This window comes from Neolamprologus multifasciatus, chromosome 11, assembly GCF_963576455.1.
Source record: "Neolamprologus multifasciatus chromosome 11, fNeoMul1.2, whole genome shotgun sequence".
In the NCBI taxonomy this organism is placed as follows: domain Eukaryota; kingdom Metazoa; phylum Chordata; class Actinopteri; order Cichliformes; family Cichlidae; genus Neolamprologus; species Neolamprologus multifasciatus.
This window is the reverse complement of record NC_140449.1, coordinates 32,174,234-32,246,322: the sequence shown is the minus strand read 5'-3', so window position 1 is coordinate 32,246,322 and position 72,089 is coordinate 32,174,234. Positions and strand designations below refer to the sequence as shown.

Genomic DNA, 72,089 nt, shown 5'->3' with positions numbered 1-72,089 from the left:
CTTACTTGTCGAGGAGGGAAAGGTGGCAAGAAGCCTCAGAACTGCTCCGTTATCTTACAAGAGACACTGTCTGATTCAAAAAGGGTCACAATTTCCACCATTCACCTGCAACAGCAAAGATTTACAACTATTCATATCGCAAAGTTGCATCTTTCCTGGAACTTCGGACAGTTTTTAACGCAACTGTGTCTCAGCTGTGAAGACGTAGGTGTTGGGTAGGCAAGCAGAGTCTAAAAAAAACCCACCTGACTGCTTTAAAGCTGTTCCTGTTTGGAGCTATGAGCACATTTCTATGCATGCTGTATACTTGTGCGCTCCACCATTGCCCATCTGTCACTGTGCAATTATGATCAGGGGAAAGAAATGCTCCAATGTAGTATCTGCACCTCGGCTCCTCTGCAGATTGCCGACCAGGACGTGTCAACTTCTCCTGGATAAGCATCCCCATGATTGGAAGATCACAACTCACATCTACAAACACTGACGCAGATGCAAGCATGCTTTACCTAAATCCGCTGAATTAACTTCAATAAGGTTCAAATATTGCAAAGGTTCTACACGGTTTAAAGACATTTAGGAATATCAAAGACAAAGACTGAATAGGATTTTTCTCCTTTTTGTTTTTGAATTTAATAAGGCCGGAGTTTGGAAACCTCCGAGGACAGGCTTGTGAAGAGACCTCCTAAACTGCCTGATTTTGGGTGAGTGCTCACACCTTAAGTTTACCTACAGAGATGCTTTCAGCTCTCTACTTTTAACAGCCTCGCACTGAATACATTAAACATAATTCACGCCGATAAGTGGCGAGGCACTTTGACGTGCCAGCGGCCTAAAAATCTGCAACGCAACTTTCACTGTTGAGTCTGTTTTGGTCAATGCATAAGTGGAACTATTGTGACAAGTGGAGCCTGGTGAGTGGTGTTGTTCATCGATGAGTTATTGCTTTAAAATGAAAGTGGTAAGACAGGTTTAGAAAAGGAAAATGGGTTCAATTAGTACTTCAAATAACAAGTGGCCACTTCAGCTAAATTCCTAGAAAATGAACAACAGGCCGCAGACTCGATAAATAGAGAGTAGTTGATTTTCGCTGTAATTTTAAAGCAGTGGCTGCTCAGTCAGGTGTAATTCATTAGCAAAAAGACAGAAAAACCAACAGTCGTTAATATATCAGCTCACTTCTATCCCCAAATTTACGTTGCTTTTCCCTAAAAAGCAAAAGTGATTACTCAATTCTTTAAAAATACATTAAAAAATACTCATATCCGTTCCTTCAGACAAGGCGAGTGAATGGACTCATGCGTACATCCCTAAGTTTGCAGATGCCAACATTCTTGGAGGTCTATTAGATTCATCTGCCCGTTTCACAACGTTACGCCTGAGATGCTTGAACTGTAAACAGAGGTGGAAGGGTCTGAGCGCCACGGAGCCACCGCTGCGCTGTTGTGTCTGCCTCCAGACGTCAAACAAAAGCTGTTATGTCTGAAACAGTGGAGGCGAATAAAAGGGCAGCCATAGGTGTCAGCCCCAAACATAAATACAAGCAGTGGAATGTGGTACTTACACTCTCAGAAAATGAAGTACCCTATTGTACTTTTAGTGGTACGCTCCTAGGGTTCTCAAAGTGCCCACGAGGGCAACAAGGAAAGAATGCAGCGCTGTGCATTCAATTCAGAGTTCATATTGATATAACGGCTCATGGAGTACTTCTATTCAATTCCAGCTCTTCTGTTTCAGCCATCATGGCTGACTAAACCTTCATAACACAATACAACTGCCAGGCAACAAGAGTAACAGCGACCTCAGTAATGGTTAAAAAAACCTGCATAAAAGTGCCAGTTACTCTGAAGTGAGACCAGGCACGTGCACAGCTGGAGCTCAGACACATTACAAGTGTAAATATATAAGTCCAGAACATAAGTCTGCTTCAAGTGTCACTCAGTTTTTATCAGTTTTGCTTTTTTCCTCTTAAATTTTACACATTTTATAATACAGATATCATCAAAAACAGTATTTTTAAATGGACTCACTCTTATGACACTCTCCCACTCTACTTGAACATTCAAAGCTTTTGTTAAGCATTTGGTAATTGGAGCAAAACCAAGTGCAGGTTGGAAATATTCAACGCAAAAGATCATCATATAAATATAAATATAAATTACTAATATACAAATTTCTGATCTGATAGATATCTGCAGGAGTGCTGAATGAAAAATAACTCAAGCAAGTAAAAGCTGTGTTACTTTGTGCAGCTTCATTTTTACATTTTTTATTACACTTATGCATTCGCTCCTTTTTCAGTTTGAACACATGCCTCCTAAAGTGTCTGTGCACAGCTATGACTGACACATTACACCGATGTTTGATGTCATAGCCGTGGGAACTTATTTCAGGTACGAGGGTGATGTGGAGATGAGGCATCTGTGAAAAGGAACATCTGTTAGATGAGGGCAGCACCCTCAAAATACAAATACAAAAAAAAATCTGTATTACCAGTTTACCTGGGCAGCTGGCCGTTAACTGAGAAGAGGCAAAGACACTAGATCATCACAAAAAAAATCATTTTAGGCTTTAATTTGTCGTTATGGACATGCATCCCCAACGCATGCTCCAGAATCCTCGGCAGCCCTCATATGCTATAAAAATAATGCTGTTGTACCCTTATTTGTACCCAGGTGAATTGGACATTATAGATATCAGTCGAGCTTGTCTGGTGACAATTCTGTACCTTAGCGTAGTGCTAAAAATTGCTTTATATTCTAATAATATTAATATCTTAATATTCAATGAATTTCCATTCAAACAGTAGTTGTCAGTTTATCTCTCCTATATCTGTAGATACATTTACAATCATCAGTTAACCTATGGACTGTGGGTGTGGGGGTTTGTGTAGATTGTACCTTTAAGGCCAGAAATGGACTATTATTGTACTCCTACTTCTAAAATTGCGCCAGGTTAGACCCTGTGAAACAAGCTAAAGATGATATCTGCAAACCTTTTGTGAGATGAGCTCTTTATCTTGCAATGACATAATAGGATAAAGCACAGGCATGTGCCACTTGTGACATAAATCAGACAATATATGCACGGGAGTGTAATATTTCTACATGAATGTGACCAGAAGGACACCTTGAGTCCCCTGAGTGAGTCCGTGTTTAATTTTATCCCCTTAAAACAACGAGCGAGAGGGCAGAAATCAACTCTGTGATGAATGTCATTAATTTCCACACCTCTAACCTGTTTCTGCATCTTTACATTTGTTGAGAAGTGTGTCATTTTGCTCTTACCAAGCAGCTTGGCATAGGAGCGAGGGAGAGACAAGTTCCCAATTTACGTTGCGGTGATCCCGCAGAGATTGCTATCATTAGAATAACTTTATTAGGCTTTCTGCTGCATTTCCTGTTTGATTTACTGCGCAGTCCCGAGGGCTCGCGTGTAGGCACAGAGGACTCCGCTATGCGAGCCAGACCTGCCGATGTTGTGGCGCAGGAACCTGAGTGTAACGTCCCGATTAATCTGGAGCTAAACGTAGCAGAAACATAACAAAGACGCTGCCCAGTAAATCTGCTGCAGACCTTTTACATCAGCATGTGTATGCATTGGTACGTCAGTGTTTGTGTTAGCAGAAAGCTAACAACCGTTTGCGGCTCTGGTACTGCAAAGCTTAGTCCTTGAAGTGCGATTAAATATATTGTGTATGATTGTAAATAAATGCATTAAAAAAAGTAGCTCGGGTGTTTTATCAATTCATGGCATATGTGACACCAGTATTTTACTAAATGAGGTAAAAATGTGGTTATATAGAATCTATTCAAACACAACAATGAACAATCAGAAGCAAACAAACTGTGTCACTGTCCCTTGTTGTGGTGTTTGTTAACGAGCAAAGATTTCCTACTTTGCAAACACTCTAAATCAACAACCTACAACTTTCTCCAGTTGATTGTGTGACTTTTCCCTATAATCTTGTATAAACCAAGGAATTATTCAAGGACTGCAGCAGAAAATAAACAGAGGTGAACTTTGCTTTGTGCTGTAACTGTGTGTTAAAGAATTAAACTATTTTGTTGAGTTCCCTTTGGCCTGTTAAGGACTTAGACTGTATACAAACAACATTGTGAACGCTATATTTGCCCCAAAACAAAGCTTAAAAATGCACGCAGCTTCATAGCTAAGTAACAATGTCCAGGACTGAAAAATAAAAGCAATATGAAATTGCCAAAAACTCTAATGGGCGCTAGGGGCTGGCTCCCAAAGACTCCCATATTAAAGTGCCCAACTTCACAGTGTTAAAAGCATGTTTTCAACCTTATACAGTTTTGGACTCCAGTGCGATAAGATGTGAAGTAGATGTAAAACAAGGACAAAGTAAACAAGTATCCAAAAACACAAGGAAGAGGCGGAATCGAAGGACAGCCACGGAAACAAAGTAACTGGGCTGCAGGACGCATCTTGACACAGTACACAGGGAGGATTGGGTTATTTATACACACACAGATGGCTGATTAGGGATTAGACACAGGAGGGGAATGAGACACAGGGCCACACTGTCAACAACAGATGAAAACAATCAGGGAATCAAGGGAAGACAGAGAGGAAGCAAAACTACCACAGAACACAAAAGAAAACTAACCTTCAAAGTAAAACAGGACAAAACACGAAGAGACTAATATCCATGAATGTTAACACTAAACAAGAGAACACAGAGGGACTAAGGAATAAACTGCTGCTACTACTACCACTACTGCTACAGATAACAATAATAACAGACGTAAACAAAAAAACTCATCACTAAAATGAACAAAGTAATAACATCAAGACTCACACAATACTGGAACAAAGGAATCAAAGCAGGAATTTAAAATCCAAAGACTAAAAATAAAACACAAACGCTATAACAACCCTAAACTGGGGCTGTGTTGAGCTAGGTGGCTAGGCTTGCATTGCTTGCAAGCATTAGCTTATAGCTTGATGATAGCACTTTACCCCATTGTCTAAACACCTGGCCACAATCAGTGGCGGTCCTAGCCTGTTTGGTGCCCTGGGCGAACACTCCCTCTGCCCCCCCACACACACACACATATGAAGTGACAGAGAGTATGCATAGTATGCAAACGGCTCCCAAACAGCCATCATAATTCGTCATACAATGAGAACAGGACAAATCAACAACTGACACTGACTAATTAATATTAGAATCTGTAACATAATGTATTGTTTGGAGTTTAGTCTGTTACTGTTGCTATTTTTACCATTTCTTCTTGGAGCAACTGTAACCCACATTATTTTCTTAGGGATTAATAAAGTATTCTGATTCTGATTGTTTCAGGATGACCTGCCATTATCCAATGACACATCTGCTTACCTGTATCTTTTACTCGTTTCTCCTCCTCTTCTTTTCTCTTTTGTCTAAACTGAGGACCTGATGGCTTTCAACTTTTCTTGTCCATCTTCCATTGGTTTTAATTTTGCACTCCAGTATGAACACCCATCCCTCAACCCGAGGATCACCACAACATGATCTAACAGACCTACACCTTAGTTCACAGGTTCACTTTGTCTAGGGTGCATTTCTGAGATTTCACACAACCCAGGATTCAAATCATGAATACATAATGGGCTTGGATTTACAACATTATAAATGAAATGTGCTCTATTTGGAAGCAGCCGCCCCCCCCCCCCCCTTCGACGGGTTGTGTGTGAGACTTTAAATCATCAAACTGTAAATTTTAAATTGTTATTGATCCCTTTACCCCGAGTCCTAAAGTGTATATTTATTTTCTTACTCTTCTTATATATATTGTTTGTTTACTTGCACTGCTGTAACTGGATCCTCGTCGTCTCGTCTCTATATATACTGGACTGTATGTAGCGGAGATGACAATAAAGTTTACTTTGACTTCAGCAGCGAGCAGGCGCACCGAGGGCTCTCGCGCTCACTTTTCGCGTACAGAATTACGAAGAAACATTGTTGCAAATTATAAATCTGTATCATGATGTCTGGTGTTTTCGTGTTTGTTGGTTTGTTTTTATTTTGTTTTATTTTGCGAGTTGGTTATTAGATGCTGCTCCAGCCGGTCAGAGAATCCCCCGCCGCCCCGCCCTCTCCTCTCTGCGCCGTAAGCAGCAGGCGCACCTCGCAAACGAAGGGCGTCCTTACTCCCAGCAAATGGGCGATAGAAAACCGATCGGTGCCTATGTCATTCCCAATATGCGCTGGCATGACCATATCTAAAACCGCTACTGGCCACAATGCTAACGTTGAGACTTGCAAAGTGCGGAGTCCAAAATCAGTCACAGAGCCTACTTCCATCTTTTATGTACAGTTTATGTTAACCCCATAGTACCGACTCAAGCTAATCCTACCAGAGCGCTGAACATGCTAATTGATGCTAATTCCCAAACCAATAACTATTCTAACTTATGTCTTACAGTGACCACAGGCTGGAATGATAACAAGTAGATATACCTACAACCACACACTTGAAACTCTTGTGAACCTGCGTGAAAGTCAGTGTAAAGATACTGTTAGCTCATCCCTTTCCCTGTTTAGCTGTTGCTACTCATTTTGGGGATAGGGGCGGAACAACCTCCATATTTGACAACGAACTGCATCATCAACATCACCATTAAGTGTTCTACGAGTATCTGAATGGTGTACTCAAATATCAAAAAGTTGAGTGTGGAGCACTGTACATCTTCAACAGTCAATACTTTGGCTGTATAGCTGAACGATCGAGGCAAGCAAAGATTTCAGTTATCACTGATAATGATGATGCAATCAGTGGCAGCTAGCTAACTGCAGCAGATGTTTTCATCATGCAGGTGAGAGCAAACATTGCATGTGTTACATGTGTGGTAAACTGTTCACAAAATGCAGTAGCTAGCACAGCAATTGCAGTCAGATATTGCACGCTATTTATGGTGCACAGCACAGCGCTTCTATTTCAGACAACACTACCCTTTCAGAGTGCATGTACCAAACGAGTAACTAATAAAGAATGTGCAAAAGAGGCACTGGTTTGTATTGGCCACCACCGTCTTGTTTTTTATTAGAAGTGACCATATTTGGATTAAAAGCTGAGGTTACAAGCTAGTGCTGTTAATCTTGGTTAGTGAGGTCTACATATAAACTATATGAGTGTAATGTACTGTCATAGATATTTGCTAAGTAGTAGTGCTAAGCAGTGTTGGGAAGGTTACTTTACTATTGCTGTGTGATTTATTACTGTTACTGAAGGTCCGCGGCTCCGAACCGTAGTAAAGGGACCTCTGACTAATACGGTTCCGTGGGGCTCGTAGCCGAAAACTAGCTTTACTTTGTTGTCTGGGTCAACTCTGCTTGCCAGAGACAGAGAGAGGTGTTGAAAGACTGCTCCAACTGAACTTTAGAATTTAAGTAAGTTTCGGAGGAAAACGCGAACAAAGCGTACAGTCGAGTTTTAATAGCTTACTTACAACTGGGCTCGTCAGGCACTCTTCTTGGCTGCAGTGGTTATTATTATATTTACATGCTTCCAGCTCCCGTTTCTGCTCGATGATAACTCATACTTTTCGACTATCCTTTTTCTTCCTCCTCGCGCTCACAGACACATAACGAGTATGGCAGTCCATTCTCCCTGCAGCATGGACTACACTGCCCATGAGGCTACATTCTTCAGAGCTATGCTTGTAGCATTCTGCCTGTTAGCTTAGCACAACAACAACAACAACAAAAGGCGCTCTCTCACCCAGGAAACACACAGAGGGAGAGCGTCACCTTGTAACCATGGCAACCGCAACGCTGCCGCCTGGAACTAAAGAGCGTAGCTGTCAAACAAAACCCAAACAGTCCTGACCCGCCACAATATGAAACAGGGAAGTACCGCCGTGTAATCCATTTATTTCAACAAAGTAACTGTATTCTAAATACCACCTTTTTAAACGGTAACTGTAACGGAATACAGTTACTCATATTTTGTATTTTAAATACGTAACCGTGGTACATGTATTCCGTTACTCCCCAACACTGGTGCTAAGTAACAGACACTCACCAAAACTGAAGCACAGACCTTGGTCGGCAGCACAAAATAAGATATTTTAACTGTAAAATAATTACATTTTTAAAAATTGTCAAAAAGGCACAAACACAGTAGAGAGGTCCAGTTTAGTGACTCCAAATACCAGAGATGACTATTTGATCGATCAGGTGTTAAAGTGGCCATGTCTGAGATCCAGTTTTTAAATGAAAGAGTTAATAAAAAAATTTTAATCACCCCACTTGGAGTTGTTATGAAGGCTGTGCGAGGATTCACTCGCCATTGGAACAAGCTTACTAAAGGAAATGGAGTTTTTGGCACTTCTGCGTTATTATTCCTTTAGTTGCGCTGCTTAGGCTGCTGGGACGTCTTTCTTCTTCAATCACCTCTTTCATTCTCTATGTATTTATACACCATTCTGTATGTAATCATTAGTTATTAATAATCTCTGACTCTTCCACAGTGTATTTTTTGTTCTGTCTTCCTCCCGTCGACCCTAACCTGTCACAGCAGATGACTGCCCCTCGCTCTGCTGGAGGCTTCTTCCTGTTAAAAGGGAGTTTTTACTTCCCACTGTTGCTTGCTCAGAAGCGGTGGTTTCCTTGTTGGGGTTTTCTCTGTGTTATTCCTTATCATACAAAGCACCCTCAGGAGACTGCTGTTGTTATTTGGTGCTATATAGATGAGCCTGAATTGAAAACTTGAATTGAATTGGATTCTGCTGCAACTTGGAAAGTCCTTGACGATTGATCTGACGATAATAAATAATAAAATCTGACAATAAGCTACACACGGTCTGAAGCAATGCAAAACTGCACATCTTTGGGTGTTATTTGAATCAGTCATATATCATCGTGTACACAGTCCACCTTCCTTCCATGTTTGAAGTTTCAAATGCTTCCTTTGCATTGAAGTTTTAAGGTCATGCTCTAAAACTTATGTTAACCTCTGTTTTCCAAGTAAGATGTCCTATTTCTCCCCAGCACTAAGAAATAAAATTATACCACCTCATGATGCTGTAAAATTCTCAGAATTTCTCTCTAAGTGCTGAACGTCGACTATTAGTCTGATGAGTGCAAACACTGGATCAAATATCACGTGAGCGATTACGAAACAGAGCCTGTGAGGGACCGGGCCAAGCCGTGAGCCCTTCTCCTGGTTTACCCAACACTGAGACACTTTCAGAGCTCTTTTTTCAGAGTTGCTAAGTGTCTGTTATGATAACACAAAGTGGAAAAAAAAAACCCACTCACACACACACAAAATATGACGCATCCCCTCAAATCTGCATTCAGAAAGCTCAAACTCCTGCTTCCTTCAAATCGCCTGTGAAGTGTTAATGTTCATTGTTGATTGACATCTTTGCATGTACCCTGGGGGGTTGTGTTCAGTGGAGCATGTATACGTTCTTTGAATGTGTCCATCGTGCAGCTGTGCAGCCCAGAAATCTAAAATACACATTAGTGGGATAACATACTCCTACTTTAGGTTTTTCATCAGGGATGTTTGATTTTAAATCGTCACTTCAGTTCTGTTTCTGTCCACCATTTGTCTTTCCAATTTGTGCACTGGTGGAGTGTAGCTGTGTACAATGTTTTAAAATACTGTACTTAAACACTTTTCACCACAAATCTGGAAGCCGTCCAGCACGACAATCTGACATGTTGGCAGTTGGAATTAAAGGCCTCACTCAGGAGCTTCTCTTTGACGGAGCACAGAAGGTACTTTTTACCTCACAGCACTGACATATTTAGTTATCAGACAGAAAATTATTTAACTCTGAAAACATGCTAAAAATAAGATACTACATTAAGATGACACATTTGTAAAGAATATTAAGTGCAGGTTTTTAAAAATCTTTTAAAAATCTTTTTAAAAATCTTTATCCACTTTGACAATGTCCTTTTTTTGTTACATCACAGGCTTTTGTGAAATATAAATATTATATATATATATATATATATATATATATATATATATATATATATATATATGTATATATTTAAATATATTAAAAAATATTTGGACCAAATATTAAAAGTGTATGTGCATCTTCCATTCATTTGGATAACATAATTTTAACATAAAGTACTAAATCTAATTGAGATGGATAGTTGTCAGTCAAAAATATATGTAATAATATATATATATCACATATTTATGAATGTAAAACTGACACGCAATTAAAAAACAGACTTTTTTGTGCATGTTGCATTATTGCTGAACTTCCATGCCTGGCCTGTGCAAATGTAAGGCAAAGCTCTACACCAAATCCATTAAGCTCCTATGACCTGCAGGTAAAACATCACTTTATATGCGACACGATATCTCCGCTTAAAGTTGGATACCTCCCGTGACATCCAAATATACATACCTGTGAATTTAGTTAAAAATAAACTTTGTTTGGCATTTTGACCTCAGCCTCTCCAGCCCACCGTCTGCCAGCCACGTCTTTATGTGGAAGCTGTTTATTTGCTCTGACGCTGAGGATTTCTACAAATATCACAAGAAGACACTGTATCTGCTGGGCTTCTTTCTCCACCGGCGGCATACCACAGTATGATGTGGCATCATCTACAAGCTTTCTGGTAAATTTGTGTAGCCTGCTAATTTTTTTTCTAAATAAGCAACAGCATGAGGCGCCCGGGGGTAACGGAGTCAGTGATTCATCAGTCACCATTCTTGTCGTAATTATGATTTCTATTTTGACATCAGGGAAAGTCTTTGAAGTGCGTGTGGTGGCGTGGAGAGCCAGCGAACAGCCTAATGGAGATGGAGTATCAAACCTGTTCGGTGCTTGCCAGTCTTCTCTGAGCAATCACCCATGATACCCACCCATGGTGAAACAGAACTGGCTCTTTCTTGTCATGGCAAACCTCCTCATCTCACGATCCCCTGAAATAACACCATGTTTGCCCAAGACTTTTTTTTACAGCTGCTGGAGAACACCGGATAACCCCTCTGTAGGATATTTCACTTTATAGCTGAACTTTTCCAGAAAACATCAGAAATCAAGTCTTGAACCACTGTTAGAGCAAAGTATTAGCCATCTGTGTAGAAAAACCTTTTGTAAGCGTGCGGCAAATATAGCTGATCCTTGTGAAAACAGTGATAATGAGGAGGAGTATTACGCTAGAGTTCCTGTTTGTTGGTGCCTTCACCTCTGTTTGTCAGTGAGTAAGCCATTTGTAATGTCAAAATGGAGAAATAATGAAGCATAATGGCGCCTCTTTGCTCTGTGACATGCGCTAATGTCATTTTTTATCACCTCTTAACACTTATCGTGTACCCTCTGATCACCTCTGACAAAAGGATGTCCTCTTGAGAGCATCTGACACTTCTATATGTCTGTTTCGTTTGATTGTTCTTTTCCCGCAACATTGTACGCAACATTGCACGCAACATTGCACTGTGGATTTCTTTCTATATTTATGGGATAAAAACAGCACAACACAAAGGGAACGCTGGTCCAGACAGGCTGGCACATATCTCAGGGTGTGAACGGGTGGGGGTAATTTCCTAAAGGTTTAGACACCTGGCCCTGCCTGGGGTTTACGGCAAGGTCAGGACACCTGCGCTGTTTTATAGCCGAACTTCCTGCAGAGGGCTTTGCTATTACAGGTGTTCACACCTAACATTTATTTATTTTAGATTTCAAAGGTGGTTCACATACACTCAGCATGTAGAAGTGGAGATGCAGCAGAAGAGCCCCGGTACAGTCGGTTTTGGGAGGAAGAGGCACGACAGAATGGCGATTCAGCTTTGTACGGTGAGCTTTTGCACAAACTTCAAATATATTTACAATATTAAACAATCAATGATTCATAAGATGTGATATTTACAGATATTACAAGTGACATGGGTTCAGTGATCGCAGCGGAATGAGTCAGTAATTGGAGTTGATCTTTGAAAGCAAAAAGCAAAAAGAAAACCAAGAAAAACCAAAAAAAAACAACCATTTCACATTGTTTCCTCTCCTGTTTCCAGAGGAGACAAACACGCCTCTGGTGTCAAGAGCCTGGTCAAGTTAATGCCAAGAAATCTGTGGTACAATACAAACAGTTTAATTGTGTAATTAACAATCAATAACCACTTCTAGTTAGAACATTTCTGCCGAAAGGAACCGAGAAACACTTATAAAACAGTCAGTCGTAACAAAATAACTGGTGTTCTCATTGAAATGAACTCATAAAAAAGAAACACTTTTTTTTACAGAATATTTATACAGGAGTAGCTTTTTGAATTGGATTCTTAACCAAAGGAAGACACATCGCAGACATCGATTTTCACACAGATTGCATATGTTTTTCTTTCTAAGGTGTTCTATAGGTTAGTCATTTTACCTAAGCTTATTTGCATGATAGTAAAAATTGCATACAACATTAATTGTGAAGCTTGTAGCATGAGTTGCTTGACATACAGCACTTTTTATAGGCAACCTTTAAAGCACATTTCTCCATTTAAAACGTTTAAGACACTTCTTGTTTTTACTGCCCACTGAAATTACATTTATAAATAGAAACAAGATTGGTGGAATAAAAAAAAGAGAGAGAGAGAGCGCGCACGAGGAAACGTAAACTGTTTTTTTTTTCAGTTTTTTTTTTTAGAAAAAGTAATTACATCAGAAACACTGCATGAACTGCAAATAAATAATGTCAGACAACATAAACATTGTGAAATTCACATTTCCAACTGTGTGGCAATTCAGAAAGTTACAGTGACAAAGGTTTTGCAAAATAATCTAACATCGGCAGTGCCGTATAGTACAAGGCATTTGTTGGCATAGTTTTTTAAGACTGTATTTTTTTTTTACAGTTACAATATAATGTCTATATATATATATATTTATATTTCTTCCCTAACAAATAATATGTAAAGAGACTGAGCTATTCTCGTAGATGCACCTGGGCTGGGTGATCGCGTTCCAGAGTTTGGAGTGATCCATAATCACATTATGCGCTTTTTAAAAAGAATAACTAATCTGCCAGCAGGCTCCAGACTTGATACCTCATAATTAAGGCCTTGTCATCCACATGGTCCTTGATTTCATTTGCTATTTTCTTAAAAAAAAAGAAATCCAGTTAAACATCACATACGTAAACACCTATCGAAGTCCTAGCAAACTCCAGGGGAACTTTTTTTTTCCTTTTTCAATATAATCAGTAGCTCAAAAAGATAAAGTAAGTCAGTGTAAAACAACAGACATAGAGTGCAGTCAGCAAATATCCACGGCAACATACTTAATAATTTTTTTGTGCAGATTATTTAAACGATGCATCAGTCTTTACAGTGAATAATACAAGTTTTACAAAATCGAAAAAGTAGTACTTTTTGTATTACTGAGTCTGAAATGGGCTTTCCAGTGTGTGAACACTCATTTCGCACTGTGAGTTCATATATGTGTGTGTGTATATATATATATATATATAGATATATATATATATGAACACTCCTCATACAGTCCAGATGCTGTACTGATTGAAAACACTACTTTTCTTTGTTTGCAGTGTGGTGTTTCTGTGGCGGCCAGAGCGTTACATTTAGCACAGTCACCAGTCTGTGTGCACAGGAAAACTCTCAGTACATGTTTGAGAGGGAGAGTCCTACTCCTTGGCCTCGTGCTCCGACTCGGACTGGGCTTCGGCGCCTCGGCCCAGCTGCTCTTCGATCTTGATGGAGAAGATGGTGCTGTTGGTCTGCGTGCTCTCGTCCAGCTCCTTCAGCAGCTCTCCGCTCTCCCTGAAGTCCGTCAGCTCTTCCTCAAAGGCCGGGCTGCTGCTGCTGCTACTGCTGCTGGTGGTGTTGTTGACGATGGCTGCGATGGTGGCGGCGTTGTTGTTGTTGTTAATGGGCTCCTTGGGTGCCTTTGCTGGGTGACTGACATAAAAGCGCTGGTTCTGGAAGAACTTGATGATGGTGAGCTTGGGCAGGTCCAGCTGGGCTGAAAGGGTGTGGATGGCCTCCTCGTCGGGGTACAGGCCCACGTCCTGGATGAAGCTCTGCAGGATACCTAGAGCTTCCAGGGAGATCTTGCCTCCGCCCGTGCGGGATTTGATGCTCCCTCCGCGGCTGCCTTCGTCCTCCGTTTCGGCCGGAGAGGCGGTGGAGGGTTGGCGAGGTGGCAACCGGGGACCGGTGTTGGGCTGCTGTTGCTGCAAGGGCTGTTGGGAGGGGTGGAGGGACATGGAGGGCTGGTGCTGCTGCTGCGTCTGAGGCGGCTGAGCCTGCAGCGAGGAAAAAAAAGGAGAGAGGGAAGAGAAAGGAGATGGGGATGTTATCAGTGAACACTTATCGGCGCCTTAATAAGGCCTTTCATTAAAATCAATTGAGTTGTGAGGAAAAATGGGCCTGCTGTGTATAGAACAGGCACTTGGTTGAAGGAATTTTCCATGTAATATCTCATTGAATGCAATCAGTTCTGCAGATATGATGTTTTTCCTTTTTTGGTAGTGGGAGATTGAGTCTCATTGTGGAGGTAGAGGAGGCAACAGCCCCACACCGGCAGAGACACTCGTACACATGAGTGACACGATCGGCTCCACGCACACTGGGAATTCACAGGCAAACTGGCCTCTCTATTATATCCCGCGCTGCTTATCGTGCCTCTATTGCCCGGCAGTGATAAACAAGCTCCCTGTGCACAATTCACATCGCGATGGTCCGGCTGATTTGCCGCCGTGTGAGAATGCTATCGATGGCTTTCGCTCTGCCGCCAGAGTCCCGTTAGTGTAAACACATGACACATTACTCGTAAAATGTCTCATTGTGTGGTTGGAGAGCGAGCGAGTGGGCAACTCGTGGTCTCTATTGACCCTGCAGAATGGGCGCTCTTTTATTTTCATTTCTGAGTCAGACACTGTAGATAGGTGTTTCATAATGAAGTTTGCAAAACAGCACTTTGCAGGGACTCTGCTTGCCAGCTGCATAAATGCGCCCAAAGATGTGATTTTTACTGTACCCATATACTGAGCCGGCTAGTTCTTGTTGAGCAAATGTGAGCTAATTTGGCTAATGTATCACGTTAGTAAAAGAGCAGCGCAAAATAGTTAAACACAACTCTCTTATGGACACTGTAAAACTGCACCATTAAATCAGAAATAATCCTATTTTATCAATCTGTAACCGTTTCGCATTTGCATGCAAAGTATGCACAAAATTCCCTCATTCCATATCTGCTGCTCAAACTGATTTGTCAAAGAAATCCTATTACCTTATTTATATCCACTAAATGACAGTCTTTGTGAAACGCTGCCATTGTATCCAAGTAACCAAATAACTAATCAACCACTCTGCTGTGGCTCAGACTTTTAATAGAAGTATTATTGTACTTCATTAAGATGTTTCGACCGTTAACCGAGCCTGTGTGTTATTTTCTATTCATCTGCCAGATGTCTCTTATAAAGCAGCTCTGTTAAGCAAGTTCAGCCTAATGATATCTTTGAAAACGGTTTTTGCTTAAAAAGTAGCAACTTTTAAGTGTTGCCGTGTTGTTAATTTATGTGTTCGCAGAAACTCCTGAGTGCTGTTTACTCGAATTCCTGGAGAATTACTGAAAGAAGAAGTCAAATGGGGAAAATTAAGGTTTCCCCTTTTTTTTTTTTAACTAAATTATTCTCGACACAGACCTTTGGAAAACAGGATATGCACAGATACAATAATCAGACTTCATTAGGATTTTTAAAAATGATTCTCTCCTCTGTTACATAATATCTTTAAACTACTTTTCATAAGAAATTGTACCAAAAAGAGATCCAAATCACAAGCACAAATAATCAAATTGCTTTGATTTAGCAATTAGTGATCCATCTATCCATTTTTTTAACAGCTGGGGGAGGGGAGCACCTTATGTTTTACTTTGGCATCCACAGTTTAGAATAAGCAGTTAACCCAACACGTGATCAGCCACAGCCAACCAGAGGATTCAACCCCAGAAACATATTGCTGTGATTCAATATTCATGTTCTGGAACACATCTGCTGTAGTTTTAGCTCGGTGCCTTGCCCAAAGGCACTGGCTCAGGTCATAATCTTGTGAAAAATATCACACTCACCTGTAGCTGGTCACTGGAAATGTGCATCAAGTGCGACGGCCGCTCGTTGTGGTGCTGCTGGCCGGCGCTGCTCTCCTGCTCGTAGATGGCATCGCGTTCGGCCTGAGAGAGGCTCAGGAAGCGTCGGATCATGGAGAGGTTCTCCCAGAGTGTTCGGTTCTCTGGAGACGGATCCTCTTTCCAGCGCAGCAGCTCACAGAGCCAGCCCTGGACAAAACATTTGAAAGGAAGGAAGGAGAAAAAGGATACAAATCAGTAAGAATAGAATGTACTGCAATTTGGACCCAATCTGTGATCTCCAAAATGTTTAAGCACAGTTGCAGCAGACTACGAAACCTTAAAACAGAGCTGCTTCTATCGGAAGCATCAAAGTACTGTGAGGAAGAAAAAGCCGCTGTGACACCATTTCAAAATAATAAACACATTTTTTCACTAAAATGAACAAAATAAAACGAAAACCACTCATAAAATGCACCATTGGGTTGTTTTTTTTGGGTTACACAGCTGAAGATGAAGGCGTAAGGTAGACAAGGTCAAGCAGCACAGCAGGAGGGAACATTTTAATATGACAAGAAAGACGTACTGGCATATTGAGTAGCACCCTTGGGAGGAAGTGAGTGACTCCCATGTTTAAAATGCTCCAGCAGAGGGCCATGAAAGACAGAGCTGAGGAACAGTATAAGACAAGTGCAGTAAGAAAAGGCTTTATTTGATTAACACAATGCACAAAGAGGTCTGACCTTGGTGATTAAAAGATTCAGCGAGAGCCCGACAGGAAGCGCTAACCCCCTCCACATGTATTTCACTCGTAGTTGTTCATGTATTTGAAAACGTGACTTAAACATGCATGATAACAGTTGGTCTCCTTTCATTCGGTCATACTGCTTTGATATTTTATTCTTTGTTATATTAAATTTTTGTTGTTTAAATAGGGAACTAATCAGTTGCTAAAATAATCAAGATGTTCGAGTTCAAATGTTCATTGGATGTTTGAAGATCAAGATACAATACACATACGAATCTAATGATAAATTGAAATGACCAAGAAATCAGTGGGCGGGATTATTGCTCATAAAAACAGCTGCAGGAAGCGATGCACCAACATGTCAGCTTATTATTGGTACCATCAGATTTTGCTGATGTCGACTGACATCCACATAATCAGCAAAAAACATGAAGACTTAGCAAAGTCAGGCTACGTTTTGTTTTCAAAATATAAAAAATGTAAAATGTTTGCTTCTCCAGTATAAAGGGAGAACACAATAAAAATAGAAAATGATCAGAACTGTTGCTCGGTCAAACTATTATTTAAAGTGTTGGTAACTCGATTCTAACTACTGATCTCCCTTCCCTTTCATTTCGTTACAAACAGAAACGCCTCACGGTCACAGTTGCTAAATGTGTGTTTATGTTTGCTCACGGAGCCGAGTGAAAGACTGAGGACTGCACAGACAGAAGGGCTCCACAGGGGCAGAGTGACGTGGTCAGACGTGATGACCTAAACCTCAGCAGGCCAGCGTGTGAGTGTGTGAGTAAGAGTGAAAGGAAATAACGCACCGAAGAGCTGCGTGGGAGAGAGAGAAGGGTAACGAAGTGGGGGGGCCTGCAGTGATGTGGGAATTGTAGTGAAGCTAGAAGAGAGCTGTAAAGGAACAAGAGAGGATGAAGAAGGAGGGATGGCCGGGGGAGCAGAAAGCAGCGAGGAGGAAACGCGGCGTCAAAGACAGGCAGCGAGGTGTGCGAGTGTGTGTGTTACGGAGGGCCGCTCTCTCAGCCGGGTAGTCTGTCCTGGCAGCGCGACAGAGCGGCGCTGTAATCTCCCGGCCAGTGCGCGGCAGCACCTTTCATTTCCACAGGATTACACCGTGCTGCTGGTCTGCACGCAGACACACACGCACACACACGGAGGGCAGAGCCACGCCGCCACACTGCATGCAAGAGATAACTCAGCAGTTTGGTTGTCCCCTGTTCCAACTCCTCCCATAAGCCACATCAAACCCAGGAGGGGTTTTGGAGGAAGGCGAGAGGGGGAGAAAGAGAGGGAGAGAGAGACATAAAGGGAGGGAAGGAGAGAGAGAAAGGTGGGGGAGAGGGGGCCATAAAGCCTGCGTGCCCACCTTGTTCCTTTGCCACGTTTATTGTTGCGTTTTTAATTTGCATGCAGAGGGATTTGGACGGCGCTCCAGTTGGGCTGTCTGTGGTTTCAGCTGATTCGGTAGTGAGGAAGAATACACACACACACACACAGAGACACCCCCCCCCCCCCAAAAAAACAAAAAACAAAACACAAACAGACGCACACAAACCACCACACACCATCTTGTCAAAGCCAGAGAAACAGTACCCCAGCCCAACGATGGAGTAATCCAACTCAAACACTCCCCAAACCAGCAGGATTAAACCCAAAGTAGCAGAGCCAATCAAACAAAGGCGCGACGTGAACTCCATTCCAATGCCAGGAAGTCCATTTGATGAAATAAAGTACAGAGTTTATTAGTTCACGAGTGTGAATGTTCGTTTGTGTGGCTTTTTTTTCTCTCTTTTTTTGCTTTCGACTGGGCTGCCACAGACGATGCTGAAGGAAGGATCACGTGCCACGAAGAAAATGATGTTTTTAAACGCCGCCCCTGTCCAACACTGCGGACAGTCAGCACTTTCCAGCTTCAAGAGCTCTGTTTGTGTTTGTCTAATTGCATTGCTTCCACAGTCCAGGCAGAGGCAGGGGGACGGCAGAGAGGACAGCGATGGAGAGGGACAACGAGAGCGAGACAGAGAAAGAAGTGAGCAGTTCCCTCTTGAACTTTGGAAGAAAGAAAGTTGGGATAAAGTAAAGTAACAAATGTATTGTAAAATACGGCGTACCGTGAAATTTATTTGATATGAAACCTACTTAAATATGACTATTTTTCACGAAAATTACCCCATCAACGAGACTTTATGTTCAACATTCCCGCACTCCACTGATATTACCATACTGTTTCAAATCTGTTTTCCCCTTTATTGTTTAATGTAATTTGTTGAGCCTCTCCACTGCAGCTGACAAGCACCAACTGCTCTTGATTGGATCATGGAACTTGCTGCCCCTGCCGCTAAAGTGTTCCAATACGGCCCAGAAAACAAAAATCTAGGGCTCTTCAATGCAGTGTACTCAGTGTTTTGTTGAAGATCATTAAGGGCTCTCTATAAATAAACAGAACAGGTAGTTCAGAACAGGCCTGTTCGACGACCAATAGAGAATATGGCGCTCTCTCAAAGTGTTTCACAACAACATTGTTGTAAAGGCATTTTCTCATATCGCATGACTACAAAACGCTGCAGCAACAGGAACCAAAAGTCTACTTCTACTCGCTACACTGTCTTTGGCTGATAACTTTGATAATGATCAGTTACAGCAAACCTACATTCATATCAGAAACAGAAGTAACAGATTTATTTTTATTAGGTGGACTCTACAGTTCTAATCTTCGCACCTCTCATCCCCCCCTCGCAGTTCGCAACCGCAGAAAACAATGTCAGCCGAGCTAGAACTCAACAGCCAGCAGAAAAACGACGACCAAACTGTGTTGGAAGCGAACGGTGACCTAAAACCGGTGTAAACTTTCATTTTCCTCAGTCTCCTCTGCGTCTGCCGCACCTGTAATTTGCCCATGGTGGGAAATCACTTGCACTTTCGGAAAACGCCACAAAGTAGGCCTTTTACGGTTTTCCACTAAATTTTGAAAACTGTTGCGTTGTTTTCATTTGAATCGTTAGTTTGACCTCAAAGTCACACCATTGACTCCCAAAAACTGCAATTCTTCATGACATCCCGACTTCTTAAATTAACCTTCACTTTAAGGGTTAATAAATCATATTTACTATGCATTCAAGGACAAACAGCTTTACAGCTGACCAAATAAAGAAAGCTATGGCTCAGGAGATCAGAGGTCAGTTCTCAGGCTGCTTGTCCTTCGCATACTCTAAATACTGGACTCCAAATTGCCCCCACGTGTAGCTATTAGCATGCGAGTGTTTAAAGTGAAAAAAATGTTTCATAAACGGGTGCATGTATAAGTATAAAAAGCGCTTTGAGCGGTCAGCGAGACTAGAAAAGCACTATACAAACACCCGTCCATCCAAACACATTTTTTCCAACCTAGATAACCTCAGAAATCACAGATTAAGTAGTGAACTGGAAAGGCAGTTTATTTGGATACAAAGCACATCTCTCAGTTGAACTCACAGATGCTGCAAACAGGTTCATTGAAGCAATAAGTACTGAAAGGCATAGGATTATCTTGCTATGCTGGCACACACCTGCAACAATATTGCGCTGTAATCCGCTGCCTCTGGGTCATTGTTGCTTAATTATTAATTACTTTCAAACAACTGGACTGACAATCAAGGATTCTTTTTCTTTGTTTTGAAACAGACATTACCGGTGGCTCATGGGGCTACGGGGTCATGGGGTGCCAAATTAAAAGAACACCTCGGGGCCCTAGAGGTCAGATCTGAGCACAGCCCCATGAGCTTCAGCAGACCATTGTATAATATTGATATAAATAGTAACCGGGTGTTCTGAGAGAAACGGTTTCCTTGCAACACAATAGTTGAATTCATGCGCAAGATTCACCCAGCTATGCAATGCAGTACACCGTGTATGTGTGCTGCAGTCACAAGCTGCCAATGAGAGCATAGGCCTGCTCTGTCAGAGAACAGCATGGTATTCACCGCTCGACCCACCCACCCATTCGCCACCGAACTACTGCTGCAAACACCCCCAACATGGAAGCTCGGAGGAACGTTTAAAATAAAATCTGGCTCTGCTGCGAGACAGGCCGAGCGGACAGACAGGCAGACAGACAGGGGACCAACACCTTCCCCCTAATCTCATTTGCTTGTTATCAGCCCCATCAAGCTGACCTCGGCCACCGCAAAAATAAATAACTAAAATAAGCCAACAGATGTCCATCAATTTGCCATTTGAGGTTTTTCCCGCCCTCCTTTCTCAGATTACTGCGTGACCAAAAATAATGCCTCACATTCAACCCAACAAAAAGTACTTTGAGCACCATTTGGATTTTAACCATCTGGACAAAAAAGGCCAAGATGACACCAAAAAAAAATGAAAAGGGAAACTCGGCGATGAAGAAATGATGGTGGCTATTGTTGTGGCTGGCTGGTTGGAGGAGAAGACGGTTTCTGAGACAGCCAGACAAACCTCCTGTGTCTGAATAAGGCAGCGAGCTAAAAGAAAGGGGAAGACAATGCATCACTGTCTTTCCTCCTCCTTGAACCTGGCAGAGGCCCAGCACTGGCAGGCAACACTATGCAGATAAACGCAGCCGATAACACGGTATGTTCAAACCTGTTTCTCCTCCCCGAGCACGCCGATCCGGCGTCTGCGCGCGCAGGGTTCAACCCTGCGAGGTAACGCGTGCCGTGTTGTAAATACATTACGGCACGGTGGACGCCCATCTGCTGACGACGGCGGAGTCTTGAGATGTTCCCGATGCTTCGGCATATGCGAATCTCCCGCAACAATAAGCAATAATTGACTGCACATTTCTGGGCCAGCCAGATTCCTTTGCGGCGTGTGGGTCTTTATATGCAAACAGAAAAAGCTTTGACTGAACCAGTTGTTTCTGGCATACAGTGAGGATGAAAAGGCAGTGGAAACGGGGTCAGTCGCCTTAATTGAACTGCAGTGGCAATTGGAAGGGCGGCCAAAAAATATACTAAGAGCACATTGTTCCCGTCTCTTGTAACAGATGAACTTCTTCAAGTTCAACTCAATTGTGTTTGTGTCGTTTGCCTTCTCGGAGCAAACGTACAAACTCCCACAAACTCTATCTAGCCCTTTAACAAAAGGACAGGCCTTAATCCAAATATATGTTCCTCCGTGGGGGTGATCCAGTGATCAATGCTTAAAGGGAAGGAATTAATTTGCAGTTCAGCTAAGGATTTACCGCATTGATTATCGTTGCACCGCTGCAGCTAGATGAATATGTTGGGTTATGCGGGGAATTTATTATGTCGCCAAAGTAATCGTGTTTATTTCCTTTCATTCTCCGTGTGATAGGCAGATGATCAGGACAAGGGCAAGATTTGCACGAAAAATGTCTGCTAGCGAGATTTGAACATACGAATTTGTCTCGCTACTGGAATGGAAAAGATTACTGAACTGTGCATTCATCATATATCCAAAGTAATGCAAAGTAATCGTGTTTGCATTATTTCTTTTACTTAAGAGAAGGTTTGCGCTGGAAACGGCTTTGCTAGATGACAAAATACTAATGTATCCAATGTTTGAAAAGGATTACTGAGCTCTGTTTCAGGCCGCTTTATGTTGCATTTATAATGCCGCTTCTGGCTAGACTTTATGTCTTGATGCATAGTTTTTGAGAAAGACCACGGCAACACTAAAGAGCCAATACTAACTCTGATCAATTCTGGAGAAACTAGGGACCCGCCAAATCATTAGTTTGCCTCTCTAAGCTTTTTCTCTGACAACTCATGACTAAATGGCTAAAGCACTTCTGGATGGATGCAAACTGCATTTCGTTGCCCTGACAATAAAGTTGAATTCTATTCTATTCTATTCTATGAGTGGATATTAACTACAGAAGACAACACGGCACTGAAAGTGCGAGGCATCTCCAATGGATCGAGAGAAAAACGTTCAGTGCTTTTATTACTTTCTAATAATATACCACCTTCTTTGTATCGTATCTAAGGCTGTTCACCAGATGGTGATCAAAGAGTTGAATTTATTGTTAAGCCACATTTTTATTTACCTCTGCGTAATTTCTCATAACCTCACCATCTGATTCTAATTCACACGCAGGTCCTAGGCCCTCACGAAGGAGGCAGACTACAAAACAAACGGATCAAACGACCATCTTTGTAAAATGACAGACAGGCCCCAAGGATGGCTGGATTTGCGACTGCAGAAATTAATGATGAAATTTCTAGTACGGCCGCTTCTTCCTTAAGGAAAGCTTTTAAGGATTAAAAACTGAGTCATCTAAATCTTTAGAAACTTGCCTTTAAAACTCTTTTTTTTTTAGTTATTAAATCTCGTTGATACGACTCTGATGTCTTGTCAGAGAGGATGCTTTCCAGATTGTGGTTGCCAGATTGTGTTACTATCTTCTTTTGTGAGGATGTCAGTGGCTGAGCTTTAGGAGAGAGATTCGCCAGTCTGAATCATACATGCCAAACATTTAATCTCTATTCGAGCTGTGACACGGAGAAGTCTTAGCCAAACGGCGAGCGTTTTCTGAAGAGGGGTCGCGACCTCTCCAGATACAATAAGCAAGTTGACAACAATAACAGACTGACAGCTAACGCGACGCACATTGTGAGGGCGAGGCATGACTGTGCAGGAAATGGCCCCTCTCTCTGTGTCAGCACTCCTTCCCAGAAACAATACCGAGTAGCTCTGTGTGGCAGTTTACGTCATGGCTGCCGAACCAATAAAGCATTGAGGGTATTTTCGAGCAACCAAATAGAGGCAGATGGAGCATAAAGAATAACCAAAGGCAAATGACCAGTCCATCAAAAATGGAGCACATTAAACATCTGTGTGGTTACAGTTTCTTTTTTTTAACCGCACATTTTATTCTTTTCCAAGCAAAGTTCTTCACACACAACCGCACATAACACAGTAACAATTGTACGACCAGGGACTTTCCCACAGTCGTCCTCCTGCAGAAAACCCTGATTGTCTGCAGGATGAACGCGCTGCCCGAGCCCAAGGAAAAAATTGTTATAATTTGCATATCCACAAATTAAACTGTTGTAATATTTCGCTCAGTCCTGACCAAACACTCGCAGGAAATATATTTTCTCTCCTAAGAAGGTAAACTTCACATTTTAGTGGACTCTTTGTCCAGGAAAGCACCACAGATTTTTCATGTGTACAAAATGGCTGAAAATGGAGTCGCTGATGATGCTACAGTACACGTGTCTCTCTGTATCAAATATTAGTATTGTTGAAATTGCACCATAATCTAGTTTAGCCTGGTGGTGGGCTGATATTTGTATATCCGCACTGTCTGCACAGCCACACTGAATGTTCAAACACTGTTCTCCATCCACAAATTTACCTCTTGTTTATAATCTTTTCTATTCAATACTGCTGAGGCAGATGGAGGATGAATGCACACAAGACAACAAACACGTCGAAGATGAACTGCAGATAATCAACAACTGCAGCAACGTTACAAACGCAGAAAGCACCTACATGGAGTCTGATTCCATCAATTATAAGAGCTTGATTGAGATTTAATTCAAAGCTGGGGTTTAATTGCTAATATCAAAGCATAATTAAGCTGATAAATCATGACTGATCTTATTGAATTAGGGATTGAAATAGCAGAGAACCTGCAAATTGTCTATGTCAGCTAAATAAGTGTTCTTAATTGTCGACAAGTTTGCAGATTTTAGTGAAACTGATCAAATATTTAAAGTCAGACAAAAGATATGAGTTTTTTTTTTGTTTCCTGTTCAATTTGAAGCGACTTGTCTTATAAAATAAAATCACGATTTTCAAATGTCGAGAAAATCGCTGAAAAACCTCAAATGTCTCTGTGAAACATGGCTGGAAGCCCTTCGTCAGGCTCAGTTCATGCAGTATATTGTAAATTTACCTACTAATAGAATTCAATGTGGATAAAGTGATTAGTAGTGAGAGGCAGTCATCCTCAGAGGAAGCAAAGAGACGAGATTTTGAAAGACAGAGAGGAGAACAAATAATGCTAGCAAAACCAAGTGAACGTAAGCAGGATGAGGACTTAGATGGGTCCTAATATCTCCCCGTGCAATTCCCCCTCTCTCACACTCTGTATGCACGCACACTAGCACAGATACACACTCTCTCTCTCTCTCACGCTGCATCTGCCGGAGCTAGTGGCTGTAGTTAAATTGAAATATTTCCCGGCGTGTGTCAGAAGCATGCAGAATGGTAATTATGACAGATCTGATTAGGCGGGCCGAGTCGGGCGGCTCCGGGCTGCAGGTGCGACCTTGTGCATTCCTGCGTGTGTAAATAAAATTAATTACAAGCGTAGGGGGCGCGCAGCGCGTGACATCAGCGCGCACAGGGGGGACTCCCACGGGGGGCACCCTAATGGAATATTTTCCCCGAGTCTAATAATACAGTTGGTATTGACTTGAGGTAATTAGGGGGATCATTAAAGCGCTTTTCCCGGCGTATTTGCCTGCCTGATCAGATTAGCGAGAATGGGCCTCAGAACAAGCCCTGTGTGGTCTGTCAGGAGAAGTGGAGACAGTGGGAGTGGGTTAGCTTGCTAACATTTGCAGGAAAGAAAAAGCTAGCAAAACCCTGTCAGTGCCTGTCAGTGGAATAGGAGTAACTTTTTCTAACAAGCCAGGAAACAGTGAGAACTAGTGATGTGAGCTGTGTGACAGAATAAGCATCGGTTAGGCTTGTTTATCGAGAGAGCTCTAGTGCTACTTCAGTATGTAGCGAACTGGCTAACAGCTGCTGTGCTCCGCGAAACATTTGTCATACAGTAATGTACTAGAGGTGATGAGGATGAGACAATTTGGAGTCTTGACAGTCGGGGCAGATTCCTAGTTTGGACTGCAGGGAAGGAGGTGGGCGACGAGGGAGGAGGGAGTTGTGCGGTCGGAGACAGATGGGGTGAGAGGTGGCACGTAAGGCGTAAGTGAGAGAGATGGCAGGAGAGACACAAAGTGCTCTGAGCATGCTCAGTGAGACCCCGTGCTCCCACTAAGAGGAGGAGGGCTCAGAAAACAGCCTGGTGGGAATTCCACTGTCCATTAAACAATAAGAGAAAGGCTCATTTCAGAGGGAGGGGAAGACTTACCGTTTGCAAGATAATTCGTTCACTAAATTAATTATTCAGACAGCTGGGTCTCCAGTTCAAGAAATTGTGTCTTTAATAATGGAGGGGATCTGGCCTAGCCTGTTTCCCATGGCAACCTAATAACCAAGCAGGCACGGGAGATAAATAAATAAATCAATTAATAAACAGTCACGGCCCTTTTAGATCCCCAGGGGCTGTGATATGCTCACTCTGATCTGCCTAATTTGAGAGAGAGAGGCGAGGAGAAGCACACAAACAAAAATTAAGACTTGACGCCAGCACTGCTGTAACAGGAAAAGTCAAACTTGTGGGAAGCGATGCGAAACTGTAACGAGTACCAGCGTAACATCGTCACTGTCGATTCGGACGATCTATGGATGCCACCGATTTTCATGCAAAACGCTCCTCACAACAGACAAACCTCTGAACGGTCACAATCTAGACAGAGACACCGAAAAGGTCAGCCATCTGCCCCTCTTGTAAAGCAGCCACTGGACGGAGCGGAGCTGCATGTGTGTGTCTGGTTTGGTGTAGTTGGCTGAGATTAAAGCTAAGAAAAGCTTTCATGTCCGTATAAAACATGTAAAACCACTAAGCGGATTCTACCCGTAACAGGAAATTAGCAACTTTGGAAACATGAAGCAGTCACAGTTATGCGGTCACCCTCCCTTCCTCCTATCAGTATCGCCACCCGCCGCCGCCACCTACCTTCACCCAATAGTCCATATCCTTAGACCAACGAGGCACTCACTCCCCGCCATCACCGGCCCCCCTCCTCCACTCCAGGGACTGCCGTGCCAGGCGGGTGCAGGGTGACAGATGGCATACACCAACCTCCCCCCCCCCCCCCCCCCTCTCTCCCCTACTGCACCAGCCCCCCTGCTCGGCCCCCCCGGTGGCGCAGCGGCGGACCAGATCAGTGCCATTCTGTCTCATTAGAGCCTGGCTAATTAGCGTAGCCTCTTCCAGGGGAGAATGAGCGAGTGAGAGAGGGAGACAGAAAGAGAAAGAGAGATGGGGAGGGAGGGCGCCGTTTGTGGTGGTGACTGCGTTCTGTACTCCACTGGCCATTGAGGAGTCGGAGGGCTTTGAGCCCCGCAGTGCGCGGGGCTCCCAGGGTGCTTGTTTTATGACAGCAGGGACTCTGATTCCATCCACCGCACAGTTCCTCTCAGGAAGTGTTGGGAATGTTTAGACATAAAAGTCGTGTCAAAGGAATGCCCCCGATCCGCTCCACCCCACCCTCAGCCGACCTCCCATCGCTCAGCTGAATATTAGCTGCCCTCTCCGTCAGGCTAGCCAACACAGCAAGCCTCCCCTGTTAACACGAATGAAAACAAAGCACTGCAGCTTGCTAGATAGTGCTCTAGCCCTACTGAGCCAGTTAATAATGTTGACATCAACTCCAGGCTATCCAGATCATAGCTTGCACCTCTGCAGGCTAAAATGAAATGGGCCGTTTGGCAAATAGCGCAACTTCTGGCAGTGTCAACGCTGGATTTGAACCAGCAGCGCGCAGTTGTTTTCTCCAAGTCTGACATCTCCTGAAGCTAAATGGAGATGGAGCATTCTTGGAGCGTTCGATCAGTCTGAATCATTGAGGAACGGATCATGAATAATGATTTCGATTTTATCAAAGAGTAAACACAATATGTATCCTAATAAATCAGAATGGCTTTGTGGATTGCTTAAAAAAAATGAATGCTCTGACTTCAAGTAAATAGCAAACATTAATCTGATGAAGTATTGTGGCTCGGGTTAGAGTCGCTGCTCTATAGTTACTACTCTGAATATGTGGCAGTAAAAGAGTGATTGAAACGCAACGTTGAATATGTGCATGTGGAGGGTGAGGACTGGCAGAGGCCTTCAGTGGTTACGAGCCCTAAGAGAGGACAGAATGGCTGCGTTCCAAAAACTCCCCAAACACCAGCCGACATAAATATGCACACTGGAGTACACATGCACTGGTCCACGCGTTCAATTTGCCTCCTCAGAAAAACACACAGTACATGCTCCACTCTTAACCGCACGCTCGGTGGAGCGTGAACCAATGAGCAGGCTCGGGTGAACTTTTCTACTCAAAGTATTGCTGCACGTGGCCTCCGTCAGGTCACCATCTCCCATCTTTCTCTCCTTAAAGATTGTCAGATCTGTTCTCCTCTTCTCGGCCGTCTCAGATACGTTAAAGTGGCGTCCCAGTCACCTGGTCCCGTGCTTATGTAAACATACTGGGAAACCCTAAGCTGAGCTGAACAGGCAGAGTTTGAAATGCAAACCAAGCAGACAGGACAGTGCCAGTTTCAGTGATGAGGCCTCTTCCTTCCCCTCCCCCCATGATTATTTCCCTGGACCCCATATGGGCATCCTGCCAGTCTAGCCCATCCTCCATCCTCATCACCAACCACAGTACCAGCAGTCTCTGCTGGCATGGTGCTCTACCCACGGCTCGGATGGTTATTTTTTTTCCCCCTGCAAGGCTGCAAACCTCTCTTGACCTAAGCTTAAGTGATGATTTTGAACATTGTAAATGGATACATTCAGCTGTTCCTCTCACTGATTTCGACAATACTTACATTTTAAAAACCTAAAAAATGTTTTCAAAGCAACACCTCTTTTAAAAACGAGTAACCAATGTAGCCAATAATATGTAGTATGACTAAAGAGACCACAAATCACTGCTAATCACTAACGAGCACATTGTGGGTATGTGTTCTACAACAAACCACCACATTTTAAAATGTTTTTTTCTGGTTAAAATAAAACTAGTGCCATCTTTTATCAGTTAGCATAAAGGCAGCACTTTTACTGGATATGATATTTCATGTTTAATCAAAATCTACTAATATTTTCATCGTTAATCAATAACTATTATATTGACTAATCGCTTGGTTTTAAATCGGCAACAATCTTTTGAAAAAAATGGCCGTCATAATTTCCCAGGAACCAAGGTGACGCACTGAGGAAGAGAACAGGACGTCTGCTTGTTTCTTATCTATTTAGGAATCTGTGTGTGTGTGTTCCTGTCTAGCTATCTTTGTGAGGACCGAAATCTGCATCCTACTATACTTGTGAGAACCAACAGTCACTTGTGAGGACACACACAAGTTTGAGGCTCAAAATGTATGTTTAGTGTTAGGATTACAATTAGGTTAGGGTTAGGCATTCATTTTTAATGGTTAGGGTAAGGGGCTAGGGAAACCATTATGTCAATGAAGGTCCTCACTAAGATAGCTGAACGAGCGTGTGTGTGTGTGTGTGTGTGGGTAGTGGGAGGGTTTGTTCTCATTTCTTGACAATTGTTCACCTGCTTCGGGTGTATTGCTAGAGACCTGATTTAGTGCAGCGTCAAGTCTTTGTATTTTGACTAAGAGCTGCCTTCTATTACACTTTCACATCTACCGATCGCCTGTCTGTGAGGCATTTAGAGAATATTGGTAAACTGCAGCTTCATCACTCACAGCCACAAGGATACTTTCAATCTGTACGAAACACTGCAGTAAAATTGAGCACAAAGATGGTAATAAAGGTTCTCACTAAATACAACTTTGTTCCTTATCTGCATGTCAGAGGAAGTGATTAATACAGGGCGAGATTACATTTGATTAGTTACCAACTGGCTCAGCGAGCATTAGCTCTGCTGCTCAGACTTGCTCCATATGGTTTGTGTTAAGTAATTGTATCCTTATAGGCATCTTCTATTCAATACAGTAACGCTATATCTGTGTATCACCTTTCATAGCCGTTTGCCTGCTTGCGAGGTGTTTAGGGACGTCTGTAAATTTCAGTTGTGGCGATTAACTCTTCCCGCAAATCTTTACAACGAGACGTGACAAAAATGATTGACTCATTGCTTGACGAGCAAACTAGCTAATCTATCATTTAACATATCATTGCAGCCCTGCGGTTGCCTACACAAAGTGCCATATTTATTTACTTTTGTGTATGACAGTGATACTATACACAGCACTGAGGGAAAGGAAAGCCTTTTTTATCCAGACTGCGATGCTGGCATTGAGGATAGTAAGATAAAAATGCTTGAACTGTCTGCCCAGAGCATGAAACTAAAACAATGAACCCACTGTCCTGCTTTAAATTTAAAAAAAAAATATTGACAATTTCTTTTTTGAATATTTTTGAGGAAACTGCAGCTGAAAGCTGGGTCCCAGCATCTGATTTTCAGAGTACGTGGGTGCTGCTGGGGAGGAGCAGCCGCTGGCCTGGCGGTGCTGGTAGATGTGGCAATGCCGGCTGGGTAGTAAGGGGGGAGGACCAGCTGCCCGGGGAGCGCCCATTACGAGATAGAGCCAGAGATAAGTGCTCTCCCAGGCCCCTTTTCAGAGGCATAATTAGCACACTTCTTATCTGCTGCTCAATTCACATTCACACCCGCCTGCCATGAATGGAACGTGAAAGAGAGGCAGAAATCGGGGGAACGAGAGAGGTAGAGGGGCAAGACAGAGAGATGGGAGGGAGGTGGAGACAGCATGATGGAAACCTGTTCCCAGACAAACCGTCATTTGAGAAGAGAGAGACATGAGCGAGTTAATACTGCGACCGCCTCACTCTCCCCCTTTTCTCTATCCTTCCAAGGAGTCTTTGAACTCCTTAACAAAAACAGTGGTTTGTGCATCAAACTGCAATTTGGTAAAACAAAGCTATCTGGGGCTATAATCATCCTAATCAGCAAGAAAAAAATAAAGCCTTTGCAGATATTTCAAGATTATTCCGCCCTTGGTGATCTATTTCTCCCCCCCACCATCTTCTTCATCAAGCACAATTGTGGAAATCTTCCCAACTCTGCCTGCGACAGACACACGAAAACCTTTAATAATAAGTCCTCAGCGCTACATTTTTAATTGCTTTTAATAAAGAGTTAAACTGGCGCTATGTTTTCACCCTCTGTTTCCAACACACACAAGCTTGTGTTGTGTGAGCTCTGCGCTCTTTGTGAGAAGATGACAGGGGCTCCCATCATCATCTAACTGAGCGGAGCTAATATAAACAGGTTTGTTTGGTGTTGAAACAGTGTCGACTGCTAAACTCCAAACCCACAATAAAGAAGACATGTGTCATTATGACGATAAATCGCTCCACTGATACACTGAGCTAAGTTTCCTCATGCGCCGTCTCCAACCTTTGATGGAGATGTACAGTTTTCCTGCACACACGCATCGAAGCAAATTCACCAGAGTTCACCAATCAGAGACAAAAGGTCCTCAATTTCTCTCTTTAAACACAAAGGCTGTGTCTACATGTGTGTGGACAGCCCGTTCTCACTCCAGAGGCGTAACATGCCGACGTTTTGTCACGTCCCGCGGCGTTCCTGAGGAACGCGAAAGGAGACCTTCGGCGTTCTTATGGTACGCGGCGGGTTATGTCTGAAATCCAGTGCAATGACGCTCCCGCTAAACCTAACCTTATCCCTAGCCCTAACCATAACCTTTTTCCTGACCTTAACCAAGACTTTAATGATGTTAAATAGCGTGTTTCTAAGTGATTTGAAGAAAACAGAGCGAACATGAGTAGATTGAGTCCATACGGTTCTCATATTTCCTCATTTTTCCGAGGTCGTCATTCAGGAACGTGGTGGGTAGCCGAAAACGTAATATGTTGACAATTTGTCACCTAGCGTAAAATGTTACGCTTTGGGAGTGAGAACGTGTTGGTGTGGACATTGGACGATTACGTATGCCCGTCTGGACTTTCAGGCTTGGATTTATGGCATATCAGTACAGCTCTACTTTAGAAAGCACAGTTCAATTAACAAATGATGCTACCTAAACACAGAGGACAATTTGCGACACTTCTTTAGTGTGCATTTCACTACCTGGCTCTTGGAGGCCGCCACCTTCGCGAACAAGGCCTGGGACACTTTGGCCCTCTTCATCTCCTGCTGGATCTCATCGTAGATGGTGGAGTTGATGTTGAGGATGCAGCTGTCCGCCTTGCCGTTCCACTCGCTGGGCAGCGGTGACGGTTTAACCTTGTAATAAAAAGAACAAACATTTGATTTAAAGGCTTTCCCGGTTTTATTAAACTCTAATGTGTTGTTAGATATAAGATTCTATTTGTATTTGACAGGTTTAGATTGCATGTGTGGACCTGGACTCTCTACTGTCTGAAGATATTTTTTTTTTTATTAGTGTTGTGTGACAGTTGGTTTACTAAATACTGCAACAGAGTAATGTAATGTAATTTAACTTTATTGTTCCAGACTTTCTGATAAAACTTTGCGCTGAAAGACAGAGAAATTATTTGCCTCGCGCTTGAAAAATAACTTTCCAGCTTCATAAACATAGAAAACACTAAAATTGCACTGACATGGGGATATTGTTGTCAATGAGAGTGACTTGTATTTTCAATGAGAATGTATCTGCTCAGTTGGCAGTGCTGTGGTTGGGTGAAGTGGTTTGCTCACAGGTGAAATGCCCACAGGGATTCGGGGATTCCAATCCTCCGGCCTTACGCTGTTACAGTCTTCCCTTCGGGGCTAGAACACAACACAACCACATTTGTTCAGGCTCACATAAGAAAAAAATAATAATAATAAAGTGAATCTGTCTGAACACATGATCACGCATGCAGCCACCTCTTACACACACATCCGCGCGCTCGAGTGTAGATTACACCCACACACAGCGCCAGCCTTACTTTGCTCACAAACACTTAGATGTGTTGTGTGCAACGTTATTATTCTTATGTCAAGCCGGTGATTAAAAAATAAATGTAAGTCAAGTGAAATCAAATCATCTTCATTCAGCGGCTTGTTGCATCTTGACGAAAATCCTTTGACAAGGTAACAAGTATCCTAATAAAAGCATTACCCAAGAACCATTAGCATATGAATCATTCCATACGAGTCTTTCTGAAAGAAGCCATCGACAGGGTTGGGTGTGGGTACAAGTAAATGGCATTCAAATAAACCATAATAACACCAACAGCTACCCATCTCGCGATGGAACTGGTGATCAAAAAACATATATATTCAAGTATTTGTCTAGACACCTAATACGAGCTCCTTTACGTGTTAAAAAACAATCTCTGAAATTTGTGGTGAAAGTGGAATGTCTGAGAATTTCTGGGCCTTTTATCCTGTTTTATGACAGCTCGACACGGGCTTGTCAGTGGGAGCGGGAGGGTACCGTGTCAAGCAAATTGTTAAGGCAGAGGCATGCACTAACTGGCTTTGGGAGAGTCGAGCCGAGCCATCGGTACATGTGAGAGAAACATACCTCTGCATCTGTTTTTATGAGGCCAATAAAAACCCTCCTCTGTCTCAGGCTCAATTGCCACCCTGTCTGATTTATGTGCTTAAATTCGCACCGCATTGCTCCATAGGAGAGGCTGGCAGATGGCCAGGTGTATGAGTGTGCAAATCTGTGTGCGCGCGTGAGAGGGAAGGACAGAAAACAGGTCTATATGATAAATGTCAATTGGTTTAAGTCATACAGGTGACGCATATTAGGCCTTGAGATATTGTACTGATGTGCCAACAGTCGTTTGAGTGATGTGAAAATAAAAATCAGAAAGCAGGATTTGAATTTTCTACACCGTGCTGTAGCCACTGCCTTTATTCTCCGCCTTGGAGATTTATTTCTGTTTTATTTTGTTTGTGCCTCTGCAGCTCTGTGAGCTCACTGCAGATATGCTAAGATAAGCCTGACATGAACTTAACAGGCACTTCATAGCTCCATGTTCCTGCCTCGGCTTTAAGGACACTAACAGGAACACTAGAAGCAGATTATTTCGCCAAAACCTTCTTTTACTTTCCTGTTTTTTACATGAATAAATTCCTGTGCGATAGTCCACTCTCCTGCTTTGAGTTCCCGTCCTGTGCCGGCACAGTTTGAGATTGTAAAGATGAGCCGTGAACTGCAAAATGGTCCTGCTTTAAGTTCAGCGCCGCTGCTTCGCAGTACGACTCTTTCTTTTCAGCCGGCCACTGCCACCACGCTGAGTCGTTTCAGAGGGAAGATTGATTTTTAAGATGGGTGGGCTGGGGCTTCTATCTCGCTCTCCTCCGCACCTAAATAAAAGCCAAATTTTCACCGGAGACAGGACAGAAGAAGCCTTTGTCTGGCCCTCTCACCTCCCAAATGCAGCTGACCGCACTTCAAATGGGCTTAAGTGGTAGAAAGTTGCCACATACCTTTCAAATGAGGGACACTGATTTGCGGCGAGGGTACAAAGTTGTGCTGTGGTACGAAGCGATTTCGAAAGAGGCACTGACTAAACGATGTTTGATCTTTCACAGAGCTTGTCATCACCGCTTTATTTTTTTGAAATGGGAGGGCTGTTAATGCTGCCTAATGCATGGTAAAAGGTCAAAATTAGCACAAAAAATTATCCATCATTCGTGCACCATTCTCACCTGTGTGGTGAGGGCGGGGATGATGCGCAACTCATTTACATGCAGGAAGAATGTAAAGTATGTTCTCTTTACCGCTGACAGACTTTTATTTGTTCCGTGTGTTTCTAGAGAGGCTGATACAATAGCGGGGAATGTGAAGCACGCAACGAAACAATGTGTTGGGGTTGTTCTTGTACACGCGCTTGTTGTTGTCCCAGAAAACAGTGTGCTAATGAGTGCGTGAGGTGCCTGTGTTTGTACAGTATAAATATTTAACATCGCGCAAATGTTTTATACCGACTGACTGAATCTTCTGAAGAAGAAAGAAAAAGGAAATAGCGTTTCGTTTGACCTCGTGTGGCTTGCAGCACCTCTAAAACGGCGCCCGCGTCACGAGGTTTGTTTCACACGTCCGTCTGTCTCTGATTCCAACACAAAGACGGATGGACAGACATTCTCATCTCAATCCAACCTGTTCTCACGCGTGCATACCTTTACCCGTCGCTCGCTGCGTGCAAACACATTCATGAAATACCAACAACATCTCGGCAGAGCTGGCTCGACGGTTCAAAGGAACAGATCTCTTCACATATGTCGTTTTATGGGGTAGAAATGTAGATTTATCACCCCTGAGTTTTGCGTGCACACTGAAAACTATAACCGTGTAGAAATTTGATTTTCTTTGCTTTTTGTCAGCCACAGGACTTTAAAGAGCTGTCGCTTCATTTCAGATTACTCTGACTCGGAGCAGAAAGCGTTTTCTTTGAGTTGGGAATAGTTGTGGAGTTTAATAAGCAGGGTAGTGGCAATAAACATCTGGGTTCGGTTGGCAATATTACAGGATTTTTGGGTCCCGAAGTTGACAAAATATTTACTACAACTGCTGATGCTTTGTGTTTTATCCATCACACTTCTGCTACCAATGGAGCACAGCCTCATCTCACATCATATGTCAAGTTCACCGTCCTAATTTAAGCTCCATAACTTTGCATGTGTGTCTGCTGGCTGAACCCATCCACAGCATCCACAGAAACAATAATTTACCTGTACAGGTCGGCTGGGTGGGGTGCTGATGAGCGGAGCGGAGCCCATTGCAGAGGCGGCCGTGAGGCTGCGCTCCCGCTCCTCCTGATAGATGCGGTCACGTTCAGCCTCCGGCAGCTGCAGGAAGTTCTGCATGGCGCGCAGGTTGACCAGTAGCGACTGGGACGCCGTCTTGGGATCTTCCTCCTTACGCAGGATTTCAGACAGTAAGCCCTACATGATGAAACTACATTTAGTATATTTAAAAAAAAACAAAAAGAAACAAGAAGGTGCCAAAAGAGCAGTGGATGGAGAGCAGCATCAAAGAAGAGTGAAAGAGGAAGAGAGAGTAAGAGGCTCTCAGAGCGGGAAATAGATGTGAAGCAGGGGTCACGGTGGTAACCAATAAGGAGAATAATCACATTAGAGGGTTCTTAAGTAAGACAGTAAAGTGTAAATGGAGACTCTAATGACAATGGAGCTGTGACGCTCTCACACACGCTTTCTTTTCTGAGTCAACTGATTATGTGAGAGTCTCCACCTCTCGCAGACTTGCAGGAGCTTTGTCTACAGAGAGCAGTCCATTATTAATGTTATAAAATCATCCCATCATATCCTCATGACTCTCTGCAGGGCTTTTGTCTGGAAGTACAACAATACTGTTCTGTCAGTCTAAAGCACTTCATCCATGATCATTTGTGGGGATGACGGGAAAAAAAAACCCCACTTTACTGAAACTTGTGTGGCCTCTGAACCCGTCGCACATGGGTGGCATTTAGCACATCTTGGACATATTCTTTGAGTCGCGCACTGCTTCGGATAAGAGCGGAGCTACTCGCCTGAAACATCTTGTCTTGTTCAGCGGGCAATCAGCGTATCCTCTGTTTACTTTTCAATAGCGCTCGATTCCATCATTATGAGACGGCGATGACTCCATTATCAGAGACGTGTGATTGGGCCTTTTCATCAGCTCTTGGCCACACACTGTGCAAACCGTCGCTGCGCTTCTCTCACCATCAATACGTGTGATTTGGTAATAAAACAAAGTGATGGGAAAAACATATTTGCGCTTTTATTTATTTATTTTTAAAGCGTTCGAGTCCTCTCGGGCTAATGATCAGAACTGCAATATCTTTCTTCGGTGACTATTAAAATATACGCAGCCATATATGTCATGTTTAAAATATGCAGGTCTGTGGTATGCAGACATGTGTGAACAAACCACACGTTTTTATTGGTGCGACTGTGTACTTGATGGATACACATTGTCAGAGGACAGATTAGCAGTATATCCTTTTTATGCTTGAACTCCGTGTGTGTCTGTTTGCATTCTTCAGTGTGAACATGCTTATCAGTTTTCACTATCTGTCTCTTTAGTTGAGTAGTTTCCACCCCATTAAAAAAAAGCGACCTCTGCTCCTTTGATGCACCTCCCGCACTGACAGAGGCCTCTTCACCCTGCTGATCAACACCTCCCTCCCCTGTCCTTTTATTAACGCAGACTTTGTGAAGATACGCAAACCTAATAAATAATCCTCCAAAGGCACGTTGAACTAATTCCTAACATCAGCCACCGATAAGGCTCTATTTGTGCTGCACAAAACCACCACTGTCTGACTAAGTAACACAAACGCTCACATAATTTTTGTATCTGTACGTTCTAACTCCAATAGATCCTTATCGCTCTTTTTTCCCCCTTTTCCTTTTCACATATAGAACTTCAAAGAAAACGGAGCAGCAACGAGGTTTGTCGTCAACCCCCCCCCCCCCCCCCCCCGACACAGATAGTACGTCTTAAGGCTTTAACGCTGCCATCTGCGTGTCTGTTGATATGTCTGTTAGGCCTCTGACTCTGCAGTGAAACCACATATTTTTGGCAGAGAGAGAACGGATGCCCTGACCGAACCTGGGTCTTTCACATGGCAGCCTGCCAGCTGTCTTCGAGTGAAGCAGAGGTGCTAGACTGCTGGAGTGTGTGAGAATCATGAATAGGCAGCGGATTCATACAGAAGCCTTTCCTAACATTTCATAGCGAGAGAGATCTCGTGAAATTGTAGAAATGATAACGTGACACGCTTCCTTTTCAAACAGGATGTTGTTGTAAGTATACACTCGATGTGTTACTACGGGAGATAATGATGTTTTTGGTATGATTTTGGTTGGGAGTATTTGGCTGAATTTCACCGGTGCCACTTGATTTTACAACTAAAGAACTTTAAGGGGATTTAAAGGCACTTTTTCCATATTTTAAATACTTTATTAACATCTGAATATACACAGTATTGATAAAAAATGAATGAAGACTGTATGATGTAGGCAGATGCATTAAATAATTGCAATAGAGCAAAAAATGATACATTGTAAATAAAACCCACTGATTGAGGTCAGTTCTGTTACAATTCGATCTCCTCACCTGTGTTCTGTTGAAGGCCACGCGGGCAAAGACAGCCTGTGAGATGCCGGCCCGTTTCAGCTCGTCCCTCACCCACTGGTAAATCTCAGAGGAAACCTCTGTGTTCGACGCCACCTGTGGCTCCAGAGGCTTGGTGTGGGAGCTGCGGTTGACGGGTGGGTGGTTGAGGTACTGCTGTGACAGGGATTGCTGCGCCAGCAGCCGGTTCACTGCATACTGCTGGTTGAGGATCTGCGCCATCACGAGCTGCTGGTTGACCAGCTGGGGACTGATGGGCGTGGACACCAAGCCCGGGTGATGCAGACCGGGGAGCTGGGGCTGTCGGCCTCCCGTTTGACCGCCGTGCGGCGGCGGAGCGTGAGGCAGCGGCGGCACCGGCGACGAAGGAGTCTGCTCCGCTGTGCTGCCGGGGATCGGCTGCTGCTGCTGGGAAAAACTCAGGTGGTTGTGGTTGTGGTTAGAGCCGGGCGGGGAGAGGTCGGACAGGCCGTCCATTTCCGCTGGAGAAAGACAAAGAAAAATAGACGCGAACGAACGATTGGCTTAAATTCCACGAAGAAAACAGGAGCGGAGAATGACGTAAAAGCAGATAGCCATCTAACAATCATGAACATCAGTTTAACGGCACCATAGTCATACTCTCTAATCAGAAGAAATGAAACAGACCCGGCCTGCATCCGATCAAACGTTCGCCTCGAGTCAATCGAAGCCTGTCAGCTTACATTCCTGTTTACATTATATGAGAAGGGAATTCATTTGTGAAGCTCGCACATATCTAAGAAACCAACGAAAAGCAACGGGAGGTTAGAATCTTCCCCCTAACCAGAACTCTCCGCTGGCCTCTTCCTCCCCGCCAATGACCGGGTGAAAAAAGAGAAAAAGATGGAAACGCAGATAAAAGAGCCTCATTGTGTTTGACCTGTGTCTTCCACTAACCATGCCTTCGAAATTAAGTGCAGAATGTCTGTGGCCTCATCATGTGAAAAAAAAATTCTTGTGTGTGTGTGTAGGTACAGAAATGATATGTGCGTGTTTGTGTGTATGTGCATGCACAGCGGCAGAAGCAATACAGCTAAATCTGATTCTCCCTTTGCATCCTTAATTCTAAAATAAGGAACACAAGCTAGCCAATATGACATATTTAGGGGAGGATGGTTTAAATATAAAATGTTTGGAACGGCGAAGAGAGAAAGGAGGGGTACATCGGAGGACAGAGCGAGCAACCTGAGAAACCCTGTTTGAAACACTGAAACGGTTTTGACTCTGTCTGTGAGAAAAAAAAAAGTCCATGTGCCGTCATTTAATGGCATTTTGGAGATTTTTGCAGCATCTCTTGCTTTGGGAATCTTTAAGTCCATAATGGCTGCTGGGGAATATTTTAAGACAGGTTTAAATTATGTGCTTAGAGGATGAAAACAATGATTTAACATTTAAAGTGCTACCCACAACGAAGTGAACGAGCGTTTGGAGCAGCTGAATGTTTGCAGGTTACCGCCTCTCTTTAAGGAATTCACATATGCTGAGGCTCTTTGCATGTACTATGCCGAGCGAGTGAGGGGGCAGTATTTAAGAATTCATACGGATGGCAACATTAACACCTCAGAAGTGTGCTGCGGCCTCCACATCCCACAGAAAAGCATCGTATCAGAATGTGAAAAGCATAAATTGCTGTTAGAGAAGGGGTGTTTTGGGGGGGGGGGTCTTCAACAAGCGGAATTTTTCAGCAGATGAAAGATTAAGTGCATGGATGTTTTCCAAAAATACCACAATAATCGTGTGTTTGAGCTGCCTGTTTCTTAACTGTCAGCAAGCACAAAACACCCGGCCAAGACGGGTCTATTGAGTGTTTGTCGAAAACAAATGATGTGTAGGGGGGGGGGGGGGGGAGGGAGGACAAAAAATAAAAATCTTGGTAATAATCACATCTCTTTCCATAATCCCTGGCATTCCCTGGCTCTGATGGTATGGTGTGCCTTTTCACTCATATGTGAATGTGTGTATGTGCGTGGTGTGCATATGCTCGCTCGCGCACACTGCTGGGGGGCACGCTCGCAACACACAAACACGCAGGCACATGGAGGCATTTCCATGCAAATTGAAAAGAGAAGGGGTGACAGAAGAGCATGGCAGGCCCTGGGAGAAAAAGGCTGCCACAGAAGCGGGAGTCCTCGTGTGGAATCCTGCCACAAAAGAGCCCCGGATTAAACACACAATGGGAATGGGATGTGGGCTGAGGGAGGGAGGGAGTGTGTGTTTGTGACTGGGAGTGAGGGAGAGTGAGAGAAAGAGGGAACGAGAAAGAGAGAGAGACGCTGACCCAACTCCTGCTCCTATGTTTCCTTCCCTGCGCTCACTCGCTGGCACCCACTTCAGCTGACAGAGAGTACCTGTGACCAGGTACTTGTTCCCCTTGACTTCAGCCTAAAGCTACTCACCGAACGCGATGTGCTGAAGTGAATTCAGAGTCACATAAGACACTGCTTCCAAAACACAAAGGCTTGCTGTGCCCCCCGCCCCCCTCTCTCTCTCGCAGCCTTCATGCTTGGCAGTTCACCAGTGTTTTTTTCTCTCGCTGCCATTTGTGGCCACATACAACAGCCCATCATAAATACTGAGGTTGGACTGGGGCAGGAGGTTTTGCCACGGGCATGTGGTGGGCACCTGAGGCTCACGGGCCAAAGTTTTTGCGCCTGAGGTTTGGCTAACATGGCGTGCGCGCGTGTGAGTTTATCGGAGTGTGTACGAGTACATCCTGAGATGCTATCGCTGCTTCTCTGTGTGCGTACACATCTGTGGTTGGCTTCTTATCAGGATTCGACGTCCTCAGAGAGTTTCATACAAAGAAAAAACACAACTGGGCAGTAATTATTGCTTTTTTTTAAAAAAGACAAGCATAAATCATTTAGATTGATTCTCAAATTGTAAAGTTTAGTTGTGACCGAGATGGAGATTTTCACGTGAGTTAAAGTTAACAGAGCGATTTTTTTTGTTTTAATCGTGACTTTAAAATGACTGTTTTTGGTTTTTGGATCAAGATTATAATTGTGATTCAGTTTTTGGAAAGTCTGGTCGTTAACGGCAGTTAAGGTCACATTCTGAGTATAAAGGAAAGTTTCTCAAAAAGTGACTGTGTGTTTATCTTTGTGTATTAATCTGTATAATCTCATTACAAGAAACAGGTACAAACAAGGAGAAAGGCTGTAAGGATGTAAGTAATGCTATACTGTTTCCACACAATTAATTAATGACAAAGCAAAGTCCTCTAAAGTGTGCGTGTGTGAGTATTTGTGTGTGCGCCCATGTTGCAACATACCTAGTGCATTGGCACGCGGGCTCTCACGGAGGACACACGTCCCCAGGTACCCCTCCAGCTGGGAGGGTTGACGCATGCCTGAATAGTCAAATAGCGAGGCACGCACACGCACGCACAGACACACACACACAGCATACATTGCAGAGTTGTGAGGAAAGAAAGACAGGGTTAAGGCTTTCTACAATTTGTCTCTCCCACTGCAGCTAAGCAGAAATATGACATTTAAAACATCAGCATTTAAAACCGAGGCCAGACTGGCAGCTGCAGCGCTTCCACTTTTAAGGAACATAAAACCAAAAAGAAAACAACTGTGACAGAAAACGTGTAGGTGTATGCGAGAGAGTACTAAAGTACAGCAGGTCTCGAGTAAATAAAGTTCCCAGTGTATGTTGCCACTTTAACTGATGGAGGGGAAGAAAAAAAAAACATCAGATAAGATATGATCACAACACACTATTTGCATGGAAGGCTGTGAAAACATTTTGATATAATATCTGCGTCTATCATCACTGCGAGCAGCAGCAGCACGCTGGTAAAGAAAAAAGATAATGTTCAACAGATTGGTAAAGCTAATATCTCAGCATTAAACCAGCTCACAACAGAGCGCTGTTCTGCTGAATCAAAAGACATAAAAATATATCGCCGTGCTATCTGCAGCTTGGGTGCTACTGCTATTATATAACCTCATTTCCTGGCAGGTCAAAGGGGATTTTTCTGAGATTATATAAAGCATGTGTTGGTAGAAGTTTGATAAGGAAATCTAATTGAATTTTAGACGAGGCCGGCTGATAGGCATCCTTGCCTTTTGTTCACACACACACACACAAACGAAAAAACAAAACATCTTGGGTCACTTTAGTGTTGCATTAGTGTTAGTTAAAGCAATAATAGATAAAGCAAAGTTAACACTGTGCCTGCAGTGAGCTTAAATTATTAGACAACAAAATAAAAATGTATTTCTGCTTCATGCAACAGCAGGAAGACAAAGAGACGGTTGGTTAGGGAACATATTGCAATGGTGACTGGTGTGTGTGTGTGTGTGAGAGAGAGAGAATGTGTGTGCAAAGAGACAAAAGTGTGAGCGCCATACTTTGCGCCCCTCCGTTTTGCTTACCCATCATATCTTTTGTCTTCTTGAAATGTTTATACCAGCGCCCAAATTCCTGACACTTCGCCGCCGACACATTTGCATAGTAAGTGCTGTTCACAATGGAGGAAATCATACTCTGAAAGAGAGAGATTGATTGAGGGAGAGGGAGAGAAAACGAGAGAGAGACTTTAGATTCTCATTGTGGAAAATGCAGACATAATAGTAAAGCTTGTGAAACATGCAGTAACACTGTAGCTTGTCAAAACAAATAAAATATAGGGATCGAGTAAACCCAGCACCAGGGGGGAAAAAAAGCTAACTGAAAAGTATCAGACATGCAGAAATCTGAGATTGTTTTCTTCTACAGGTAAAACAAATTAAATTAAATCAAAGAAGGGGATTTATCCGTTATTAATTAATCAATTACTTTTATTTTTTTTATCAAATGCCGATGAGTTTGTCTGAACTTTTTGGGTCACTTATAAGGTCACCTGAGCTCTACATCTGCTCGCTCCACGAGCATGCGGTGGAGATATTTACCTTTGAAAGGAAAAGAAGATAGCTGCTTATTGAATATCAGCACCTGGGGAGCTCGGCGATGTAAACAGATAAACCTCTTTTATTTCGCGGCTCTTTATTTACACAATCTGTTAAAGACAACGACTTGGAGCAGATTGGGGGCCGCACCGAGCATGTCGTTCTCCGATGCGTACGTGCTCCCGTCTCCCCCCTATGCAGTCGCCTCTTTGCCCTCTCAACATTTACTTCAACCGCTCTCCTTCGCCTGGGAAAAACAAAAGAGCTGGTTTTTTTTTCCTCTTTCCCATCCAGTTTCATTAAAATGAATGTTTTAACACCTTGCCGGCCTCCGGGTGAATAGCGAGGTTGGCACAGGAGAAATTGTTTTTGATTGTTATAAATATTCAAAAGAACCAAACCATCTGTTTTCAAATTATAGGTATGCCATCTTTATCATTTTCTATAATATATGCGCTTGGAGGATGGTGGGGGGGGAACCTTCTGGCAGAGTAGCATGGCAGTGGGAGCAGAAATGAACAGCCACGGGATGATTCTGGTGCTCTGGCTCCAGCTTTCCACCACAAAAGGAGGTTAAAGGGTGACAGCTGTGCCATCGAAAAGGTCGATCGAACTCTGAACTCCTGACCTCCTGACCTCCTGATTAAAGCCGTGCGCCGCACCTTATACAGCAGCGCTGCGGCTAAGCTAAGTAAAACTTTAGACATGGCAGGAACGAGCCACCCAAAAGAAACAAGACAGACACAGGTTCCTTTTGTTAAAGAAAAGCAGCAGGTAAGGCTCGATTTTAACCAGCTTCCTCCTACATGAGGAATATTTTCCATTCCTCTGTTTGAGACACAGAATACCACACAGGAGACGTTATAAAAGCTAGAGCTCTGCGCTAGCCAAGTCTTGCTTCAGTAATATTAAAACCCAGCCGAGGTTGGAAAAGAAGCAATTACATGTTTAGGAAGACATCGAAAAGACACCAACTATCACACACACAATTACTACTGTACCTGCTGGTACCAGGTGGAGTCAAGTTCAACATTCAGCTGCTTATTATTAATATTTCTTTCTTTATTTTTCTGTAAAGGCAAAGTCAGGCAGCTGAGGCGAGTCAAATTCTTGTGCCAACCATGCTGCGGTGCATCATCCCGGCATGATGAAAAACAGGAGGGTGAAAAGGTCTGCATTTGGACTTGTACGCTACAACAAAGCAGTCTTTTATCAATATATTGAAAAGCCTTCATTCAGCGGAAGCGCCGACGGAGTTCAGGTTAGGTTTAACGGGTCACACTTTTATGCATGAACTGACTCATTTTTATAGGAAATAGTAGCTGCGAGTTCAAAATCCTCTGGTCGTCCCCACCCAAAGATCCGTCTGTAAACCACATATTTAACGTAAGAAGAATTCGCCGTTAAGTCAGGGGGATAATGAACTCCTCTCCTCCAGCCTGGCATCTTTTATTTACAGTATATCTGGGCTTAGGCGGCTCCAGGCGACAAACAGGAGGCCTGCGAAAGACGCCGTGCTTCTTTCTCCCTCGCTTCCCGTCTTTCTCCCCCATCTCTCTCGCTCCCTCTTTCTCCGCCATCTTTGACACAGATGTTCTAATAAACGCTCCTCATTAATCAGCCCTCTCCCTCAATACATCACTCTACCTCTCACAGGGGGCCCTGCGTGTATGCGAGAACGAAACAACACGCACACACCTATTCTCTCCCTCTCCCCACACCGCTCTGTCGCACACACATGCATACGCACTAAGTGAAATCAAGCAGATAACCAGAGCCTCTGCTGCCACTGCGGTGCCAGCGGGAGGGCTGTGCTAGGGCTTGTCAACAGGTAGCATGACTGCGTTTGTGTGTGTGTGTGTGTGTGTGAGAGTTTGCGGGTGTGTCTCTGTGCATGAGCATGTGTGTGGACCCTTTAAGTGATAGCCATCTGCAGCACAGAGAGCTTATCAGCAAGACCAGGAAGTGGCACTGGGCTACTATCGGTCCCTAACATCTATTCCACTCCCCAACATGGGAGACAGGAAGAGCGAGGAAAGAGTGTGTGTGTGTGTGTGTGTAAGAAAATAGCAGTGCAGCAGGCAGGTACTGTAGGCACCCAGCTGCTAGTGTTAGAGTGTGGTATATACACACTGGCAAACACACACACACACATATACAGAGTACAACCCCTGCAGACAAACACACACGGTGCTGTTACACAAACTCACACGAGCACATACACAATTAAACAGCAACACGCATTCCAACTTAGCCTGATGTCTTGAATCAGCTGGGGAAAAAAGCGCATCCCATTTGCAACACTGCGCCTCGTCTCTCGCCAACATCTAACAGAGCTCAATTATGGCACGTATCCACCTCGACTGGGATGACCCCTCCCCTTCCTTCATTCTAACACACGCACACACACGCACACGCACTGGCAGCCAGGTTATGCCTGTGGCAGCCGAGGTGGCGAAGGCCTGCAAAAGATGGCATTTTGATGACTATTTGCTGCTACACGACGCAGCAGCTGGTGCATCAGGGGCCGCCCAGCGAGAGCGAACAGGGGGTGGGCAAGAAGAGGTAGTGGTGGCAATGGGAAAGAGTGGGGTGAGGTGGTGGCGATGGTGTGGGTGCGTGGGGGGGGGGAAATCTCATTTGTTGCCATAGTTTCTGAGAATATGGGCAAGGGGGATGCTAAGCTTGGTAGCAACCTCAGAAAACAAAATCGGCCTGATTGAGGGAGAAGTTGCATTTCGCAGATGCCTCTCCCAGCTATGAACTGTGAATCCTGAAGCGTGCTTCGTATTTCGCACGGGTCAGGAACAGTTCCTGTAGCAGAATGACGACGGGCATTAGCGAGCGCCGCATTCTCTTGAGTTTCCTCGAGCCGTTTGTAGGCCGAACACACAAAGCGTGACTCGCCGCTACAAAAGAATGAAACTAAATGTTTGACAAGGCCCCGGACAAAAGAAGCATTTCACAAAATAACGCCCCGCCGCCCTCCCCTCGCCGCTCCGCTCCCCCTCCTCCTCTACCCCCCACCCCTGTCTCTCTTCAGAGCCCTGTTCAGAGGTGGGCTAATTCTCTTTCACTCGCTCGCTGCGATTCTCTCATCTGTTAACCTCTCTTTTCGGTCTGGGATTACGCAGAAGAATATCAAGGAAACACTAATCCTAAAAAGGTGCCAATCTTCTGCTCCCTCCTGCAACGCCCCTTTCTCCTCCCACTCGTTTCTCTCTCCTTTTTTTTTTTTCTGTCAACTCAGAAATCTCAGCGGGTGGGCCAAACGCTTCCTGGCTTCTCACCTTCTCATGAGACTGCACACAGGCGGTGACATCACCGCTCGCGAGGCGGGGAGCCCGTGTATCGAAGCAACGTGCGGATGACCGCGGTCGTAAACCAATCGGGTTTAGGAGGAGCAAACTGCCGCTCCACGGGTGTAACTGGCCACATGCAACCCCACAGAGTAACAGATGTCAAACACCATCGCGGCAGCCATGTTTCAGCGAGGCAGATAGAGATACATGCGAGGAGATCATCAGATTATCGAGCAGCAACGCGGCGAAGCTGCCAAGTTACACGAAAACTTCAAAACTGGATTATTCTTTTTAAGCTCGCCGCCTTACATTTCGACTGTAGCTGCCATAAATCTACAAAGGACGCTGCCATTTAAACGTTGCCGCTGAAATCCAGACTGGCTCGTGAAATACACGAGATATTCGCGAAGAAAAAAACAAGATCAGATAATTTCAGGTCTGCGGCTCGTCCTCTCTGCAAACCAAAAACAATCTTCAGTTTAATTTGAGACTGGTGTGTATGTCAATATAGCAAAAAATGTGTCTGAGCAGGAGTGTGTGTGCTTGTGTGGTAAATCCTCTGAGCTAGCGTGTGCTCTCTTCTGAGCCGTCTTCACATATGGACCGTAAACAGGGTGATTACCAGACCGGGCTGGGCTCCGCCTGAACGCCACCCAGGGACTCTTTACATCATCAGCGCACTGCTCATGCCCGGCTAAACAGACACACACACGCGCGCACGAACACACGCCGAGAGCAGCAGCTCACTCGCACGCAGCGCAAATGAGGGTCTCCAGGTGACCATACGGTGGCCTAGGAGGAGAGCTGGCTTCGTACTAGGCACCTACGCACACGCTCCGATGCGAATACACACACGCAAATAGCAGTTTCGCATATGCGCTCTGCACGTTGATATACAAGCAAACACACACAGGTGCACACATATCTCGTTGCGCTGTAACTCCCTCACACACGCACATTATTGGCCCCTGTGAGAGATATACTGCCATTTCATTCCATTCACTCCAGAGCTGCCTCTGTGATATACTGACTACACCGCCTGTTAATACAATATCTGCACTGGTGCTTTCTATCCAACCTCCCAGCCGACGGAAAAAAAAAGAGGAAAAGAAAGAGACAGAATATAAAACCTAAACATACCTCCAGCCTGAAATGTTGAGAGTGAATCAAATGAGAAAAGAACAAAAAGCATCCAGATCGTTCTGGACTCGGGCCAGTGTTTATCTCACAGTAACCATACGTTCAACAACACCTCTGCTTTTTGGCTGCTGGTGCATACGAGCCTGTGTGTGTGTGTGTGTGTGTGTGTGTGTGTCGTGGGTGGCAAAAGAAACAAACAAAAAAAAAATATCAAGAGGCAAACAAATGACAATAGCTATTGATTTGGATTTTCTATGCTGATTCTCTTTTGTGATCAAACTCACGGCATTTGATAAGTTAAAGATAAAACACGGAGGTGATGGACACAGTGGTGTTTGTTTAGTTGTGCGGTATGATAGAAGGGTGTAGGGTTGGGCTTTTTGTTTTGTTTTTTGTCTATTTTTTTGTTTTTGGAATAAGCAGTTTGGTCTTCAGCACCTGTGATAAAGGACATTCTTTAGCCAGAGAGCTCTGATTCATGTCTTTGAGTAACTCCTTGAGGGCGTTTCTTACTGTAGAGTGGCTCCATTGCTCGGGCGGCAGGTCCTCCAGCTTAGGACAACTGTGAAGAGAGAGGAGACACACAGGGGTTTGGGGTGGAGGGGTGACAGGGAGGATAAGGATGGGGAGAAGAAGAAAGGGATGAGTGTGAGGAAAGGACAGACAGGGATAGAAAGGAGAAGGGGGGAAAGAGTAGAGCATGAAAACAAATTCAGATGGAGACTGAGACAGGAAGGCAGCAGCTTTGATGGGATCTTCAATGAAATGCTAAAATTCACAATCTTGCAACTGAGTTTAGACGTTACACATGTGGATTACACATTGAACTATGGAGGTATTTTTGTGCAACTTCAAGACCTTAAAAATCTCGCTGCATCTTAAATCACATATTTTCACATTTACATTTGATATTTCAAGTGTAACGGTCAAAAAGCTGGGTGTGAAGCGCCGTCCACATCTTACTCTTAGAGGTTGCCAGACGGACGGGAAACCAAACAATCTGCAGCTTTTGGAAAGGGTCAGCAGGTGTCGTGATGTTAATGCTGGCTAGCTAAGAGTCGAAGCTTTTTTCCTACTCTGAAAAATAAAACCACACACTGAACGTGTTGGCATTGTTTTGTGTGAAATTTTCATTAGAAGAAATTACTATTGTGTACTAATATAAAACGCAGATAATTATGGTGAAATCTTGTAAATGACATATCTAGTGAGTATACAATGCTACCCCAGTGAAAATGCACAGTATCCAGCGTGTACAACATAAAAGCATGAAAAATTTAAGAGCCGAGTTAGTTGTTTTCTTCAGTCTACTCTTAAACGTCTGCCTAATATCTGAAAAACTTGTGGACATTATCACCTGCAGCCAGTGGATATTTTATTGTAGCATCATTTCAATGCTTTTGCTATTCGATTTGTCAGAAAACATAACAAAAATGTCTCGAATCGCATGTTAAAATTGTTGTGTTCTATTTTCTAAAAACAAGAGAAACGCACCAAATCCTCAGCCAGGAGAAGACGCTTGAACCTTTTTCATCATTACTCCTGATTAATTTTCTGTCAGTCAACTCGACTGATCATTTCCCCGCTAATCAAGTGCTGAGCTGAAAATTCTGGAAGCAAATCGCTCTCCCCAAAAACAAAGGTGTCAAACACAGTTTGCAGCATTTCGCCTGACCCCGGTTGAGGAACACACACATGCATACGTGGAGAAATTGGCTGGCTTGCATCAGATAGGCAGAGCAGCAAAGACAGAGAGGAAACCGGAGAGAGAGCGAGCTGAACGCACACGGGTCCCTGCTCGTTTTTCCTGCTGCAAGCGCCCCTCCAAGACAGACAGATTTCATTTGGCGCATCAAGCAGATGCATCTGGAGATTGCTCTGTCTCTCTCTCTCTGTATCTGCCTGCCTCGATCTCTCCCCCTCTTTCATATTCTCCCTCTCTCTCTCTTTTTCTCTCTCTCCTGATTGTTCTGATTAGTTAATTACTTTATACAACACATCTGCTGGATTGATGCATGAATTATACATCAGCTGCATGTGGCGACTATTATTTCGTGTTACTTCTACCTTCCTGGCTTGTTGTGCTCGGCGAAACAATTTAAGGTGTTACTGGCGAGATTTCTGCTGCAGTCGGGGCGGGGGGGCTTTAAGAGTTTGGCGGCGTGGGTAAGAAAAAGGGGGAAAAACAAATACAAACCAATAACAATATTGACAATTGCGTATATACGGCGTAATCGAAATGAAGCTGTATATCAAACAGACTGTCTGTGCTGCAATCGCGAGCCGCAGAGACACCGACTGAATTCTGGGGTTTTGAAAACGTAAAATATATTTACGTGGTGGGCGGAAGCAGAGAATAACTCAACTGGGCTCCCGTGACTTTGTGTGTGTTTCGCATTACACTTACCGCTGAATTACTTTACGTTAAACCTGGCTCGAGATGCGAATAAGAGAGCGATGAGGGTGCATGAGATGCTGTGTGTGCGTGTGCCTGTCCATAAATCTGTCAGCCGGTGTGTTGGAAATGTTATGAGCGAGGAGAACAGAAAAGGGATGCACACCACATCTGCTACTAAGAAAACATACACATGCACACTCTAACACACAAACAATGGATTTTCCAGAACACCTTAAACTGCTCCAGCAGCTAGAAAGCCTCTGGGGAGACGGAAGTGAACGAGAGGGGGGAGAGTGGGAGAGAGAGAGAGACAGGCAGAGAGAGAGGGGCAGCGGAGAAAGACAGCTATCCATGCATTCAGGGGCTAGCAAGCCGGAAATAAACACAACCTTCTGTAGTCTGGCTGGTGGACGTGTTCACATCAGTCGCCGTGCCTGTGTGTGCGTGTGTGTGTGAGTGCTTCATTGGTGGAGGTGGGTGGTGATGGTGTTGGTGGCGGGGGAAACAGAAGGAGAGGGAAGAGAAAAGGAAGAGGCAGAGCGAGGTAGAAAAAGAGTAGAAACAGCTCTCCAGAGGGTTGCAGAACACTGGGTTAGCGTGCAGCTGGCACAAGCCTCCACACCAGAGCCAGTCGGCTGTTTGTGCGCACGCATGCGTGTGTGTGTGTGTCCATGAGTGCATATGAAGCTGTTTGTGTCCATGTCTATAAATGCTTGTATGCTCTTGCCGTGTGTATAAATATGACAAAGCCTCACACCTACAGAGAATAATTTAGCATACAATATGGTGAGCAATGACAGGAAAGCTAGCCGTCTTCAGTATAGTAAAGGTTTCATCTTCATCATTCACAACGTTAGACTCAAAAGAAATATATTTTGCCTAAAATATCCGCTGCAGCCAGGTTTATTTATGGAACTATTTCAGGTGAGTCATTTTTAGCCACGCAGTCACCGACCACATTCGTTTATTTGGGGGTTTTTTGGAGCTGAAGCAGAGCTTGGTTTAAAAACGGTTATTTACTTATCGTATTTCACGTTTCCACTGCAAAATGTTAAAAATCACTCAGCGGTTAATTTCATAGAATCACTTCTCAGCTGTGGATAAGCTAGATTGTTAGCAAGAGCTCGAATTCTCCGGAATCTGTGTTCTGATCAATTAATCAGTGGTTTTATTTTTGGTTTATGAATGGGTTTTTCCCACTTCCTGGGAACGGCCAGTCTGAGTAATAATGTTATTCTCGGTATTAAACACGTAAACTGGCGCATGCTATATGTGTTATTGCTACAAGCAGAGATTGAGAGATTGAGATTGAGATTACACACTTTCAAGAGAGAGTCTAATTTATGTATTTTTAATTTGGCCTGCTGTGGTATTTATCTAACTGATCTTGGTGTGAACTGTCCAGTTTGGGAGATGTCAGCTGATGTCCCGTTTGAATCATGGTCAATTCACACAATAGCAAAGAAGCTAGTAGCAGTAGAGCTTTTAAGGTAAAAACAAAGCTTTTTAAAAGCCTTAATTTAGGACAAAGTCAAGAAAAAAGTTTTTAGATTTTAAACAAGTCTTGAAAATCACGCTTATTTACAAAAACGCTTCAAAATAACCACCCAAGTAAGTGCCTGCATGTGTTTCAAGATGGCTGCCAAGTTGCTTACTTGAAGGACTTGTGACACATTTGAAAAGTTGACCATCTCTCTTTCCAGAAAACCCCCCAAACACTTTTAACTACAGCCGTTCACTGTGTCACTCTCAAGAGGCTTATGCTAGTGACAAAAACAATAAACAGTGTGATAAACACTGATGCTAGCTCCTTTGCCTGAGTTGTACTGTTTGCTAGCTGCACCAATCTTTTGCGTGGCGGATGTAGACAGCAAAAAGAAAATAGTTCCTACACGAAACTACTCACAGCTAGGTTGGTGGACTGTTTTGAGCAACCAGGTTATGGTTTCTGGAAATCCATATTTTTTTATGAGTTTTGTTTAATTATGTATTCTCTTGGCACTTTTGCACCACAAGATATCTGTCATTTATTTCCATTATACCGATGAGAAGAAGACATTTCTACAACCAATATATCTTCAAAACGCTGAAACTCACATCGAAATGATCTAGATGGATAAACAGCGCAACAGATCAGAAGGGGAAATGCTAATGTGATCATGACTAACTGTTCTCTTCAAACACAGTTTTGTGGTTAGCGCTCAGGTAAGAATATGTATGAACATGTGCACACATTCTGGGCTGGTGCAACTGTAAATATTCCAGTAAACATGTGCCCAAACTTGTGGATTGGTTGCTTACCTGTGCAGCTGGATCTTAAGTGTGACCACGTGGTAGACGTCCTGCAGCATGTCTGCCACTGTGGCGTCTGGTGCATCTGTCACATATGACAGTGGGACGGGGTTCCACTTCCCCACCTGAATCATACCTGGATGATGCAAAACACATGCAGGCACACGTAAATATGGGCAAAAATGTGGAAACGCATGACAAAAAATCACAGATTTGGAAACAAAAGCACAACAATGGACACAGAAGCGAATAAATCATCACGAAGCTCGCTTTCACTGTTCGTTTTAAAGCCGTAAACATGCACGGTAGCAACGAAGCCACGCGTAGATACCCCCAGAAGCATTCCGGTGCCATAAATGCTCTTTATTTCCTTAATTTTCACTGAAATCGCAACAACCACGCAGGAATTTTTCCTGAGAGTGCTTTTAAAACAGTGGCAGCCCGCACAGCAGAAAGAGAGATGGAAGACTGCTCATGAGAAAGGTGGCCTAGTATGTGCAGCGTGATGGGCAGCCTATAATAAAAGAGCATGCGTCGAGGCACCTTGAAACAGCCGCACTCAGCCTACGTGTGCTCAAGTGCAATTAGCAGACCCTTTCCTCCACCTGCCCCTCCCACCCACTGTCACCGAGGGTATATGTATATAAATATATACAATACGAGCGCTCGAGCGAATGTGCATGTAAACATTTTACTGTGCAGCTAGCCTCCGTGAGAGTGCGAGGATACCTCTGTGTGGGAATATGTAGCGTATGACCCCTGAGAGACTTTCTGGGATCAGTGTCAGGTTGTGTTACTGTGGCTTCAGATCTGCTGGCGGTAGGCTATTATGGTCGCAGAGTGTATGTGTGTGTGTGCACAAGCACCAGCATGTCAGAAAAGACGCTGATAAGCATAAAAGAAGAGCGTCAGATCAGAGAAGAGATGACAATGATGAGAGTGGGTGAGCGCTCACCTTTGGCCTGGGCTGCTGAGCTGTGGGAGTAGCCCAGTGACAGCAGGGCCATCTCGATGAGCTGGTTGAAGAGCATGTCCTTGCGCACCAGGACGAATTCAGCGTGCTCCTCCTTGCTGTCAAAATCCATGGGATTCTCGTAGTGCTCGACCACACAGAACACAGGCAGCATGTTGCCTGCAGACAAAGAGACACAAGCCATTTCTTCACCTGCAAAACTCTGACCTTCGCTCCTCTGTTTGCAGAGGAATGGGATTAAAATTTAGTGCAGATGATTAAGTTACACTGAGGTTGGCTGTCGAGGGATTAGAAGTGAACATCCAGGTTCAAGCTCCGAACACAAGTTTGGACCACAAAGGCATATTTCATCTTTTATAGGACACCTTCACCTCGTTGTCCCATTGCCAAACTCCATGATCAGCTTGAGGGATCAAATATTACTTGGGTGCATAATTTTAGTCACAGAATTTGCTTCGTCTTTTAAGAAATTACCCTCTTTTTTCTTTCTCGTTTCTCCATTTCCATCATCTCCCCCCTGATGCTTTTTGCTCCAAATTCCCATTTTCAGATTCATTTTAAATGTTGTAGCATTCCTTCGTGTTGCCTAAAGCTTTAAGATGATGACATAATATTGCAGAGGTGTTGCACTATGGCCTGCGCTTATTGGCATTGCTTGTGACAAGCAAAAATATACTGTATATTAGACAGAATGATAACCTTAAGCGCGTGTGAACAAACATGCCGCAAAAAACAGAAAGTCTCGTCTCTCTTTTTGGCACAATGCACAGTTTATTCACTGTCAAGGTGCTGGGATCACATTAGCCTTTTTCCCCTCTGACAGCCAACCCGAAATCATCTTCCCATGATGCAGCGCTTCAAATCCCGAGCCACCTCTGCACCCTGAGGTTTACGAGTCTGTGTCAACAGTGGCTCTGCTGTTAGGTGCAATGAACAATCCTTGTCCAAAGACTGTCAAATGTTCAAGGGACCAACTGTGCAAATATCATCCAATATGCCATTTTGGCTAAAATAACAGGCGTGATATTTAGACTTTGAGGGCACAGGGGCGGCTTGGCCTTTTGAAGTTTTAGTCTGAATAAAAACAGAAAGTCTAAAATTATGTCAAAGGACTGATTGGAGGTAATTATTCGCTTACTGTACTTAAATAAACGTAAATGTTGCCTTTTTCCCCCACTTTTTACAGTAGGTCTCTGCTCTACCTGCTGCCACCTGGGAATGTTTCTTTACATACGCTGTAAGTGCAGATAGAAATGATAAACATTGCCATATTTTCTAATCCCAAGCATTCCAGAAGATGCACACAGCTCTGGCGAAACAATCAATAAGCCAACAGATGCAAAAGAATGTGCTGAAAGAGCTGCTTTTCTCCTCCCCTGATTTTAATAGATAAAGATCTAACAATAAAGACTGCTGTGCAGGTTCATTTGGGGGATCAATACTGGCTTTGTTTCCAGGGAGCCCAGAGAGGGCTGCGGTAAATAGTGTTTCGGGCTCGGACACAATGCCCACTATGGGCCCTCTGCGAAGCCTCCGTGGCTGACCGGCCGCCTCTCGCTCTTTTCTAAAATTTGACCAAAAAAAATAAAGGATGAGAGGAAAAGGAAGAGGAGGGGAGGGCAAAGAGGATGCTTGGAGGAGCAAACGTTGTAGGAGGCCAAGAGAAGCAGAGATGATGAAGGTGAGAAATTAGGCTCTCTCAGCTGGTGTGCAACACGTAGATAAAAAGCAGCGAATAAGAGAAATGGTCCATCCGAGGACACTCGCGCAGCTACATTCCAAGACTTCCTTAGTCCCTGTCGGCCAAAGAAAACCAAACCAGCCAAGCAAACAAACATTTGAGCCCTCGCAGCCAAGTGCTATTACAACTCCAAACCTGCAGGATTTCAAACTCAAAAAAAAAAGAAAGAAACATAATCATAAAATGAAGGTTCACATATTGGATGGCTTTGCCCGGCGTGTTTTTCACAAGATGACACTGGTTATATTAAAAAGCTATGTCATAATCTCAAAGTAAAGGCTCCCTTTAAGCAGCAATGGCTCTTAAAGGACTGAAACTTTCCCTTAATAAACAAATGTCAGAGCAGGAGTGCCAGGGTTGGAGAGAGCAGCAGTGACACAGCGCTATGCAGCACGGCACAGGAATAATTCTCACAGTGCTCTTCTATTAGCTATTGTCTGGGCAAATAAGTGGGAGTGTGTGTGTGTGTGTGTGTGTGTGTGTGTGCTGAGATGACTAAAGAAGCATTGTAAAAAGGTTTAAGAGTTTTGGAGAGCATGCAGGGGTGGTGGTGGGTGGAAGGTGCTGTGTGTGTGTGTGTGTGTGTGGGAGGGGGCCTATTTAAACTGCATTTAAATTACTTTCCTCTTTTTACATTGGTTATGTTTCCTCTCAGTCATTACAAATACACGCAGAGCTGCGTATACTTTACTACGACTAACATTTAACACCTTCAAGATTATCTTGTTGTGTATAAAGGACAACTATATGAGATGTCAAAAAATAAGGCTTGAAAGTAAATGGTTATTTTGAATTTTAAATAATTTTGTCTGTAAAATAACAAAAAGTTTTTTTCTTAAAAGAAAAAAGCAGTGAAAACATTTTCAGATCGTTTGTTTTTCCTACCAACACTTAAACCCCCTAAAATATTCACTTTTCTGTCATATAAAAGAAATAAAAGCAGAAATTATTCTAATTTTAGACGCACATATTTGGGATATGTGCTTGATGTGTGATTAATGCACAAAGCGCCACACAATTTCCCAGGACCCAGAGGGAAGTCTTCAAATTGATTATTTTGCCAATAAACACTCCAAAAAACAAAAAAGAAAACACCAATCTGAGATATTAGGAACTATAAATGTTTACAATTATTCTCAATAAATTCCTTTTGATCCGTCTTTCTTACCTTTCTTATGGCAGGTCTTCAGCAGGTGGCTGGTGGGTTTGTACGGGACCCCTCCGAGTTTGGTCCCGGTGCTTCCCAGCCTGGCCCGGCCCAGGGGGCTGCCGTTCTGCTCCAGCCGGGGCAGCTTGGCCGGCGGGGCCTTGGCGTCTGCCATGCTGTTGACCAGCTCTGAGTTCTCCTTGCCCAAACACGTCTCGCTGAGATGTTCCATCATTCTCAGCACCTCAGCTCACTATCACCTGGGGGAGGCAGAAACAACATATAATCAGCTGCCAGGGGAGATATGTGTGTGGCATAAAAGAAGCAGGAGAATGAAGAGTTGCCATGTGATACGAAAGGAGCGATGAACGCGAAATCTTTTGTGTTGATATCACTGACATGTGAAGATGTGAAGGGACATTTTTATAGAGCAAAAAAAAGTCCTTTAAGTAATTGAGACCTCTGAAAACGGACCCATTACGGCAGTAACCGTCAATTCGCCTCGGTTATGATGACTCGGGCCACGGTGATGTCATCTTGCTGCTGTAATGTTCCCATTTTTTAACGCATGTATTATGTATGGGTGTCCCGCTAGAAATTCCCATGCGAGCGGAGGCAAACAGGCCGAGGTTTTAGAGCAAATACATTAATTTGCTGGGAGATTCCACTTCAATAAATACAGCACAGTTCAAGGAACAAGGTTGTGCTGCGGAGCACGCACGGAAGGGGAAACTAACGTAATTCAGTTTGTGAGTCACTTTGTGTGGCTTACCATTCGTGACGCAGCTTGGAGAAAAAAAAAGAAAGAAGGCGAAAGGCCGCACCGTCATTTTGTTGTGACAGACAAACAAAATCAGTTACAAGCTTTTACAGGTGTGAACTTTATTTTTAGATTCTGCAAGTGCAGCGAAACACCCGTGGCGAGCAATGAGTTTACAACTTTAGGATGTGGGGGGGGGGGGGGGGGGGGGAAAGCAGCTTGAGGAAACTCCAAAACAGGCAGTAGCTGACTCATGAGGGTAGTCATCTAAAGTGGGAAAGAAAAGGGAGGAAGAGACAAAAAGGAAAGATGGAGGATGGCTGCTTTACCCACAGGTGTGCTTACACACACACACACACACACACACACACACAGCTTCCTACATCATTTGAAGAGCTCGGGCAAACTTTGAAAATCTGATCAATAATAATAATAATAATATGAATAATATTAGGACACAACAGAAAAATAATTATTCGTGGTGGTTAGTGGGTGCCGGTGGACTGAACTGGAATGCTGTCGTCAAAGAGTGAAAAGGGCAAAATCATCCACCCCCACTCAAAAGATCATGAACTCCTCGATTCATAACATCCAATGAAGCAACTCATTCCCCGCAGAGAGGGCGCCAAAGGAATCCAGACCCGGTACAGTCTGGATCCAGGTCAGGATTTTTATATGACCTTAAAACACAAAAACTCTTTGAAGTTTTTACCACTTATTATTATTCAATTTTTTTTAAATCCAATAAAAAATGTAATATTATAAATAAAGCTACCCAACAATATAGAAAATAATTAAATTAGTCTTTTGATGCAAAATAAAGTGCTATGTTGAATCAGCAAATATGATAAGATGATGCATATTTTTCTGCATTATCAATATTTTAACTGTAAGTACCTAAAAGTACTGCTAAAGTTTTGTACTTGTAGATTTTGACTTAAATAAAGAGTTTAACCACTTTAAAAGAGTTTCTTAATACAAAACAAGTCACAATCAATTCATCAAACACTGCTTTCTACAAGGCCCCCCCCCCTTGCTTTGTTCTGGGCCACCCCATTTACAAAAATCCTGGACGCCCCTGCTCAAAGGGGGGTGGGAGTTAAGAGAGGAGAAGTTGAGTTTAAAAAAAAGAAAGAAAAGAAATAGAAAAGAAAAAAACTTCAAACCAACCTGAACCGCAGCACTTCAGCACTGGAGAGCATATAACACCGGCTGGAAAACGCTTCTTCTTCAAGTTTGGCCAGGGTAGAAAAGATAGAAGAAGAAAAAGGAAAAAAGAAAGAAACCCCCCCTCCCCAAAAACAACTCCCGGTTCCTCTCTTGTTATCTCTCTACGTGTGCATGACAGCGAGGGGTTCCCAAAATCAGTGTTTAAAAAGATGCTTTCTCCTGCTCTTCTTGGCGGAGGACTGGCAGGCGGTGCGAAAAAACAACAACAACCCGGGTCTGTGCAAGGGAGGACGAGGTCGAGATGGACCGTGATAGGCGAACATTGGTAAGCGGTTGTGCGTGTGCGGCAGGAGCGGAGAGAGACAGGAGTGTGCAGCCCTGACGTTACAGCCAATTCCGTCCAAGTGGAGGAAAAAGGACGGCAACGGAAAGCGTCAAAACCGGCGACATTTAGCAACGCTTACAAGTGAAGGCGACTTCGGCTTTAGTTCGCAGCACAACATCCAAAACGGCGAGCAGGCAGCCGCGCAGTACGGCCAGCACGAACCACAAGCACCTCGGACACAGTTGTAACAACAACAACCGCCGCCGAGACCTAACAAACCCTCGCTGCGTGTGTTCACGGAGGGACTACGGGAAAAAATAGCTCAGCGTCGGCTTAGCTAGATTTGACTGCCGGCAGACTGAGAGAGAGCAAAAATACTAAGAAGCGACTGTGTGAGCTTGCCATGGAGGCGATGTGGAGACGATATGCGGACAGTCGAAACAGGTTCGCAAAATAAAACAAGGAGAGGGGGGTCAAAAAGTGCGGTTTACTTTCCGATGCCGAGGATGAATAAGGCTCGCTGTGGATGCATAAGAGAGCTGCCTTGATAGTAATAGTAGGAGGTGTCCTGTTGGCTGGGGATTGGCGTCCGGACGGAGCTCCTCTTTCTCTCTATCTCCCTCTCTGTCTCTCCCCCTCTCACTCCGTCTCTCCCTCTCTGTCCCCATTAAATTATTAGTTGTATTGACTCATCACTCCCCCCTCTCCTCTCCTCGCTGCTGGTGCTGCCGCTGCCTCTGCTTTCCTTCTCTCCTCCTCATTTCAAATGGCGTGGTAAGAGGGGGTAAAAAAATAGGGTAAAAAAAATAGAAGAAAGGATGGGGATGTGTGTGTGGGAGAGAGAGAGCGCAGGAGATGGGGTGTAAAGTGTGTGAGAATAAGAGAAAATAAGAGGAATAATCCCCTCACACACCACCAGCACCAGCAGCCTTCCCTATTAAAATCAAAACAGATTATTCCTCCGCATCTCAGGCAGGAAAAGTCCTGGCGGAGACAAAGTGGAGAAAGTGGACCGGGAGCGAAAGCACACACACATAAACACACATGCATTCGCACGCACTCACTAATACACACACAACGGGGAGGAACGGTGGTGCGATTTCCGGCTGTGCGCGCAGGAATTTTTAATCAGCTTGATTAGAGTGAGGCGGTCCTGCATTTATTACCGAGTAACACACAGATGCTCACACACACACGCGCGCGCGATACCTTAATTTATGATGTGTTTTATTTATTTATTTATTTCAGGACTTTACTTTGGGCCAAATGTATAGTTTTTGTTTGACAAATTAATCTACATTCAGATGGAGTCAGAATAGCAAAATAAGGAAGGTGGCTGCCTCTTTGAGACAAACTGAAATCAAAAAGTAAAAGTGAGAAAAAATGTAACAAATGCTGTGTTTGCAAAAAACAAAAACCGTTTATTTAAAACTCCAAAATAATCTCATAACTAGGAATAAAAATATTTTTTTTGCAGAGTAGAAATATTGTTTGGACTTTGATCCAAACCATACACCAAATATATTTAAGGCCACTTTAAATGACCTCAGGATGCAAATATGATGGCTGACCATAACTGACCCTGCTCTATGTCTGAGCTTTAACATGAACCATTTTGCTTTGTCTCACACACACAAGTACCTATTTTGTGCGTTTTCCTATTGTTTATCTGTTTATCTTGGCAGACACACATTTCCAAAAGATATTTTTAATCTCAAGAGTCATATTTTCCTAGTTAAATAAAGACTAAATAAAAATATATAACTAAATACGCTACAAAGTAATATAAGAAATTACACATATAAGTCTAAAAAGCAGATAATAGCTTTATTTCAAATAAAAAGTGACTACATATTAATATATTTATTTACATTTTCCACCCTTACAGCAATAATATACAATTTAGACTCATATTTTTGTATTAATATGTACGTTGGTTGTTTATCAACTTGAATATTAAGCTTTAGTGATTTCTCAGGGCTATTATTGACTTATTGCTTTGTAAATAGTACAAGTAATACATTTTTAAAAAAAAGCAGTCTTCATTGCCACATCTTTCATTTCCCTCTCTCAACATTTAGCTTTTAGCAGTCTTCCCATATGTGCTAAAACTTTACCTCCACTGCAAGTTAGACCAAAATATTAGATGAGCTAATCTCTGTTGACATTGTCAACAAAAACCCTGAACAGGCTGATGTTAAGCTATTGTCATTATTTTGTCATTATTTCTCAAACCAGTCCCTGCTGGCCGAACTGCCAAAACATCACACGAGTTAATCTGTTGGTATTGTCAATAAAGGCCTGATCTGGTGTTTTTACCGAACCATTAAGGTGACCCAATAATAAGATCCTCACTCTGACTTCATGAGAAAAAGGTCATTTTAATGATGGACACACCCACACGTGGTGTGAGGGGTGGCGTGTCTGACTCTCCATCTTTAGATCCTAGAAAGAGCCAGATGGGGGAGTGTGTGAGGCAAAGTTCAGCGTTGAGAATACATGGGGAAATAGATCTTACACATTAAATGAAAGCATGGGGACACTTGTTTCATAAAAAGCGTGCTCTTCTTCACACTTAACATAAGGTGTGGCTTTGTCATCAGGCCAGTGTGTACATCAAAGAGAAACGAAGAAGCACGCCTGTCCAGGCTGTGCAAGAACAAAAACAGGAAACCAACAGAAAACAGGAAGTGTGTGTACCTATCACATCGACAGAAGATCGTGGAGGTCAGGTGTGCATGAGCATAACACTACATGCTGACTTACGATGTGTTTGCAGGGTTGATAAAGCTCAAAAAAAAAAAAAAAGACGGCAAATCGTCTCACACAAAGCTGCTGTTTCATAAACAATGCATCCCGGCAGTTGTAAGCATCTCAGCTTAGCCAGTGACGGCAGTCGGAGAAGCCCGACAAAGAAAATGGTTCTAAATTTACATAAAGTGCTTCTTTTAGGCAGGGAAAGACCTGGAGGTCTTCAAAATAAAGCCAAACCTGGAACCGATCAAAAAAACCAATCACGGAAGAAGTGATGCATCACAGTTACACCTCTCATTCACCCCCCTGGTTGTGAAACTAAATCATTGTTCCACCCACCTTTGTGGGGTCAAAAGTTTGTTCATTTGAAAATACATTTGTGTCCAAAAAGACTGCATTAGGAATTCGTAGCAGGAGGCCATCGAAGAGGCTTTTAACGGAAAAAAAACGCAACGCGAAACTCACCTTTCGGACCTGAGATGGAACGTCTTGCAATATTGACACCTAGTTAGTGTGAGGTGTAAGTTTTGAGGAGGCGGTTGCATTTTAAAAGGGTCCCACGTCTTGTGTGGTTTTTTTAACAGGAAGTAGAAGAGTTGTCGAAAATGCTGATATGCGACCCCAGCGTGTTTGAATTCACGTGCAGAGGTTGTCACTCAAAGATTCAGCAATCAATTCTTATCTCAACCAGTCTCTGGTTTTCAGTGAGCTGCCAACACTTGCATTAAACCCAGCTGTGGTGTGCAGTGTGGTTAAAGGACCCAAACTGTGGAGTAAATACTATTTATACATCAGAGATTCATATTATTCAGCAACAAGACTTCCACCAAGACATAAAAGTCACGAATGGATTATTTGTAAGTTTACCACATCATAGATACATGAAAGTAAAGGACATTTGACTTTATTTTTCATGAATAGAAATAATAATCATGAATATTGTGTGTGTGTGGATGCATGTGCCTCCTTTTCAGGTTCTCTGTGATATGAACTAACATGAATCTGACAGGCTGGAGCCCCCCTACACCCACACCTTCTCTTCAGCAGATTGCTTTGCATCACCTCGGCTTGCACAGCATTGCTACTCAACGTTCTGCACGTTGACATGTTTTCCACGTTTGACATGTTTTACATGATGTTCACGGCAGCGGCTCCCGTTCCTCTCTCTTTCCTTTTTTTTTTTAACCATTTTTTTTCCTTCCTTGGCCGTCGTTAGCAGCATCCGGAAAACAGGAGCGATGGTGAAAGCGAGCCATTGTCGGCAAATGCTCTTTTCTATCTGGCATGACGCAAGCAGCCGCAGTCATTTCCACTGTGATTGTCGGGCACCATCAGAGAGCATCGATAACCCCTGCCAGGCCTTGGCACCGCCAACAGGTGCCGGCACTGCCAGCTAGGTTGGCACCGACGTGGCTGTGAAAACCCTCTGACATCCAGAAGGGCACAGATTTGCACTGAATGCACCACTGAATCAACACTGCTGATTATCAATTAACATATACCGTTTTGTATCACACAGAAAAGAGGGAAAAATGGGTTTTGAAACACAGAAAGCCGTTTTAAAAATACTAGCTGTGCGGCGTTATAATCGTGTGCTGAATGCAGATTTAGCTCTGTTCAAGGTGGGTTTTTACAAGCCTTGTGTGGCTTTGTGTCGGGGAGATGCATGTACACAAGTGTAATTGTTCAGGCAGGATTTTGTGCCTGATGGCTACATTTGTAAAGAAATCATGAAAAATGACATGACAGACTGGATGCTAAAGAGACACCTCATATTTAAATAATATTAAAATATATTTCACCCTCGGTGTGTGCATTATCACAGGTACCGCGTGTGTTTTTTTCCCCATAACACACTTATCAGTGGTATCATATCTGGCCCGCTGCTTTTTAAACCACACGTCCCTGAAGAAATGAAGTATTATGTGCCTTTTATTTAAAAGGACACTAATAATTGGCACACAAAAGGGGGAGAAAAGGCTGAAAATGAATAAGAAAACATATGATTGTTGGCTCAGCATCGAGAGGCGTCTTTATTTAGTGTGTCAGCGCCATCACTTACTCTACGTAGGTGTTGTGATGTCTTCATGCTCACCACTTGTGATGCTTCTAATGGGAATTAATGCGATTATTTGGTTACTAATACAAATTAGTCTGCGGATCCAGTCTGAGCAAACACACAGACGCAGCATGGGGGGTTAGCGCTGTCACCGGTTCGACTTTGAGCTCTTTCTGCAAGTGTCTCGCGCAACAAAAAGCACACACACTCACGCACGTAAACATAATAGTATTATTAGAGGCTGAAGAGGATTTAATAATCTGTCGAGGAAACGTGTCAAAACACGCCCGCATCAGTGTGGGTGCGCAGACGAACCTCAAAAATATGTCACGTGCAGAGGAAAAAAAATGAAAACAAGGGTGTTGTACAGTAGATGCCGTGCAAAACCAAGAAGCAGTTAAATGAGTAGCAGGAAAAAAGAGAAAGCCACAAAAATAAAGCGAACCTCTTTTCTAAACAAGAGCACAGCACTCGGTGCAGATTGATTTTTCTGTCGTGAATGAATTCAGGAAAAAGGGAGGCGTTTGACTTGTTTAGTGCCACTGACATTTCTTTGACAGTGTGTGGGCAAATAAGTTTCAAAAGGCGCTACCGACTCCACTAACCCAACCCAGAATATTACACTTTCTCAACAATACAAGCGCAACGTGTCATCGTTTGGTTCGATGCTGTCTCAGAGGTGCTCGTTGTTTTCTCAGAAATGTTTTTTTAAGAGTGACCGGTTTCACCCTCGGTCTGTGTGTGTGTGTGTGTTCGCTGTCGCAGGTACTGCTTGCGTTTTCCTGTTGCTCGCGTTCAGCTCTGTACAGAGCTCAGCTTTGAGGTGGTTTATTAATATTTACATGCAAGACGTAAAGAGCTACTTACACAGCTGCTGCGAGGTGACCGCAAAAAGACAAACTACTCCGCCGCGAGTATATCGTCGGCTCGAATTAGTTCCGTGTTTTAAATTAGCTTCTCGTACGAGGAGTGTGGCTTTCAATTAGCGGCGGGAGAAGGTGATTTCTACATCTCTCATATGTCCGCACTTTGGTGTGGGAGGAGGCAGAAAAGAGAGAAAGAAAGAACAAGGGGGATGTAATGAACTGAGAGTCGGCTCCTAAGTACTTAATTGTTTTATAATCACATGAAGTCGACAGAAATAGAAGCAGAGCAAGTGGTCTCCACCTCGGGCCTGCTGACAGGAAGGCCTAACGCCAGCTCCCCTCAGAGGGTCTCGGGCGTCGCTGCAGACAGCAGACCCCACGAGGATTTCCTCCCTCCCCGTTTCTGATACGCAGACAGCTCGACCGCTGCACTCCCACCTCTTGTTTTCAGGTTAAAACTCTCCCCGCCCAGCAGCCGCCCCCACGGCGTGTGGTGTACACTGTACACTGTGCAGCTCCCACACAGATGCACGCCACACAGACAGACACATGTACATCCGCTCAGCGGTGGCGAGCGTGTTTCCGCGCCGTTTATAACGAGGCCCCTCTGCCCTGGAAGTTCGTGCCTTTTGCCCGAACCCGTGACCCCCGCCATCGGGATAATATTGGCTGTAATGACCGGCGAGCAGCGCCGCGTCGGTTCAAGCCCATGTCAGGCCTCCTCGAGGGAATCTGCGCTAACGATTCAAAGCCAACATCCCCGCCCAGGCGCGCCCAGAGGACCCTTCACCGCCTTGTTTATCCCCCCCCCCCCCTCCCTCTCTTGCGCCTCTGCGCCTTTATCGAATTATAAAACCAATTAGTCATAGAACAATCAACAGGCATCAGAGGCAGGGCCTCTGTTTGGAGAAATTACTTTTCTGTCACTGCGTGCTGGACGGCGGCCGTCACATGATCAAATAATTAAACTCTAATTTCTGCCTCGTGGACGGCAAAAAATAAACAATTAATAGAGTTAGAGAGACACGGGTGTTAGTGTGCGAGAGGCAGAGAGACATACTGAAGACGGCTTTGTGAGAGAGGGCACGCTGAAGGGGCGAGAAAGGTTGTCGTGGCCCGCTGGGTTTTTCCTGAAGTCGGTGAGAGGCGGTGAAGGGCACAGTTCCCCTGGCCTTGTGGGGAGTGTTAAGGAAATGAGGGCAGGTGACGGGATGGTGTTACTCGCCTCGGTGTGCAAGAAGTGAGGCTGCAGCGAGTTGAAGGGAAAAAAGATGGCGAGCAAGCGTGTAAGGAAAACGGCGCTTAATATTCAGGCTTAGGCAGAAGTGTTGAATGAGAAGCACAGACTTAAAGATGTGTTTCTTTATCTACATATTTTTCTTTGCATATTTAATCCCTTGTCAAAGGATGCATCTTCCATCCACTGACGAACAAAACAGTTGATAAGGCAAATGTGTGTGTGTGTGTGTGTGTGTAAGACAGAGAGTACAGTATCTGTTGAAATTGTTTCATTGGGGTATGTGGGTGGGTATTAACAACCTGATCTTAGCGGGATGCGCTTTCCTCTAAATCGCTGTTTTTTTTTTCCTCCCTCTGAACAAAGGATTCAGGAAAACCTACACAGATCGGATGAAGACAAGCATCGAATGAAAGACAATGAGGTTTTTTTTTTTCCCTCTTGAGAAAAAAAAACATACGATTAGACCGGTAATAATATGATTTGAATCATGAAAACTTGAATGTGTTTGCGTCTGTAATTTATATTTGATACAGGAGCATGAAGCACAATAAAGAACAAGAACACCCCCCAACTCCCAAAAAAAAAAAAAATCTAACATAAGAGGGATGTCATTTCATAAAAGCGTGACAAAACCAATGTGACGGACTTCGGATATATTTTTTTTATGTCCCAGGGAGGACACGCCAAGCCATTCAGCGAGGACCCAAAAACAATATGATGCTTTTATCACTAAGCCAAGGAATCTGGATCAACAGTATGCAAAGCATATGCCAAAATAAATGCAGTTGAACATGCTGGGACAACATACCCCCCCCACCACTCCTCTTTCTTTCTTATAGGGAACTTTCCAGATAATGACAAAATGAGCTGTAACTCCTGAATCACACACACTAAAAGCATGCACCCAGGGTGGTATGTCTGCAACTGACGGGGGGGGGGCTTTGTTACATTTTTGAGCCCTGGAATGCAGCAGTCATTATTAACTCACCAGCGTTTTCTTATTCCACACTAGTTGTAACACGCCACCAAAAAAGAAAAAAGGGGAAAATAGAGGGAATCATTGTTATCTTTCTCCTCTATTAGCAATCATAACAGAGCTATTTCATACAGAGGAGGCATGGCGGGGAGTGTGGAGGGATGGAATCCCCGAAGAGCCACACATTAAAAAACGAGACAGGCCTCTTATTTACTGGCGACAGTCTAATAAATACATTTGCTGGCAGCTAAACAGGTATTTACTCTGCTCCCTACCACAGGTATAATTTCACTGTTTGCTGAGCTGTTATTTTGCTACAGCGATAATTATCGAGGTGGTAAAGAAAGACGATTAATGGTTTTAGCCTGAGATATCAGCCTCAGCAAAGTGAGGAACAGCCCAGCTCTAAACTCCCAGTGAATACTCAGCGAGTGAGGTGGTGGTGGTGTTGGGGGGGTTTAATAAACAGCATCTTTTGCTGGAGGAATTCAAACAACAACCACGACACACAGCCGACACAGCAAAGCTCATGGAGACGTATAGCAGTGTCTGTTGCGTGTTTAGGGACGGCTACTTTCCCTGAACTTTTATTTCTAATTTTACTGAAAGCAATGATGATTGAGAGCATAATTCAATTTTAAAGCAAAGTGATGAAGCATTCCTAATATAATTTGAGTGCAGACTGCACAGCAAAAACAACCAAAAATCACAACCGATGTCCACGCTAATTGGTGTCTCGGGGTCACCGGACAAACTTTCTGCTCCTGCTCACTTCTGACAACCTGCCCTTTGGAGTCTGTGAACCTGACACGGCAACGTGCGGACGCTGATTTACGCTTAACTAACACCACCTCCACCTGAGAGATAAGATTTCATTTGTCATCCCGCCAGCCCTAAGAAACCCTTTGACCTGACGACCTGAAAGTGACGATTAAAAGAGATGTGTTGCAGAAGCGTCACTGGGATTTAAAAGCAAAAGACGGTGAGAAAGCCCTGAGTGTTTGTGCACACTACACGCTGATTTCCTGCTATTACAACACTACTACAGTACAGTAAATGCCGCGTGCACTAGTTTCGATTAGTCGTAATGAAAACAAAACTAAGCTCTGAGGGGAAAAATCTGAGTATAACAAGGTTAAACCTGTAACTTAAAAGAAGAAGGGTGAGTATATTTAAATGTCTTCTCAGATCGCAGGTTTATTGTAAATCACGGTAGGGTTATTGTAAGAACTGGGAACACATTCAGAGGATTTCATTAGGCACTAATAAGCTGTAACAGATGTTTAAGCTTTACTGCTGGATCTGTGTGACCCAGCAGCATGAAGCAACGCTGACATCTTCACACTCTGATTCTTATCCTTCCTGCTAAACTAGAACGAGTGGAGAAATTTTGCCAAACATATCGACACGGCGTCGTATGTACACAAACATTTTTTTGTGCCACTTTCACAACCGCAAGCTGATAAGGAGTGGTTGTAATGAAGGCGAGGAGTAATACCGAGAAGTTTTGCTTCAACGCTCGCAAACTGCCGTTGAGGCTTTCTTCTGCTTGTCTGAGGACTTTTACAAGAAGTGACACATGGCAGCCCGAGACAGGAAAAAGGCTGTTTGTCATTGCTGTCTAAGGCACTGACCAGATAAGCCACAGAACCTTGAACTGCCACAGATCTGCAAAGATAAAAGGGAGAAAAATCACCGGCGTTGTGCCATAACCTGCTTTTTCCCATGCAGCAGTGCCACTCTTGACCTTGTAATTTGCACGTGCGTGAGCGACGCACATGACCTGACTACAGCAGCGACACGGTAAACAACCGGTGACACCGTGAAGTAATTATTATTTTTCAGAAAGCTATCAGATCGAGTCTCTGAAATGCAAAACTCCGCCAGATTATTATTATTTTGTATAAAATTAATTTCTCTGCACAATTGTCACAAACGAGCACCCCTGTGCCACATCTTGCTCGTGCCTTAAACGCAAACTCTACTCTGTCTTACATGTGTGTATTTATGCTGATATCTATATATAAATAATCTCGAATATCTGAGCGAAAGCCACTGGCCTTGCTGCTGTGTGAAATGTCAGCTATTTTTCAAAAGGAACAGACAGAGAGTGAAACCTTTAAAAACCTGTAAACCACAGAAGATCAGTGCCCACGCATTTTGAGCACACTAATACATCTTCTCATAACTGCCCCCTGTTCTCTATCTCTTTATCTAACACACACACACATAAACACACACACACACACAGGTCTGGTTGTACCTGAAATTACTTTATCAGCACTGTGACAAAAGCCATAAGGCAGACCAAAACAGCATTACCACGCCGACTCTGTCATCACATCCTTCTGACTGCCTCACCCAAAGTCAAGCAGAAAGAAAGCAATAAAGTCATTTAATGTTTGTTTCCTTCTGAGTCTCTCACACCTTTTTTTTTTTTTTTTTTTTACCTTGTTGGGCTCAGTCAGTGTGTTTTTTTAAGAGTTACACAAAATGTTTCATGTCACAGCAGTAAAAATGTTGAAGCAAGTTGACACGTAATTAAATGGTAAGTATGTGGAGGAAATAAATGACGTGGCTCTAATGGCCTAATAAAAAGTAGTAAAAGTAGATGGGCAGTTGGGCTGCAGTAGATTCATTTCTAATAGACGTGTCAGCTGTTTGATAGCACGCACTTCATTATAAGTAAGAGAGGAAGGCCTGATTTTGAAGTCTAGTGTTTTCTACAAGATTCACGACTCCACGGAAAACTAAGCAACTTTCTGTGACACGGTCAGGCCGGGAGCAGCTGTGGCGATGGCTGCATCACTTCTCCTCCTCCTCTGCTGCGCCGCAGAGTAAGTTGTTAAATGAATTAGAGGAGATGGGTGCACTTAACCCCGCGAATATCACGAGTGCTTTGCTTATTTGTGCAGAAACGACACGGGCCCGTTTAAATTTAGAAAGTTCTGAATGCGTGCGTTCAGGTTCGGCGTCACCGCTCACAATCTGGATTTTAATTTTATTTATTTTATTTAAAAAATCTCTCTGAAATATTAAATTCTTACAGCCACTTTTGGTCTGCGGGTTTTAAGTGATTTGGAAGATGAAGGTCTGCAAAATTGCTTTTAATTCATTTAGAGTATCTCACTCTTCTAATTCCAAGGAGACCCACTTTTTTTTAATGTGACACGCAATAAAAATGTGATTTCAAACCCGTGCAGATGCTCTAATAAAGAGGCATGTGACAGAATGACAGCGGACAGCGATCACTTGAGCAGAAACAGTTTAGAGTAGGAGACCGTACCTTTAGAGTCAGCAGTCGCTCGACCTCTTGTTTTCCATCAAAAGTTGAACAATCTCTTGTCACTGCTCCACGGCGAGAGATCCAAAAATAGGCGACTGCTCTGTGGGAGGAAGAACTGCTTTTTTTTAAAAAAAGAAAAGAAAAAAAAGTCAAAAGTCCTACGGATGAGGAGGAGGAGGAGGGGGTCGTCAAGTAGAAACCGCACTGGCGGAGGTTGGAGTGAAGTTGGGGAGCGCACACGGCTGATGGAGCGCAGAAACGCGAGCAACCGTGCGCTGCGGGCAGCGGGGGTGAAGAAGAGGAGAGTAGAGTAGCGGCATGTGAGGAGGGCTGCTTTGAGAGGGTGGCAGGTAAATGAACCGCCCCTCCCCGTTTCTGATGCTCAAATCGATGATTTGCCAGCTGTGGCGCAGCTTGTCTCATTGCCCCACTTTGGTTTTTACAGCCGCTCCTCTCCGACGCGCCGCTCTCCGGGGACAGAGAGAGAGCGAGAGCGAGAGAGAGAGAAGTCACTGCCAGGAGAGCTCTCACACTCATTCATTTTCATATTTACACGCCACATGTTTGCATGTCAAGAAGAAGAAGAAGGGAGGAAAAAAAAAGTCTGGTAAATAGTAAAAGTGCGCGCAGCGGCGTGCGTTTTGCTCCGAAGCGACTCAAAGCCTGTTGTTTTAATAGCGGAGGGCAACCTGCCAGCTTTCCCTCCCCGCACACCTGAGCCGAGCATGAAACCGTACTGCCCGGTGCAGCCTGGTATACATCACATGCTCGTATCGACATAAAGAGCTGTTTATTAAAGCAGATGGGTTGATTTGTCTGAAAGCCGCCAAGATATAGGAAACAAGGAAGGGGGAAAAAAAAGTTTTCAAGAATAATTAAGTTTGAACAATGCTGGTTGAAAGGCGTGTTAATGCTGCAGTCTGTTCTTCTGCTGTGTTTGCCGAAAGCTATTTTTCCAATTAATTTCGCCAATTTAAACAAGGCTTTTAGTGGGAAATAATTATTATTCCGACTATTCGGCAGTGAACATTTTTAATGCATCATTACTGAACCACACTCACTTTTATTTTATCAACGCAAGCTGTTGCTGTGTGCTTTTTTTTTTTGCGCTTATAACTTAACTGCGGACATCACGCAGACACAGATCCACCAACCCAAGTCAACACAGGCCTGTTTAAATAAAAAATAAAAATATACTAAATGACTGCAAATTTGTAAAACCAGCATAGAGAGAGGATCATTTCATTTTATTTGTTGTCTTGGATATTTTTTAAGAACACAGTAAGAAGCTGAATTAGCCGAGACACTGAGGATGCTGACAGAGAAAGAAGAAGAGAGGAAAAAAAACTTTTATTTTCAGCCCTGATAGCGTCTAAATATATTTGTGATATTTTAATTGATTTTCATATACTGAGTGCTGCATTTACGTGAAAAAAAACACAGTATAGAGAGATATAGGTCGCTTTTTCTGCTGAAGTCTGAAAATAGATGGGAAACATCTGTAAATGTGGTAAATTCAATTTAATAGTCTTAATGAAGTACACTTAGTAAAGGGAATTATTTTTATACGTCTACATGTTGTGCTTGAACGTCCCCAACAATATCCTTCAGCATCAGAAAAAAGATGAAAGAGTTTAATGCAAAAATAATTGATTATATTTGACTTTATTTGTGCCCATCGTGTATGTGCATGAGCTGCTGCTGAGCATGTGGACGTGACACTATAATGTGAGTGTGTTTTATACTGTGTGTGTGTGTGTGTGTGTGTGTGCATCACAGATTGTGGTTTGCAAGAATTTTTTTTAAAAATTTGTGTCATGTGTTTGAACTTTCTTGCACCTTGCACATTTATACACATTTGTCACATGCACGCCTTTGTTTGTTTGCCTGCGTGTGTGAAATGATTGACAGTTTGCATCTGCACAGGCTAACTGCTATGCACTAGCAGGTGTGCAGGAGCCCACAGGTAATGCAGCTGTTTACTTACAATACGAGCGTGTTTCTTTGGCTGGATTTAGCATAATAACACACTGATCCATTTACATTTACACTTAATTTACAAACCCCCGTGAAAATAGAATTAGTGAGGGGAGGGAAAGGAGCTAAAAGAAACTGAGCAACAGAAGGCGAGATGAAAACAGAGTTAGTCTTAAAAAAAAATCTGAATGTTTCTCTTGTTGTCCACACTGAACATAAAGGACTGGAGTCATTATTGTAAGCTCATATATGAAAATACTTCTCAGAAAAGTTCATTTGTTGTGGTTTTGGGACTCCACAAAAGTTTCATTATGAAGTATCTGAGATCTGCATTTAAAAAAAAAAAAAACAGGGAGGAAAAAAATCACACACACACTCTCTCACAGTACACACAATCTCTGCATATGATTCACAACAGCTCTCTCCCGGGAGATTGAATGGGAATTGAAAAGTTCCAGTAAAGAGATTCAAATTTGCTTTTTGCATAATTATAAATTCATGCTAAGTTGGGGATGTTTTCATCATTACGGACAACAGCTGGTGATTTCAATGCAGCCTCTGTTTTATTCAACAATTCATGTTGCTGCCTCCCTGAGCCCACATGTGCTGCAGTTGTTACTTTAACCACAAGGGGGACCAGTGAGTTTCATGTTAAACAGGGTAGAGCAAGAGGAGAGGAGGTCAGCAAATGATGGCCCCTCTTTATAAGACTCTTTTCATTCTTTGGCTTTAATATGCTGGCATCCAGCAGCTTGTACCAGTATTTCTGAGAGTAAAAAAACAGCAAACCCTGACCTCTGGATTCAAACACAGAGAACATTAGTGCAGCAGCGATGTGCGAGAGCTGTTCCAAAACATTAATACAAATTGTTAATGTGCATCTATGTTGCTGAAGCATGAGTAGGGCACATATAAAGCACAAAGAGAGGCAAGCAAATCAAAGCAGACCTTGAGCTGAGACATTTCAATCGTCTGCACTAAAAAAAAAAGTCTCTGAAAACAATAAACCGCACTTGCAAAATTACAAGGGTTATACACCCCAGAATTAATCTTTCC

At 43.5% G+C, this 72,089-nt stretch overlaps 1 protein-coding gene across 4 annotated transcripts; it reads right to left on the bottom strand.

Moving 5' to 3' along the window:
* Nucleotides 1-12,063: 12,063 nt before the first annotated feature.
* On the bottom strand, nt 12,064-69,775 carry satb1b (SATB homeobox 1b). Of its 4 annotated transcripts, none has more exons than XM_085178281.1 (13): nt 69,057-69,775; nt 55,642-55,880; nt 52,715-52,891; nt 51,769-51,895; nt 47,508-47,631; nt 42,115-42,226; nt 41,001-41,078; nt 37,688-38,187; nt 35,296-35,508; nt 32,320-32,391; nt 31,729-31,884; nt 16,066-16,272; nt 12,064-14,239 (listed from the first exon to the last, which is right to left on the bottom strand). In XM_085178281.1, exons 2-13 carry the CDS (start codon nt 55,853-55,855, stop codon nt 13,619-13,621), a joined length of 2,601 nt encoding a protein of 866 aa, XP_085034407.1. In that variant the 5' UTR covers nt 55,856-55,880; nt 69,057-69,775; the 3' UTR covers nt 12,064-13,618. The 4 variants fall into 4 exon arrangements, with proteins under 4 accessions (XP_085034407.1, XP_085034406.1, XP_085034408.1 ...); XM_085178280.1 differs by lacking the exon at nt 69,057-69,775 and adding an exon at nt 57,551-69,050; XM_085178282.1 differs by lacking the exon at nt 69,057-69,775 and adding an exon at nt 57,551-69,050 and having other exon boundaries at nt 47,583-47,631.
* Nucleotides 69,776-72,089: the final 2,314 nt, after the last annotated feature.

Coding starts and splice junctions, on each gene's coding strand:
- satb1b (XM_085178281.1), bottom strand. CDS start 55,855: ATGATGGAACATCTCAGCGAGACGTGTTTGGGCAAGGAGAACTCAGAG. Junction 41,079..42,114: donor GAAGACAAAAGATATGATGG/GTAAGCAAAACG, acceptor TTGACTATTCAG/GCATGCGTCAACCCTCCCAG. Junction 32,392..35,295: donor CACCCAGCCGACCTGTACAG/GTAAATTATTGT, acceptor GTTGTGTTCTAG/CCCCGAAGGGAAGACTGTAA.